Here is a 72,089-nt window from a genome sequence, read left to right on the forward strand (position 1 = left end):
CCGGGCTTAGCCGTCAGGGCTGGGCTTAAGTTTGCTGGTCTCCCAGCGCCCGCTGTCAGTTCATGCCGTAACCTCCTCGCAGGAGTGGTTACTCTTCCCTTCCGGTGCCTTTCTCTCCGAGTTTACCTCAGCCCTTGGTTTATGGTTTTCTTTGCAAAGTTTCCCTGTGGAAGTATCCTGCCGTGTTCCCAGTTTGGATTACCCGTGAGTTTTTTTCCGTGGACTTCCCGTTTTCTTGTCGCTCATTACCCTCCTGTGTTTGACCGTTGTACGAGCAAGTAATACAGTACGCCAGTTTCGGCTAACCCATCTGTCTGGTGTCGTGCGCTTGGGGTCTTCCACAAACCCTAACAGCAAGTGCATGAAATGAAATGACAAATAAAGTGTTCCTGATTCCTGATAAGATGACAGCAGAAAAAGTTGTGTCGTATGCTGAAGCTGCTAAAAGAATAGAGAAACAACGATATTGATGTGAGTGTTGAACGATGCCATCTCTGAGGGCAGGAATACCGGCTCAACTAGACTCATTTCATGGAGAAAAATCACGTGTGCACTTCATCGGCGTTGTTGTAACCGGAGTAGTGGTTTCTTTATTTTGCGCATGCTCTTTTATAGACCACAGGTCAACACAACTGCGCTCTCTAGTGGTGACATTAGTATAAGAGCACATACACATAACCTTGGTTTAGCCAATATTGTAACACCCCCACTTGCTCTATACTATACACATCAGTCACAAAACATAGACTGTAGTCTCAACACAATATGCCTGGTAGTTACATACAGTAGGTTACTTTACACTTGTTTTCTCTTTTTGGCCTTGTAGGTCTCAGAGCTGTCTGCATCGTCTTTGATTGCATAAACCCAACGACCCCCACTGCTTTTTAACCTTCTAGCAGTGTGGTCAGTGTGAAAGTATCATTTTCCATAAGAGAATCCATTTCCTCCTTCATAGCACTAGCCCACATTTCTGACTTTGTTGAGCTCATGGCTTCTTTGAGGGTTTGTGATACATTACAGGCCACTCTGTAGCAGTCAGTATTGGTTAATATCTGGTCATTACACTCAACTTCACATTCATAGTCTTCCAAGTACTTAGGAGTTTTCCTATCTCTACTGGGGTAATGGGCCCCATGACTCTCTCCTCTGTTCTGTCTGAGTGCCCTCATTACTCTCTAGATTTTCAGTTTTAGGCTCCTGGCTCTCTTTTGGACTCTGGTCAGCCATTTTGGCCTTTGGCATGGGGGATACATATTCCTTCCCATGAAAATCATCATCAGTCATTTCTGGATGTGTCTGAGTTTGGCGTTCAATGCCACTTTTGTGACAAATTTGACTAGCCTGTGTTTTAGGACCTTCCCAGTGTCTGGGTAGTAGACTAGGTATGATGAGCTATTCTTATCATATCCTACAAAAATCCCCTTTTCACACCGTGAATCTAACTTTTTCTTGTCTTGCTTGTATGCATAGCACACTGATCCAAACACTCTCGACTTTGACACTTCAGGCTTTTTCCCTGTCAGCATGTAGTATGGAGTCTGCTTCACACGCCTATTGTAGCACCTGTTCCGAATTACTGCAGCAGCCATCACAGCATATGTCCACAACTTCTTAGGTAAGTTGCTCTCGATTAACATGCACCTTGCCATTTCAAACAGTGTTCTCCAATTCCTCTCAGCAGTCCCATTTTGATGGGGTGAGTAAGGTGCTGAAGTCTCATGTCTTATGACATTCTTACTAAGTAAAGACTGAAAATCCTGCCCTGTGAACGCTGTGCCATTATCTGACCTTATACACTTGATATTCAGCTATGAACTTTTCAGTAGCTTTGGCAGTATCACGCTTTGTTTTCAGAAGATACACATAGACTACTCCTGAGTAATCATCAGTAAATGCCAGAGTATATCTGAACCCATCTTTGGCCTCTTGCTCTATGGGGCCGCATAAGTCAGTGTGAACTAAATCAAATGCTGCTTTTGCCCTGGCGTCTGGTTCTCTGTTTCTACTCTGAGCAAATTTCCCTTGTGTGCACACGTCACAGTTTAGTTTAGACTTATTACATTTTCCCTTAATTTGCATTCCCTCTAATACATTTTCCAACTTTGACACATCCTCATAGTTACAGTGACCTAGTATTTCGTGCCAGGTTTGTATATCATAGCATCCATGACACCCATCACCTTGTTCATCATCTACAGTGTTCAGACAGTAAAGTCTGTTGTACACTTGGATACCAAACCTGGTGCCATCCTTGTGGATGAGGTGATTGTGTCCTTCCCGAAAGTTGACTGCAGCTCCGTTGCCCGTCGCTGCTTTAACAGAAAAAATGTCTTGTGGATATGATGGAATATACAGCGCTTTCTTCAGCGTTGTCTTCACCCTCACTGTCCAGCAGGCAGACCTCCGCTTCACCTTTCTTCAGCACGACACCGCTTGTTTTCTTCCCGTCAGCGAACTCCAAAACGTGTGTCTCTGGCTGGAAACTGTCATCAAACCTCCTAAACTTTCCGATGTCGGTGATCATGTGTGACGTTGCGCCCGTATCCACCATCAGACCTCTCTGTGTTACTCCACTGACCTGACAGTCATCCATTTTGAAAGCGAAAGTGTGATCCTGTGCATCCACTGCTTGTTTCACAATATCTCGTCTTTTCCGTCCGCAGGGGGCTTCTCTGTGAGTGGAGCTCTGGCAAACACTGCACCACTGTCCCTGTGCTTGACGCTCGCTTTGTGTCCCTTTTGGCCGCAGTTGTAGCAGGTTATCTCCGAGCTCTTGTCTTTCTCTCTCCCCCTCACTCTCATTGTTGAGCTGCTTGTCTTCATCACGTTGTCACCATTCGGGTTGCCATTAAACCTCTCCGTGCTCTCATAACTTCTCAGCTTGGTTTTGAACTCCGCAAAAGTTATCTTTTCATCACCCTGCGTTATGGGGATGGAAAACGGCTTAAAGGATTCGGGCAAGCCTTTCAGAATCACAGCAATTAACAGTCCGTCGCTAAGAACCTCGTCTGCATGTCTCAGCGCTGTTATAGCCGTTTCTGCACGCATGACGTGTTGTGTGACGGTCTCATCTGCCGCTTTCTATAGCTCTGTAGGCTCATCACACGTGGCTTCCCTTTGCCAGCGTAGTGGTCCCTCAGTATCTCCAACGCTCTTCTTCCATCGTCGGCGGCTTCTCTCATAATCAGGGAGAGACTTTTGTCGTCCAAAAATTGTATCAATTCAGCATAGACATCTTCATTTTTCTTTGCATCTTCGGCGACCACGTCCTCATTTTCGTCGTCATCTGGCTCTTGTAATATGGTCTCCTTAAGACCGAGCAAACGCAGATGGTCTAAAAAAACTTGGTTACCCATAACTCGTAATTTTTCTCATCTCCGTCGAAGCATAGTCTGTACCATCAGCTTCCACCCCCCCCCCTTCTGGGCCCATAACCTGTTGACGGTGTCATGTCTGAGTGCAAGAATACCGGCTCAACTAGACTCATTTCACGGAGAAAAATCACGCGTGCACTTCATCGGTGTCACTGTAACCGGGAGTAGTGGTTTCTTTATTTTGCGCACGCTGTTTTCTAGACCACATGGCAACACAACGGCGCCCTCTAGTGGTGACATCAGTCTAAGAGCACATACACGTAACCTTGGTTTAGCCAATATTGTAACAGTGAGACAAGACCCAAAGGAGGACAAGTCAGTCAGGGAGCGTGCCGGGTTTTGCTTTTGTAAGGACCAGATGACGTTTTTGGCATTTTTTGCAGTGATAATTAAATTAACTGTACTGCTGGAGTAAAGGGAAAATCGTAGAGAATTGACATAATTATAATTATTCATATAATAATTATTATAATTATAATTGCTGCGTCTACGATTATATATTCAGCAAGAACATGTTTGGGTGTTGTAGGAGTTTCTGGAGAAGGTGTTCAGCAGCTGCTTAGTGAGACTTTTAGTTCCTCTCAGAAGACGTGTTTATTCCCAATTAAACCTTGTGATCTGTCAGATTATTATGGGATCCCAATTTAAAAAAAACTGTGACTTACTTAGATATTGTTGTTTGTAAGAATTTGGAACAACGATCTAAATTAAATTTTGATGGTGGTTTATGAGAGATATTTCCATATTTGGTAGGGTTCTGTTATCCAGAACAGAAGGATTCTCTAGATCAGTATATGTATCATTGTCACTCTGTGTCCCAGCAAATGTTTTTAAGGAATTGGATAAGATGCTATATGACTAAATTTTGAGGGAAAAAAAACTCATTATGTTAAAAAAAAGAAGTTATTAGAGGTAGTAAAGAACAAGGTGGTCTTGAAGTCTTGGATTTTAATTTATTGAATAATACTTTAAGATTAATTGGCCTAGAGAATTTTTAAAGAACCCCAGCAGTATCTGGTATGCTTTTCCCACATACTTATGTAATTCTACTGGTGGCACTGATTTTTTGCTAAAATTTAATTTTTCTGTTGACAAAATCCCAATTAAATTAGCTAACTTCCATAGACAAGCTCTTCTAGCATGGGTATTGGTATATAAACACAATTTCAGTCCTCATAGATACTTTATCTGGAATAATAAGGATATTTTATACAACAAATCTCTGTTTTATCGCTCATGGTTTGACAACGGGATTTTACTAGTTGGTCAATTGATAAGTAGAAATGGTGAGTTGCTGTCATATTCAGGATGTATTCAAACAATTTAAGATACAAATCACAGCAGGGAATATGCTATTAATGTTTATGCAATTCCTGTGGGTTCTCTTCAGCTTTTATAGGGTTGTAACCTTACAGGATTTAATTATTGGAAATATTGATATTTGAAATAAAACATGCAGTAACCGACAAATCAGAAAAGCTTTGGACTGTGTTTCACCTCCTGCAGTAAGATTCTTTTGGTCTGGTATCATGAGGGATTTACAGTGGGAAAAGGCTTGTTATATTCTAAACAATTATTGTATTAATAACAAAGTGAAAGAAGTATCCTTCAAGATCTGACAAAGTATTTACTCTGCTAAAGAAGTCCTGGAAAGATTTAAGCCAAATATGGAGCATACCTGTGTTTTTTGTAATTCATTTAGAGAAACTATATTTCATTTGTTTTGTGCCCATTCAAAGTTATTTTGGATTGATGTGCAAGACTTTATAAATGGAAAAATGGGTACTAATGTACACATTAATTTATTTGATGTGATGATGTTATATTTTGTGTTTTATGGGATGGACAGAAATATTGACTATATAACTCAACTTTTGATTATTCTTGGTAAATTCCACATCCACAAATCTAGATGTTCTGACGCCAAACCTGCTTTCATCGATTTGTTGTTGAACTCTAGCAGTATGGCACCTTCACTCAAAAGGTGAAAAAGAAAAAAGCTATAGATTTCTGATATTTTAAAGAAAGTACGTTTTATTTGAATTCTGAGAGGACTTAAAACGAGTGGACTTTTAACTCCCTATGTCTGTCCAAAGGCCCCCCTCTCTGTATGACAGTTGTTTACCTCTGTTGTTAATACAAGTTTCTGGGGAAATTTTTGAGAAGTCGTAAGATTTTATTTTATTTTTGTTTTTTTAGTAGACATTCTGGTCCACTCATCATTCCAGGTGGGGGCGGTAATGCGCGAAATCGTTGTTTGCTAACCGCTAATAAACCAGAAGAAGATGATGATGACGCTCACGGAAGCAAGCTGTCACTGCTGTAGCACAAAATCAAAAACATAGGAGATGATTATTTTCAAGTCATCGTGTAACGCATTTGATTAAAGCATCGGAGGTCCAGACTGGTCCATGTTGCGTTAACGTCACCTTTTATACCTCTAGGCTTACCTGACGATTTGGAAGTAACACCTGATCGATTCCAAATGGAGGTAAACATCAACGTCGTGGAATCGGCTTTAGCCAGGCTGTCACAATAACGAATCTATAGCATTAACTATGTAGTTAAATGACGTGGAAATTATGTTTGCACAAGTATTATAAAGCTACTAAAATCATGCCAAAAGCTGACTTAAATTTGAAACTGCTCGCAATTTCCATGGTTTAACCAGTGCTCATGATATGTGTCATAAGGAAGTTGTACATTTATATGTTATTTGCACATAATATGTTGCCTGTTGGTAAATAATTTATCTTGGTTAAAATTTGTGTAGCTGCAACAGGACTTTGGTGGATGTAGGGCAGAGACCGTGGCTTCACCCTCACCAAGTGCACCAAAGTCTAAGGTACTGCATACAACGCTGATACGTCTAGTTAGATGTATTTGATTGCGCAAAAAACAACAAAAAAAAAATGGCCATCGGTAGTATTTACTTGTCAAGTTTGCATTGCAAAATTGCATGCATGACTTAATCTATAGATGTTATTTTGTCAACATGTATTTATTTACAAACAACATTTCTCTCCCATGCACAATGAACCTTTCAGTTGGACATGCTTTCTAAAGATGACCTCATCAAGTTTGCCAAGAAGCAGATGGCTGCAATGCAAAAAATGAAAACCAAATGTGCAGGTAGCAATATGCATTTTATGTTTGTGTGAATATGTGCATTTGTATTTGTTATCATTTCTGAATGTCTGCCTACATAGGGCTGTCGAGGTGCATGTTCACAAAATAATCTCTTTTTTTTCTAGATTTGGAAAAAGAAGTTGAAAACATGAAGTCAAAATACAGTGGAAGTAATTCAGATGATTCAATAATGATACAGGTCTGTATGGTCAAGCCCCAGGCAACACTTTTTCATGTTACTCGTGGCTTCTAAAAAACCTTTCAGCTAACATCATTTTGATATGGATAATAAGCAAATTGTAAATATTGGTCTGCATGTGACAGGAGCTGACTAAAAAAATGGATGCTTTGCTAGTGGAGAAGGCAGAGGCTCAGCAAATCCTGGTATTGTCTCGTAAAGACCTTGAGAGGGTAAAGCAGCAGGCTAAGGTGAAGTGAAACACCATTTTGGATTGAATTTATTTGTATAAGTGCCATTTTTAAAAGCTGTAAAAACATATAGGATATTTCAAAATACCTCTGATCTATAATATTAAACTTTATCTCAGCCCTGGACAAAATTATTGTACAAAGGTACATATGATAACATTTATCCAAATTGTTAAAATATATGTTTCTCTACGATTATGAGCAGGATGATCTGGCCATGTTGCAGCATGAACTTGACTGTGTAATAGAAGACCAGCAAAGAAAAATCAAGGCCCTAGAGTACAGCATTGAAGAATCAAACAACAAACACCAAGAGAAAATGACACAACTATTTAAACAACTGAAAAATCAAAAAGGGCGCAACAAAGAGAAAGAGTGTGAAGCTGATGCTGAGCAGCAAGCTGAAAATACAAATGTAAAAGAAGGCATGGGGGACATGCAACATTGTTTAGAAGCTGAAATTGAGAAGGTTCAAGTTGAACTGGAAGTGATTCAACTGCAAAAATCTCAAGAGGTAGCTGAACTCCAGGCAAGCCACCAGAGAGAACTGATGGAGGCCCATAAGGAAGTGGAGAACCTGAGGGAGGAGCTAGCTCAGAAGAGCCTTCAACATGAGGAGGAGATGAGAGCTCTGGAAGAGGACTATGAGATAGAAAGAAGGCGACTTCTATTGCTTCATGATGAGCTGACCGAGCAGCTTGCTCTCAAAGGTGCAGCAGAATTCTTCCTAAGGACATGCCTTACTTGATGAACTGCATTGATCACTTTTGTTTAGCAGTATGTTTTGTACAGCTATACTTTATAGAAAAGCTATTGCTTATTTTTGAATGCTCCTACACCACACAATGTGAAAGTTTATAAAGATATATCACAATTAATTATTTTACCTAATGTTAGTGTCGACTTTTATTTTTTTTAGATAGCTACCTGCAAGATGTACAAGAAGAGGAAGAAGAGCCTGGCCGAGACTCAGCAATTGCAAAGATGCTAGCACTGTCTGGCTGTAGCCAGGGTGACTCCAGCCATGGAGATGGCAAAGACACAGAATCCAGCAGACTGAGAGTTACCCTTGAAGGTTTCCAAGCCCAGAACACCATGTTGCAAGATGAGCTTACCTTGTTGAGTAATGTAAAGGCTGAGCTTGAGGCAGAGCTGGAGAGGGCCAGGGAGGAGTTTCAGTTGGAGAAGGAGGAACTCGTCTTTAAAATTGATGAGCTGCAAATGAACCGGGAGAGTTCCACCACTGATACTGTCATGACCACAGTTTCTATGAGCTATTTACCTGTGGTGACCCCTGAGTCTGACAGACAGAAAACACTTAGGCAGCTCGAACAGAGTGAAGCACCCAAAGATGTAGAGGATATTCTGCCATCTGGTTCCAAAGAGAAGCAGATGGCTTCTCTTTGTCCTGCCCAAGGCCAGCAGCTCTTGAGCCCAGAAGAGGGGCAGAAGCCGATGCAGGGCACTCAAGAACTTCGTGATCTGAGGGTGCAGTGTGAAATTCTGACCAGGGAGAAAGATTCTGCCGTGGCTGAGTACCAGCACACTATGCTCATTCTGCAAGGTTTGGAGCTGGAGCTTGGACAGAAGACCCAGGACTTTGTCTGTCAGTACAAGGCTATGAGGGAACAGGAAGCCAACACGCTGCAGGACCTCCAAGAAAAGATTCAAAAACTCAGCCAGGAGAGGGATGGACTAGCAGAAAATGTCAATGGGGGTACAGAGGAGAAAAATAGCCTAATGGTGAAGGTTCAAGAATTAGAGCAGAAACTTGAAGGCTTGTTAATTGAGAACCAGGCCACAAAAGATATGAATGTAAAGCTCCAAGCTCTCATTGAAGAACACACGATATCAGCAAGCAAGTTAAAGCAAACAGTTGAAGAGCTAACCAAGCAGAATGAGGAAATTTGTTTCCAGCTCCAGATGAAGGAAAATGCAGCTCAAGAGCTGAAGGACATGGTCTGCAGCCTGACCAGAGAACAAAACCAAACACATTCCCTACTCCAGCTCAAAGAGGAAGAGGTAAATACACTGAACAGTGAGAGAGTGAAAGAGATCCAGAGACTAAAGGAGGACAAAGAGAAAGACTTAAATACTTTAAAGAAAGACAAAGGAAGAGAATTAGAGAGTCTACAAAATGAAAAGGAGACTGATGAAGAAAATCTGGAAGAAGAGAGACAAAAAATGGTGGAGACACGGAGAAGAGAAGGAACAGTGTCCTCTTCAGAGCTTACTATTAACAACCTATATAAAGACAATGATGATCTCCAACACAAATTGGAGGAGGCTTCCTCTGCACTTTCCCAAGCCCATGAAGAGAGGGACCTTTTGGACTCCAAACTGGTGGCTCTGGGAGTTCACCTGGAGCAGCAGATTTCTGAAAAACACTGTTTAGAAGCCAGGTTGAATTTCCTAACTGAGGAGTTAGAGCAAACCCAAGCCACAATGAGAGCTCTGGAAGAGTGTCAGTCTGAAGCCATTAAGAGCGCCGCTGTAGAGGTGCAGGAGCTCCAAACTCGTGTAGAGGAGCTGGAAAAGGAAAGGGTCCTTTTAAGAAGAAGTCTTGAAGAAGCTCGGGAAGAGAAAAAGTTGGAAGTAGTTGGAGAAGAGCTACTGGCTCGTATTGAGGATTTAGAGAAAGAGAGAGGCATGTTGACGTGCAGCCTGGAGGATGTGGTAAGTGATACTGAAGGACTGCAGAAAGATCTGGAAGACATGAAGTTGGCCAATAAAAAATTAATAGAAGAAAACCAGAAATCTTTGGCCCAAATGTCTCTGGTGAAACAAGAGAGGGAAAAGGAAACAAGGGAGATGGAGCAGGAGAAAGAGAATATGGATAAAGAAAGGAGTGAGCTTGAAGAACGTCTGGCAGAGAAGGATACACTCATAGTCCAGTTGAGAAGAGAGGTTGCTGCCCTGCAGGTTTGTGGAGTTTATTGTATATTTTGACTATGTAATAGAAATGTTTGAATGTCCACAAAAGATGCTACATGAACATATTTATGCCATTTACTTAGATGTTATGCGATTTCACATTTCTGCTTAGTTCTACTGTCTTCTCATCTTTTGCTGCTCTTTCTCTTCTTTTCTCTGTCTCCCTTTCCAAGGAATCTGCCCAGTCTGCTCCTTCTGAGGAAAACGTACCCAAATGTTTCACTGAGAAAATTGGTATGGACTTGGCCTAATAACTTGCCTCTGTTAATAAGGAACTCCAGCATGAGACTAAGTGTAAAACTACAAATAATTTTGCAAAATTTGGAGGTGCAATTGATAGATCATATACTCTGTTACAAGTAACACAGCCTGTTGTTTATACTAGGTAATCGATTATGTCTGTAACGTTCTTCTTTTCCTTTCCAGCCCACCTCGAAAGAGGAAATAGGGAGAAGGATGAGAAGATGAATAAGATCAAGGCAGTAGCTGTCAAAGCCAAAAAGGAGTTGGACACTAGTAAGAAAGAAGTGCGTGACATTTTTTCTAAACTGTAAACTCGACACCCCTTTTTTATCAGGCGTGTTAGAGTGAAATTTTCCTCTGAAGTGAGAGATAAAGATAAGATCCTTCAATGTTACTGCCACTGTGAAACTTTACTATGAAAGGTAACCCTTTTTTTCTTACTTACAATAACTTCTCTTAAGGAGTGCTCATAAGCTCCCACAGTTGAGTTATGTTTACTGAAACATTAGCAGTCTAGATAGACATGGCATAGTTAAATCAGGAAAGAATATACAGTTGATAAACCCATTATTACAAGATATATATTTGTTCAATTTAGAATGGGGGCAGCATGGGGTGCAGTGGTTAGCACGGTTGCCTCACAGCAAGAAGGTCCTGGGTTTGAACCCTGGGGTTGTCCAACCTTGGGGGTCGTCCTAGGTCGTCCTCTGTGTGGAGTTTGCATGTTCTTCCCATGTCTGCATGGGTTTCCTCCGGGTGCTGTGGTTTCCTCCCACAAGTCCAAACACATGTAGGTCAGGTGAATTGGCTATACAAAATTGTCCCTAGGTGTGAATGTGTATGTACTATGCCGGCCCTGTGATGGCCTGACAGCCTGTCCAGGGTGTCTCCGCGCCTGCCCCCCAGTGACTGCTGGTATAGGCTCCAGCATCCCCGCAACCCCGATTGGGATAAGCGGCTTGGATAATGGAATGGAATGGAAAATTTAGAATGGACATGTGTTTTGATACATTGTAACTTTGAAAGATGAACAGTTTGCCTATATAATTGCAGAGGAAGACTGAATCTTTGTAGCTGATAGGCTATTCTGGTCAGATGTTTGTATTAGTTTGTTGAAGTTTGTCTTACATCTTGCTTTAAGTAGGTGTGAGTAGATACATAAATACCACTGTTTCTCCAGTTTAAGGACATAGTTTTATTACTGAATTTGCTTTTCAGAAGATCCTGAATCATTATTCTCAGAACTCTGATGAATCTGGTCCCTGAATTCTATTCCATCTTAATCTGAGAACGAATTTATTGATCTATGACCACCACTAGTCTTTAAGGCTATGATACGATTTTTTCTCTGATTATTTGTGCTTGGTTACTCAGTTAAATTGGTTATCTGTAGGTGACAATGTTAAAGGAGAAAGTTGAGTCCATGAAGGGGGAGCGGGAGCAGCTGAGTATTTCAATGAAGGATATCATCCACAGTGCTGAAGGCTACAAGGTAGGAGACTGTCACAACTTAAATCCTCTTTAGGACAAGCGTGTCAAATATTGTTCTTTGCAGACAAAACATATCGCAAAGTATAGACTTGCATAGACTTAATACTGTTCACTTTCATTGACAGAAAAAAAATTTTTCAGAAGGACTTGAATCATTTGGATGTCCTCTGTAATAAGCTTGCTAGCACAGTGACTCAATGATAAATAGACTATCTTCGGAAAATAATCCTTTTCTTTTGTATGCATATAACGGCAACATCTATTTATCTGTAATTTTAAACTGGTGACACATCTTGGTCTCTGTTTTGCATGTTTAAAAGTACTTGAATCTAATGGCAACAAGGAGAAAATGATAAGGTGCAAGATTTTGGCAAAGCGGGTTTTATGGCTGCCAAAATTATACCCCTACTCTTCATTTTAGGCTACATTGTTCTCAACCTGTTCCTCTGTTGATTGTTTAAAAGGCTACAAATTACTTTTGTGACTGTATTCACAATCCTTCCCCTATCTTAGGCCTTTATTTTATTTTAGTTGAAAATTAATTTAGAATGAATATTTCGATATTCGTTCGGGAAATGTGCCGAATGTCTGAAGCTTGAAAAAAGTTGTTCTTGACAGCTCTACATGTTTTTGATCTACCTAACTGTTGTCAGTAAACATCTTTGGTTAACAATTTGATAGAGGAAAAAGAATAAAAAGATTGCCTTATAATTGACCCGTACGCTTTGAGCTAGTGCTATGCCCATTGGCCTCATGGAATAGCCTTTAGTTTCCAGTATACTTAATAGATTTACCTACAGTAAGGTCACGATCCAAGATCACTCTCCTGGGTCGCATGATTTTTTTTCCCAAAATGAAATAGAAATGCTGCTGAATCTCGGTGAGCCATAGAGTTACTCAGCATTAAGCTGCCCAGCCATTTATTAATGTGCCCAACCACTGATGAATGCCTGTGTATAAAGACGCAGTTGTTTATGTATGTCCCTGTTGGTGCATGCACAGAACCTGCAGATAGATTACGACAGGCAGACAGAGCAACTGGATAAACAGCGGGAAATTGTGGAGGTTGCGGAGAGACAAATTACCGAACTGACCAAACAATTCAGCGCTGTCATCACACAGGTGAGGGTGTGAACAAACACACACACACACACACACTTCCCTATAATACACAACCGGTCTTTCTGACACTTTTCTTATAACTGGGTTACCATCTAAGTCTCTTGCATTTAGGCATTTTCTAGCTGTGCCTGACAGCCACACTTTCCCAAATAGCCCATTGGATGTGCCTGGTTGAATGTGTTTTTATATAGTTTCCCCTCCCCATAATTCTCTCTTTCCAGTGACGGAACAACAGGCGGGTAAATGGAGCAGTGCTTGGGTTCCAGCTGTTGTGTGCTAGTGAAGTACTTTTTCAAAAAGACTTGTACACAAACTGATAAGCCAAAATGTTATGACCACCTGCCTTATATTCAGTTGATCCCCGTGTGCTTCCACAACAGTGCTGACCCACCGAGGCATGGACTCGAGTTGGGTGCTAGTAGCACCCAACTCTTTCCAGAAGTGGAGCTTCATAAAGCTGCCTGTTTGCATGTAGTGTGGTAGTGTCAGAATCAGAATCAGGTTTATTGGCTATGTAGGTTTGCACATACATGGATTTGACTCCAGTTTCGTTCCTCTCTGTGTACTTAACATAGAATAACAACGCAACAACACAACAGTCTTTAGATATATACACAAGGGTTGACTGTACACAGGCGAAATAAGAGGCAATATAGTGCAGAGAACATATCAGATGTGGAAATAAATGTTAGCAGGTTACTTACATACGTACATGCCTGAGGTAGATGGACATGACAGAACATACCAGTGTACGTGCAGTGTAAGTACAGTATAAACAAGTGGTTGGATGTATTTTACAATGTTAAGTGTTCATTTGAATGGCAGCCCGTGGAAAGAAACTGTTTTTCTATCTGGTTGTTTTGGGATACAGTGCTTTTTAGCACCTGTCAAAGGGGAGGAGTTGGAACAGGTTGTGACCAGGGTGTGATGGGTCTGCAGTGAGGTTGCCTGCCTGTTTGCTGAGTGTGGCAATGTACAGGTCCTGAATGGAGGACAGGTTGGCGCCATGATTTTCTCTGCAGACTTAACTGTCCGTTGCAGTCTATCCTTGCCCTGTTTGGTGGCCAGTCCAAACCAGACTGATAGATGTGCAGAGAACAGACTGGATTATTGCAGTGTAGAGCTGAATCAGCAGTTCCTGAGGCAGTTTGAACTTCTTAAGCTGGCAGAGAAAGTACATCCTCTGCTGGGCCTTTTTGATGATTGTCCATGTTGGATGCACACCTTAGGTCCTGGGAGATTGTGAAACCCAGAAATCTGTAGGTTTTCACCACAGACTCCATGCTGTTGAGTGTAGTAACAGGGGTCAGTGTTGGGGGGCTCCTCCTGAAGTCCATTGTCATCTCCATAGTTTTGAGCACGTTCAGCTTCAGGTTGTTAAGGCCGCACCAGAGGGCCAGCTGTTCAATCTCCCATCTATATGCAGACTCATCACCATCCCAAAGAAGGCCACTGATTGTTGTGTCATCTGCCAACTTCAGGAGTTTAACAGACGGGTCTCCTGAGGTATACTCATTTGTATAGAGGGAGAAGAGTAGAGGGGAGAGCACACATCCCTGGGGGGGTGGGGGGCAGTTCTGATTGTCCGGGTGCTGGATGTGATTTTCCCCAGCCTCACCAGCTGCCTCCTGTCTGTCACTTTTTAATCCACTGGCAGATGGGGGCTGGTACAGTGAGCTGGGTGAATTTGGAGTGGGGGATATCTGGGATGATGGTGTTGAATGCTGAGCTGAACTCCACAAACAGGACACTTGCGTGTGTCCCTGGGGAATCGAGGTGTTGGAAGATGTAGTACAATCCATGTTGACTGCATCCTCCACTGATCTGTTTGTTTGGGAGGTAAACTGCAGGGGGTCGAGCAGGAGGCCCGTGATTTCCTTCAGGTGGGCCAACACCAGTCTCTCGAAGGATTTCATGACCACAGACGTTAGGGCAATGGGCCTGTAGTCATTTAAATTATGATACGGGGTTTCTTGAGGACCGGGATGATAGTGGGGCTCTTGAAACAGTAAGGGACCTCACACAGCTCCAGTGAATTGTTGAAGTTCATTGTGAAAATGAGGGCCAGCTGGTCAGCACACACTTTCAGAAAGGAGGGTGACACGCCATCTGGGCCCAGTGCCTTCATGGTCTTCTGTCTCTGGAAGAGCTGGCGCACGTCCTCAACACAGATCCTGAGCGAGGTTGAGGGGTTGGTGGGGAGGGGAGATGGGCTAGCAGGGGTTGCAGTTTGTTTCGTGTGGCCGGAGAGGGTGAGTTGTGTGAAAATTGGCTTATCAAACCTGCAGTAATACACGTTCAGGTTGTCAGCCAGTTGATGGTTTTCTGCAGTGTGGGGGTGGTCTACTGTAATTGGGACTGCAAGAGACTGCAAGCCTCTCCACACAGACGCAGGATCGTAAGATGAAAACCTGTTTTTCAACTTTTCAGAGCAGTGCCTTTTTGCCACTCCTTAGTCAGTATATTTCTGGCTTGGTTGTACCGGATCCTATCTCCACACATTTAGGCTTCCTCTTTGGCCTGACGAAGGTGCCTGAGTTTTGCTGTGAACCAGGGCTTGTTGTTGTTGAAGGTACAGAAAGTTTTGGTGGGCACACACATGTTCTGTGGTGGTTTAAAAGCAGTTGTTAATGATTATTGAGAATAATTCAGTGATGTTACTTTGTCACTTGGTGAAAGAATGCCTTGTGGTTTTAGCCCTACAGACTAATATGCCAGCTTACTTTAATTTCTAGCTGTCAAATTGACTATTTGTAACAAAGAATAAGGATACCTGAATGTACCGATATACCTTGCTCATGAGTATTTTTATGCCGCAACCAACCTCACACATCACCAACCCTAGAATGAGTTGCTGAACAATGAGAAAGAGGACATCCTGGCTGCTATGGAGATCTTGAAGAGCACAGTGAGGCAGCTGGAGGCCCAGAGCCAGGAGCTTCACAGACACACAGCCAGTCTGGAAGCAGACCTACTGGCTGAGAGAACTCTGAAAGAACACAAGATCAAGGTAAGATAGATGGAGGAAGAGACTGACACAGTTTGAGCAAAATCTTTCAGGAAAGTTTTGAGTGAGTGCTTACATTTGCCCTGAACTCTCTACCCTTCAGTTGTATCAGCTATATTCATTTATGTCCCCCTTTGATTGCGTGTCTGTGTGTGTACGCGTGTGTGTGTGTTTGTATGTCACCCCAGGAGCTTTCAACTGCTATGAATAGGGTAGAGGAGCTGACCATTCAGCTTTGCAAGCAGGAGCAACAGTCTCAAAACACTGCCCAGGAACTGGACCAGCTACGCAAGGTGCGTATATGCACATATTACACAAGCTACATATCGCTACCACATGCTTCATACACACACAAACAGATAAGCCAATCAGAATCTCCTTAGGTGGGGTCCATTCAAGCCGTTGCATTTGTCTGTTTGCTCTCCCTTTGCCTCCCTCTCTGCTAAACCACACCACTCAGAAAGGAAAAGAGCTATTCTTGCGGACAGAAACAAAACTTACCCCATCATGGACGAGGCCAATGGAAATCAACATTCAAACCAAAAGAAAGGGGGCCCAAGAAATGATCATTTCCAGTGCAGAAAGAACATTACTCACTGCACCATTAGCAAAAGTAGCCACGGCGAGATTATCTTTATCTAAAAGAGCCCATAATTTTCAATTCAAATTGTTTTCTGTCTTAAATCTGACTTTAAGGGGGCATCCAGGTAGCATAGTGGTCTATTCCGTTGCCTACCAACACGGGGATCACCGGATCGAATCCCCGTGTTACCTCCGGCTTGGTCGGGCGTCTCTACAGAAACAATTGGCCATGTCTGCGGGTAGGAGCGGGATGTGGGTGTGTGTCCTGGTTGCTCCTCTGGTCGGTCGGGACGCCTGTGCGGGGGGGAGGGGGAACTGGGGGGAATAGCGTGATCCTCCTACGCGCTACATCCCCCTGGTGAAACTCCTCACTGTCAGGTGACAAGAAGCGGCTGGCGACTCCACATGTATCGAAGGGATGTGGTAGTCTGCAGCCCTCCCCAGGTCGACGGGGGGGGGCAGCAACCAGGACAGCTCGGAAGAGTAGGGTAATTGGCCGGATACAACTGGGGAGAAAGGGTGGGGGGTCTGACTTTAAGACATTGCTTTATTTATTAATATTTATGTATTAATAAAATACATTTTGTCACCTTATTTTTTTCTTCAATGTCAAACTTGATTTCTCTCACCTATTTTATCTTTTGGTTTTCCATGAAAAAACTGGCTTCATGCTCAGAGATAGATGAAAGGTTAAGTCTTCTGCCCCTGGATCTGCGTGTGCCCAGTCAGGCCCAATACTAGATTCCACCAGACCTTTTCTCATGTGCCCCCCCCCCGCCCCCATTGCCTGTTGGCCTGTCTTTCTTCTGTATGAATAAAGATGTGAAACACTGAGGATAATCGGACTATCCACAACTTTTCATTTTGAGCTAGACTAAAATCCAGTTTAGTCATGTTCAAAAACTCACTTAAGGTACTGCACAAGTATTATCCCCCCCCCCCCCTTTTCTCCCCAGTTGTATCAATTACCCCACTCTTCTGAGCCGTCCGAGTCACTGCTCCACCCCCTCTGCCGATTCGGGGAGGGCTGCAGACTACCACATGCCTCCTCCGATACATGTGGAGTCGCCAGCCGCTTCTTTTCACCTGACAGTGAGGAGTTTCACCAGGGGGATGTAGCGCATGGGAGGATCACGCTATTCCCCCCAGTTCCCCCTGCCCCCTGAACAGGCGCCCCGACTGACCAGAAGAGGCGCTAGTGCAGCGACTAGGACACATCTGGCTTCCCACCTGCAGACATGGGCAATTCTGTCTGTAGGGATGCCCGACCAAGCCGGAGGTAACACAGGGATTCGAACCACCAATCCCCGTGTTGGTAGGCAATGGAATAGACCACCACGCCACCCAGACACCACACTGCACAAGTATTTTGTTGTATATAGTTGCAGTATTTAATTTCCAATCTTAATCCAATCAACAAACACTGAAATCTACACTAAATCTGTCAGGGAGTGAGCAGGGACTTTGTTATACAGCTAGGTCAACCACTGCAAAATGTTCAACCGGCAACTGGAATTTAGTATATGGGTAGGTTAGAGCTCACCCAGACCAGTTTCACCTGAGTTTCTGGAGCATTTGCAGGCAAGCTAGCAAAAAGTATGTCAACAGAATACTTACTGATTTTCTATTACTCAGTTGGTTTCTACAACACAACAGATTTACCACGGGAGTCCACTCGGATTGTCACAGTTTACAGACCAAAAGGATGAGTTTGTTTTTAGGGAAGATTAATTTGAATTCTAATGCTTAGTTCAGTTTAGAGTACCTAACAGTGGAATGACTTGCTTTGTTTAGCTTGGTTCCAGCTATCACACAGTGTGTTGTCTATCCCAGTAGGAAGCCCAACAAAGTTGTCTACTGGGCATGGAGATGGCAGATTACGAACGACTGGTCAAAGAACTCAACATGAAGATAACGAAGAAAGAAGCATGTCTTGATGAGATGAATGCCCAAATAAACAACCACATCCAAAGGGAGGACTTGCTCAACAAGGAAATTGGTAAGAAGGGTAACAATTATTCACAAACACACATTCTACTTGAGGCACTTAAAGTTACACATGTAAGACCTTCACCATAATTTAGCCAAAATTCTGTTAGTAGGTCGGAAGATGTGAGGATTGATGATTAACATAATAAGGGGTGCTAATTTTTTGAGTCGTTCATAATTTATCACTTATTAACAGTGGTAAACAAAGTACACAACCCCGTTATTTCAGGAATCAGGAAATCAGGAATACCTATACTTAAGTCAAAGTATTGGTACTCCTGATCAAATAACACTCAACTACAAGTGAAAGTTGTTGATTCCAACTTCTACCTGAGTTAACCTGAGTTAAAGTATTGGAGTACTTGTTTTCAAACAGCACGTGTTCAGCAGTAACAGTATATCTATCTATATATATATATATATATATAGACACACACACACACACACACATACATAGTACATATACATATATACTATATATATATATACACGTTTTTCCCAAAACAGTCAATGGTGTTGTGAGTGCTCAACTAATGAGGAGCAGACTATCAACACGGATACAAGAAAAAAGATTTTAATAAAATGCAGTACAGGCCTGTTTCGTGCATCTCGCACTCATCATCTCCTAATGTGTTTGTGTTTCAACAAAGAATCATACAGTTTGCGTTGCCCAGCATCAAATATCTCCTTTGTAACTATAAGTAAAACGTCTATGTTATCCCCCCCATTAGATGATACACATGTGACATTTATTGGAGTTTTTTTATTTTTTTTATTGTTTTTTAAAATATATTTTAACTGCCTGTCCTTCCAACTGTGCCCCAACACCACCCCAATATATAATTCACATAAATTACTTTGTTATATTTTTAATGTAGGCCATTTCAACAGTGCCCTGGCCCCTAAATGCTTTTCAAAACAAATCCCAGTCCCATTGGTTGTAATGTTTTCTACCCCTCCATTGGTTGCTGTGCGTCATAAATACCTACCTCATTGGTTGTTATAGTTTAAATGTTTCCCCATCTGATTGGTTGCTGTCCAACCGACATTAGGGGCGTGACGCTGGGCAACGCAAACTGTATGATTCTTTGTTGAAACACATTAGCAGATGATGAGTGCGAGACGCACGAAACAGGCCTGTACTGCTATGCATTAAAATCTTTTTTCCTGTATCCGTATATATATGTGTGTATATAGATACATATATTTATCTGTTTTTGATGTGGTGCTAAGTGGTGCTCACCGAGTCTGTATTTTGTCAGCGTATTTCTCAAATTTGTTTCTTTTATTTTAGTTAATGTATAATTAATTTGTTTCTTTTATTTTAGTTAATGTAATTAACTAAAATAAAGCTAAAATAAAAGAAACAAATTTAAATGTAAAACTAAAATAAGAGAAACAAATTTAAATGTAAAACAAAAATAAAAGAAACAAATTTTTTCTTTTATTTTAGTTAATGTAACCTTTATTTTAGTTAATCTGCTAATGTATAGTCTCTGTCTAGGGCCAAATAGCATTGCATCTTGCTTTGTGGTTTTGTTTTGGATTGCCAATATTCGTAATAATTGTCTTTTACTTGTGAGGAAATTTGTTTAAGCCGAATATGTTGTGCCCTGTGATTGACTGGCGGCCTGTCCAGGGTGTCTCCCCGCCTGCCGCCCAATAACTGCTGGGATAGGCTCCAGCATCCCCGTGATCCTGAGAGCAGGATAAGCGGTTTGGATAATGGATGGATGTTGTGTAGTCTGCACCTGGTTTTGTGCCTTTAAAGTGTTAGCATGTGTTAGTGGAACAGGATGGGTGAAGACCAGGTTGGTAGGAGAATTCTTATCTTTGCTCAACTCTTGGTATTGCAAGGCTTTATAATGGAAAGAGTGTGGGTCACTGAATTTTAGGTGTTTCTAGAATTTAATTGCCCTTTTTTTAATTTTGATCAGAAGAGGATATTGGCCTAATTCTGTCTCAGATCCATTGTTTGTAGTGTGCCGATGGATTTTTAAGGATGTTTTTGCAAAACTCAACATGCAGGGTCTCAGTTGGATGTTTTTCCCATTTATCTAGTTCCTGACTTGCAAGTGGGCGCCAACTTCGCTGCCATGAAGGGCGATTGGTTCTATCACTGATGTAAATATTTTTAGCCAAATTCGGATTGGAATTTCAAAAGGAATTTGACTTTTATGGCAAGTAAAGCCCTTCCTCTTAGTTCATTCACTGCCATGTTGAATTTTCCTTTACAATTGATTCTAAGGCCTAGGTAGGTGTAATCTAGTGTATTTTCAATTTCATTTGGTCCGAATATAAATATGTGCTGTCTTCCCTAATGTCTGGATCTTTTTTGAAACTACTAATACTACTTTCAGCTGCTCCCGTTAGGGGTCGCCACAGCGGATCATCCGTTTCCATCTCTTCCTGTCCTCTGCATCTTCCTCTGTCCCACCGGCCACCTGCATGTCCTCCCTCACCACATCCATACACCTCCTTTTGGCCTTCCTCTTTTCCTCTTCCCTGCCAGCTCCATATTCAGCCTCCGTCTCCCAATATACCCAGCATCTCTCCCCCACACATGTCCAAGCCATCTCAATCTTGCCTCTCTTGCTTTGTCTCCAAACCGTCCAACCTGAGCTGTCCCTCTAATATAATCCTTCCTAATCCTGTCCTTCTTCGTCTTCTTCGTCTGGATCTATTTTGAAAGATTAATATTTTAGTTTTGTTCTTGTTAACTGCCAGGGCCCAGGTCTGGCAAAACTTTTGAAGAGGCTCTAATTGAATCTGGAATCCTCCCTCCGTTGGTGAAAGGACTGCATAGAGTAGGAATCACTGTTGAGCAGAGTGAATCCAGGTGCCGATGACTTTTCCAGTATGGTTGCCAACTCATTAATGTATATGTTAAATAGTTTGGCTTAAAGAGCTACCCTGTCTCATTTTGCACTCCTGAGGGATATATTCAGTTCTTTTGGATTCAATTTTAATGCCACACTATGTCTGTGAATGTTCTCATTCATCCAGGTCATGGTTATCCAAAGGAGTTGAATCAAGTGCTGGACTTGGTATATATCTGTGAAGACGTTTCGCCTCTCATCCAAGAGGCTTCCTCAGTTCGTGCCCTTCTGACTAGACCAAGCTAGTCTGACTGGCTGGTGATGAGACTCAGTATTTATCCTCTAGGAGTCGTTGTCAGAGCTATCGATATGCGTGGCTCTTTGTGTTCCGATGTTTACCAACACCCGTCGCTAACAGAGCCATAGATATGAGTGGCTCTTTTGTGACCAATGTTTGGCCGCGCCCGTCGTTATCGGAGCTATTGATATGCGTGGCTCTCCTGTGCTCCGATGTCCAGCCGCGCCCGTCACCATCGGAGCTGTTGATTTGCATTTCTTTAGCATAGACAGTCGTTGGGGGTGTTACTTTCGACTTCATTATTCAGTGGTCATGAGTCATTGGAGCCATTAGTGACAGACTGTTGTTCTTGGAGGCTAGGCTTCTTGAGTCTCCTGGGTAGAGATGAAAGGACGGCATTGTAAGTGGAAGATAGGTGGTGTTGCAGACCTCCTCCTCTGTTGAGCGATGGTTTTTCCAGTTTCACATAGATGTCTTCCTTCACCCCTCTTTCAAACCATCTATCTTCTCTGTCCAAAATGTGTATGTTGCTGTCCTTGAAGGAGTGTGTCTTCTCCTTTAGGTGTAGATAGACTGCTGAGTCTTGTCCCGAGGAGATTGGCCTTCTGTGTTGGGCCATCCGTTTGTGTAGTGGTTGTTTGGTTTCTCCTATGTATAGGTTAGTGCAATCTTCATTGCATTGTACAGCATACACCAGATTGCTTTTTCGGGTGTGTGGTACACTGTCTTTGGGATAAACCAGTCTTTGCCTGAGTGTGTTGCTGGGTTTGAAGTATACCGGGATGCGGTGTTTGTTGAAAATTCTCCTGAGATTCTCTGAGACTCCAGAAAAATATGGGATGGTTGTGCTATTCCTTCTGTTCCTTTTCTCCTCGTCGCTCACCTGGTTGGTCTTTTTGGAACGTGTTGCAGTTTTCACAAAGGTCCAACTGGGGTAGCCGCAGGTTTTTAAAGCTCCCCTCAGGTGTTTGTGTTCTTCTTGTTGGGCCTGAGTGTTGCTGGGCACATTGTCAGCTCTGTGTTGCAGAGTTCTGATGACGCCCAGTTTGTGTTCCAGAGGGTGGTGTGAGTCGAAAAGTAGATATTGGTGTGTGTGTGTAGGTTTCCTGTAAACCCCAGTGTGGAGGCTCCTGTCTTCCCCAATGTGGACGTCACAGTCCAAGAAGGGCAAACTGTTGTTCTTTACGTCTTCCCTTGTGAACTTAATGTTCTTGTCCACTGAGTTGATGTGTTTGGTGAACGCTTGCGCCTCTTGTGTTTGGATTTTGACCCATGTGTCGTCCACATATCTGAACCAGTGGCTCGGAGGTGTTCCTCTGAAGGAGTTCAGGGCCCTGTGTTCTACCTCTTCGATATATAAGTTGGCCACAATTGGCGATACTGGTGAGCCCATTGCACAGCTGTGTTTCTGTCTGTAAAACTGGCCCCTTAATTGGAAATATGTAGTGTTCAGGCAAAGGTCCAGTGGTTGGCAAATCTGGTCTGGGCTGAGTTGGTCCTATTGTGGAAGGTGTGGTCCCATAGCAAACGTTGCCTCACAGTTTCCAAAGCCTCCATGGTTGGGATGCAGGTGAATAACGAGGTCACGTTGTAGGATACCATGGTTTCATCCGGTTCCAGTTAATGCCACACTAGTTCCCGAGTACATTGATTTTATAATGTCATATGTTTTACCCCCTACACCACGTTCAATTAATTTGTAAAACAATCCATAATGCCAAATGGAATCAAATGCTTTTTTGAAGTCAACAAAACAAGTGAATAATTTATTTTTATTTTGAGTATGTTTTTCAATTAGGTGTGTAGGGTGTAAATATGATCAGTAGTGCGGTAATTTGGTAAGAATCCAATCTGGCTTTTACTCAAGTAATCGTGTTTCATAAGGAACTTTATGAGCCGGGAGTTAATAATACTGAGAAAGAATTGGAAACAGATGATCCACTGTGGCAACCCCTAACAGGAGCAGCCAAAAGTAGTAGTAGTAGTAATAGTAGTTAATAATACTGTAGAATACCTTCCCCAGGTTACTGTTCACACAGATGCCTCTGTAGTTGTTGAGGTCAAATGTATCCCCACTTTTGTAAACTGGTGTAACTACTCTGTGATTCTAGATATCAGGGAAATATCCCACACTCAGAACTAGATTAAATAATTTAAGTGTAACAGATTGGAAGTTTTCATTCATAGATTTTAGCATTTCGTTTAAAATGTCATCAGACCCATACGCTGTTTGGATTGCAACTTGTCAATTTGGACTAAAAGCTCCTGCTCTGTGATGGGGGAGTCAAGTGGATTTTGATAGTCCTTGATGGAAAGTTCTAATTTTTCTAGTTTGCTTCTGATGTTTTCTTGGTCCCTGTTTTGATCTGATTGCACCCTCTTAAAAAGAGTTTGGAAATAGTTTGTCCAGATATCTCCATCTTGTATCACTAATTCTTGATTTGTTTTTTTGTTTTTTTTTAAGTGATTCCTATTGTCCCAAAACTTGAGTTTATTTTGTAGTAGTTACACCTGGATAAAACAGTCGTTTTCCCGGAAATCAGTTCTTCTGCGCCGCTCCAAAACAGTAGCCTACACAGCAAATTAGGCTGTGTTGCCACTGGCAGCTACTGTTTTAGAGCAGCGAAGAAGAATTTGTTCCGTATAATTTAGTATAACAGCTAGCAAAATGTCAGCAATTTGGGAATATTTTACACTGCAATATCCCACCAGTAAAATGGCAATGTGTACAGTATGCAAGGCTATAGTTTCGAGGGGTGGCACTAGTGTTGCCAGTTTCAACACCAACAATCTTATAAAGCATTTGAAGACACATCATCTAAAGAGCACGATGAGTTCAATAAGGCAAAGGGGGGGGGCACAAACTGCAGCAGTAAACTTTTGAAACCGCATTCCAACAACACAGTAAATTCCACAAAGACAGCGCAAAAGTGACAAAGATAACTGACAAACTTGTCGAATTCATTGTTCTGGGCGACAGACCCCTGTCAGTCATCGAAAAAGTTCAGGTATCGGAATCGGGACGGAAAAAATTGGTATTGGAACATCTATAGTTTCTACCCTGGTTAAATAAAGGTTTAAAAAGGAGATCATAACCCTCTTTTGCTGGCTAAATATTCAAATAAAAATTAGATCAAAACAATATGAGGCTATAATTAGCAAGCTGAAAAAAATGTAAATAGTTGACATCCACTTTACATTAAAAGGCTCATCTGACATAGTTTGTACCTGAATAAAAACTGGAATGTTCTTTGTTCGAAATTCATGTTGCAGTTGAATTAGTTTAGGCCACTTCAAAAGCACTTTATTGATGCTGAACTATGAGGAGATGTCACTGAAATTATGTGTATGTGTATGTGTGTGTATGTCTCCAGAGGCTCTGAAGTCCCAGCTAGAACAGGGGAAGGAAAAGACCTCCAAGATGAAACAGCTGCTGGTCAAGTCCAAAAAGGACTTAGCCAATGTGAAAGAACAGGTCTGTTTGTATAGCTGCATTCAAACATTGTGTAACGTTACTGCAATCACTTTTCCAGCTCTGATGTTGGTTTTCCTCCTCTGTTCACACCCATAAGATTTACATAGTGTTCGTTCACACGTAATATGACCCTTCCTCCTGTCTCTCACTTGTATAGGATAACTTTTATTTTATTGTAGATGATGTAAATGCTAACTACCATGCAACTGCCTATTGAGTTCATCCTCTGCAGTAGATTGACCCCTCTTAGGTCAGTTCATTTGCCAGATATTTTTAAATATTCTGTTACTCTTGATGGTTTACAAATACAGTGCCGTGAAAAGGTATTTGACCCCTTCCTGATATCCTCTATTTTACATATAACACTTAATGGTTTCAGATCCTCAAACAAAATGTATTTTTAAGACAAGGAGAACCTGAATTAACAGAAAATACCGAATCAGAATCAAGTTTTTTGGCCATGTAGGTTTGCACATACATGGAATTTGACTCCAGTTTTGTGGCTTTCTCAGTGTACTTAACATATAATAACAACACAACAATCTCCAGATATATATTTTATTTTATTTAACCTTTATTTAACCAGGAGGATCCCGTTGAAATTACAAACCTCTTTTTCAAGGGAGACCGCCAAGATAGGCAGCACAGTTATAAAATCACACAGTTGCAAAATTACACATTTGAAAACACAAACTAAAGACAAAAAAATTAGCAAAAAAGTAAATTACAAGCAGATTATAAAAAATAAGTACATGTTGTGAAATCAGCTTCAAGTACTCTCAATTTGGATTTAAAACGGCTCAGTGAGATTAACTCTGTAAGTTTCCAGTCATTCTGCAACATATTCCAGGTTAAAGGTGCAGAATGAACAAAAGCCTTTTTACCCAATTCAGTGTAGGCATATGAAACAGAAAGCAACACATAGCCAAGACAACGAAAGGAGTAAGGGCCAACACTTCTCAGTGCAATTAAGTCACAGATGTAGGAAGGCAGTAGACCGAGGATTGCCTTATATATAAAAGTAAACCAATGACTGAGCCTTCGGGTGGCCAGAGCAGGCCATCCCACCTGAGCATACAACTCACAGTGATGTGTCAATGATTTGCAATTAGTAATAAATCTCAAAGAAGAATGGTAGGCAGTGTCTAACGTGTGGAGACATTGAGCAGAAACATTCATATACAAAAGATCTCCATAATCCAACACAGGTAAAAAGGTGGCAGCAACAAGTCGCTTTTTTACATTTAAATCTAAACACAACTTATTTCAAAAATAAAAACCTAATTTCAGCCTCAGCCTTTTCACAAGATTCTCCACATGTGGCTCGAAAGTGAGGGAGTCATAAATCAGGACACCCAGGTATTTGTACACATTGACCACCTCTGTTTCATTTCCCTCTAAAGTGGTTACTGAAGGGATAATTTGTGATATCTTCTTAGAATTGGAAAACAGCATAAGCTTAGTCTTATCAGCTTTTAGAACAAGTTTCAACTGAAATAATGAGTGGTGGACAGCTACAAAGGCTTTCTGCAGGGATTCAATGGCCTGAACAAGAGTAGATCCACAGCAATAAATAACTGTATCATCAGCATAAAAATGCAAATTAGCATCTGACACATGTAGACCCAAATCATTGATGTAAATAATGAATAAAAGGGGACCTAATACAGAGCCCTGCGACACCCCCTTGTGGACAGTAACAACATCAGAACACACACCCTTATATTTAGTGCACTGAGTTCTGTTTCTAAGGTAATTTGAGAACCAAGCGACTGCTTGCTCTGAAAATCCTGAAAGACGGAGTCTACATTTTAAAATACTGTGGTCAACAGTGTCAACGCTTTTGACAAATCAATAAAAAGTGACGCACAATGTTGTTTCTTATCAAGAGCAACAGAAATGTCATTAACCAACTTCATTGCAGCTGTGATGGTACTATTTTTTTCTAAAGCCTGATTGATATTTCGATAGGATGGCATTGGAGTGTAAAAACTCCTTTACTTGCTCCCCCACAAGAGCTTCAAGAATTTTGGCCAGCACAGATAGATTCGATATTGGTCTATAATTAGTTAAAATCGCTGGCTCACCCCCTTTTAATAGAGGGAGAACAAAAGCTGATTTCCATACCAGGGGAATTTCATTATTTTCCACTGTAAGATTAAAAAGGTATGCAAGAGGCTCTGCCACAAAATCAGCAGCCAGTTTCAAGAAGTAAGGTTCAATTTGATCAGGTCCAAAGGATTTTCTAGGATCTAAAGCCTTAAGGGCATTATACACTTCCTGAACAGAGAAAGGTACAAAGTTGAAAGGCTGACCACCATACATTGAGAGGTCTGCGCAAGGTTTCACAGAGACAGATACCGAGTCAAAGAAAGAGCCAGAAGATATAAAATTCTCATTAAAACAAGTGAGTACCTCCATTTTATCATAGACAGGAACAGAGTCCTTTAAAACATAGGTAGGTATAGCTTCAGAGCTTTTGCTCACAGAAAGTGAATGATAACTTTCCAAAATTTTTGAGGATTATTTGGTGACAGACAAATAGTATTCTGATTTGGCTTTCTTAATAAAAGAGCATTTGTTTCTTAGTTGTCTGAAAACGAGCCAATCAGCTGAGGAACCTGATTTTCTTGCCTTTGACCAAGCCAGATTACGCACATGAGTAGTATCTGCAAGCTCTGGGGAGAACCAGGAGTTATCTCGACCCTTTACCCTATATCCTCTTAATGGGGCATGGGGCATATACACAAGGATTGACTGTATACATGTGAAATAAGAGGCAATAAAGTGCAGGAGTGCAGAGACTATATCAAAGATGCTGAAATAAATGTACTGACGACCTGTCCAGGTCTCGCCCCGCCTGCCACCCAATGACTGCTGGGATAGGCTCCAGTATCCCCGCGACCCTGAGAGCAGGATATAGGGTTTGGATAATGGATGAAATGGATGAAATACATGTTAGCAGGTTGCTTGCATACATGCCTAAGGTAGATGGACATGATAGAACATACCAGTATACATACAATGTATGGTACAGTATATACAGAATGGTTGGATTTATTAACAGTGGTAAGTGTTCATTTGAATGACAGCCCGTGGAAAGAAACTATTTTTTCATATCTGTAGCGCCTGCCAGAGGGGAGGAGTTGGAACAGGTTGTGACCAGGGTGTGATGGGTCTGCAGTGATGTTGCCCGCCCGTTTCCTGACTCTGGAGGTGTATAAGTCTTGAATGGAGGGCAGGTTGGCACCAATAATTTTCTCTGCAGACTTAACTGTCCGTTGCAGTCTGTCCCTGTCCTGTTTGGTGGCAGATCCGAACCAGACAGTGATGGATGTGCAGAGGACAGGCTGGATTATTGCAGTGTAGAAGTAAATCAGCCGTTCCTGATGCAGGTTGAACTTCCTGAGCTGGCAGAGAAAATACATCCTCTGCTGGGCCTTTTTGATGATTGTGTCTATGCTCGATGCCCGCCTTAGGTCCGGGGAGATTGTGGAACCCAGAAATCTGTAGGTTTTCACTGCAGACACCATGCTCTTGAGTATCGTGGGGGGGCAGTGTTGTGGGGCTCCTCCTGAAGTCCACTGTCATCACCACAATTTTGAGCATGCTCCAGGTTCTTAACAGCTGCACCAGAGGGCCAACTGATCATCCTCCCATCTATATGCAGACTCGTCACCATCCCGGTTAAGGCCAATGATGGTTGTGTTGTCCACAAACTTTAGAAGTTTCAACAGGCGGGTCTCTTGAGGTGCAGTCATTTGTGTTGAAGGGAGGGCACCGTTTTGAAATGATGATTTCATTTATTGAAGGAAAAAAATTATCCAACATCCATATCACCTATGTGAAAAAGTAATTGCCCCCCAGAACTTAATAACTGGTTGTGCCAACTTCAGCATCAACAACTGCAACCAAGCGCTTCCTATAACTGGAAAAGGTCTTTCCCATCGCTGTGGAGGAATTTTGGTCCACTCGTCTTTGCAGAATTGCTGTAATTCAGCGACATCAGAAGGTTTTCAAGCATGAACTGCTTTTTTAAGGTCCTGCCATAGTATCTTGATGGGGTTCAAATCAGGACTTTAGCTAGACCACTTTATAGCCAATCTGAAGTGGACTTACTCTTGTGTATTGGATCATTGTCCTGCTGCAGAGCGCAATTGCGCGTCAGCTTCAGACCACGGACTAACATTCTCCTTCAGAATTTTCTGCTAAGGAGCAGAATTCATGGTCCCTTCAATGATGGCTAGTCTTCAGGCCCTGAGGCAGCAAAGCATCCTCACACCATCACACTACCACCACCCTGTTTCATGTTGTGAAATGCTGTGTTTGCTTTATGCCAGACATATCGGGACCTGTGTCATCCAAAAAGTTCCACTTTTGACTCATCTGTCCACAGAACATTATCGAAAAAGGCTTGGGGGGCATCAGTGTGCTTTTTTGCAACTGTGAAACGACTACTCATGTTTCGCTTAGTTAGCAGTGCTTTGCAGCTTGCAACTCTCCCATGAATTTCATTTTTGTCCAGTCTATTTCTTATTGTCAAATCATGAACAATGACCTTAGCTGAGGCTAGAGAGGCCTGTAGTTCTTTAGATGTTGTCCTGGGTTTATTTGTGACTTCCTGGATCAGTCATTGCTACAACCCTTGGAGGAATTTTGGTAGGCCAGCCACTCCTGGGAAGATTCATCAGTGTTACAAGTTTTCTCCATTTAGAAAGAATGCCTTTCACTGTGGTTCGCTAGAATCCCAGAGCCTTAGAAATGTCTTTGTAACCCTTTCCAGGTTGCTATATCTCAACAACTTTTTTTTCTCATCTCTTCCGGAATTCCGTTTGATTGTGGCATAGTGTGCTGCTTGTTGAGAACATGTAGCCTCATCCATATTGATGGTAAGGTTCTATATGTCATTGTTTAGATTCAACAGGGCTGGGAGTAATCAAGTCTGAGTGTGTCTGCTCTAATGGAATCCAGTGATCAATTACATGTGGTTAATGGGTTGATTCAGTAACTAAGAGGGCATTTACTTTTTCACACAGGGTCAGTTGGTGTTGGATAACTTCTTTCCTTCAATAAAAGTATCATTTAAAAACTGAATTTTGTGTTTACCCGGGTTCGCGTCTTAAATTAAATTTTGTATGAGAGCTGAAACAATTACGTGTGTCAATTATGCTAAAATAGAGGAAATCAGTAAGGGGGCACATTTTTTTTACGTACTGTAAATCTCCCGCTTTAGAAAAAAGCCTGCCATGAGCAAGTCGCAGATGCAATAGTTCAGTCATTCCTCTTAAAGCATCCTATGTAAGACCGATACAGCAATCATATGGCTTTTTTTTCAAACTATCATCATTCAAGAACTTAAGTAAATGTGAGTGAATCTTTTGTTCACAAAACTTTTACAGATTGACTGTGACTCACGTTCGTACATGAGCCCGACATGTAACATTGCCATACAAATTACAGATCAGGCTACATGTGTGAGTTGCCTTGTAAATGTAAATAGTTTCATGTATCCATGTGTGGGATTGTTGACTAGGAAGTCATTGAATACGTTTTTGGAGTCAGAAACGCTTTATTTGTCATTTCATTTTATGCACTTGCGCACATGAAATGAAACGAAACATTGTTTCCCCAGCCCACAGCAGTGCAACACAAAAACAAAAACACACCCAAAAGCTACAAGAACTACAAGAACACATATATCCAAACTAACACATATATCTAAACTAAAATAAATAAATAAATCACTGTCCAGGAGAACGAACGCCAGCCAGGATGACTGTCAGAACTGCCGGTCTGCATGGGCTAGCAGTTAGCTTAGCCTGCCCCGCTTCCGCGTCCTGTCAGACCGCCCTCGGTGATTTCTCTGCGGGCGAAGCTTCAGTTGCGCAGCTTCAGTCAGGGCCATGGTCCTTGGGCCCACAGGATGCAGCAGACCAAGCTCCCTCAACCGAGCCAATGCCAGCTCTCCCAGCCAGACACCTTCGACACACCTACCTGCTCTCCATACGACGACACTAAAAATACAGTCAAGGCCAGGCGAGGCCACCACCAGACCACCCTCAGTGTTATCGGAACTGCCAGTCTGCATGGCCTAGCAATTAGCATAGCCTGTCCCGCTTCCGCGTCCTTTCAGACCACCCTTGGCGTTACCTCATCGGGCATAGCTCTGCAGGCTATTGTCTGTAGTCCCCGTTCACATTTGTTAAAACTCATGTGCTTTCATTTTTCTTACCGCTGTGTTCGTTTGAGTGTATGTGTGTCCACATGTGTTTCCAGGAGGCCTCTCTCATCGAGCTGCAGGCTTCCTTAAAGGGGCAGCTAGAGGCTAACCAGCAGCAGCTAGAGAGCTCCAAGGTAAAGCCGCCCAGCACCTTTCTTCTTACCCACTTTCATACCCACCTTTGTTCTGACATAACAAGGAGAACCAGGGATGTGAACTCATTTTATTCAGTCTCGTTTTTTTTTTCTTTTAATTTCAAATGAGATCCCTCTGTTTCCTCTTTCACCATTATTTATTTTGTTTTGTCGCCACCATCACATTTAAACAGGGAGGAATAGCAGAAGGGGAAACCTGCACCAGCCTTACCTTATGTTCAGATGTCTTTAGTTGTTACACTTACAGTTACTCTTAAACAGTCACTGCATTTACGTGCACAGTTAAGCGGTGCTACGGTTATAGCTCGATTAGGCCATGTAATTGGACTACTGTCGTTGTCCCAGTATACAAGAACCAGGGGAGAATCAATTTATTGATGGAAGTATATCTGACCCCGGTATGGCAGGTGGCGATATGCCCCCTTTCAGCTGGTTGCTATTGGACCTTTTTCCAGTTGACCTATTGCGTCACATACCAAACAAGCGACAAACAAGTTAGCAGTCGGCAAGCGGGTTCCATGTCGAGTGGTGAAAACACGGACAACTTTACAGCACTGTACATTTCATACGTACTCTTCGCTTTACTTTTGGTACAAATGAGATACACGCTATCCCTGGTGCTCATGGTGTCAAGAAATGCATGGTTCTCGCTCTAGCACTCGCCATGTTGATACTGTTGATGCTACGCTGTTCGACTTCCGGGTGGAAGACCGCCGCGGGAACTATGTATCATGCGCATAACGCCTAGGCCAGTTCAGGGCTGATTGAAGCGTATACATGCCAGAGTAAATCGATCCCCAACCACATTGTCTAGGTGTGTTAGTCCGACTTCGAGAAATTCGATTTAGTACGATTTCAGTCGGACTAACACATTTACATGTATTTTAAAAGTCCAGTTTTACTCAGACCAACACAATAAATCGACTTTTTCTAACACCATGTGAACATAGTGTAAAGTACATGGATAAGCAGACACATTAGCCCTTGGCTAACGGGTCACGCCCTTTAATCGAGCGGTGTAGCGATGTCTCCCGCGATGCGGGAGATACGAGTTCGTGTCCCGGCTGCAGCAGTTCCTGTGGTTGCCCCCCCTGAATTCGCTACAGTACTGACTGTGTTTTGTTGTGTGTTGAGATTGAGGTCTTTCAGCTGATGGCGGAGCGCCACCGTCTACAGGAGCAGCTGAAGTATGGGATGGAGCAGCAGCAGAGAACGACCAGCTCCCTGCAGCAACACATCAGCAGCCTGCAGGAGGAATGCAACACAGCCAAGGTACACACACACACACACACACACACTAATATCCTACACAGAGGCCCACAAGCAAATATTATCAAACACACACTTAATGTTCAAACCCCAGAAGACAATCCGTCAGCCTTACCATTAACGGAATGCACTTTACCTGCCCGTTGCCCTACCTCTGTTCTTTCTCTGCCCTTGTTGTTCTTTTTTTTAATCTCTAGTCTTTCATCACCAGTCAGTAATATGCTGTTTCTGTTAACTACTTTTTTCTTCTTGCTTTGTTCATTTATCCATTTGTTCCAATAGACTGATCATTACCCTGCGTGATATTATGATAGATACTAGTAAGTGACCCGCAACCAAGTTGCGGTGATCATGACGTTTATTAGCTATCCACCCGTGTAAATCTCCCTCGTCTTCATCCTGCCAGCTAACCGCCTTCCCCCTGCCCCTAAACCCCCCCCACTCCAACTCCCTCCCCCCAAATGCTCAGAATCACTTGAAATGCCGAGAAAAGTGGTTTTTAGCCATTTTTAGAAAATGCATATTTTGCATAATTATGCACAATTATTATAACTATATTTTAATTTTATGCTATTTTTCTGGTACTCTCTGGAACAATACCTACCACCTCCAAAAGAAATTAGGATCATAAATGCTTTAGTTTTCGGTCCCACTATCTACACTAACACACACACACACTAACACCACACACACACAGATTCCGAAAATATATGAGTAGAAGGTGCGAAAGTACCCACACCTGTACGACACGTCACAGAGAGGATACATACCACCGTCTCTTCAGTTTATGTTCTTGTAGAGCCAGCAGGCAAGAGCATCTCTTCCTCGTCGTCAGTGTCGGACGCCATGACAGAAGAGTGTAACAACACGCAAGCATTGTGGGTAATGTAGTGTTTCACGGACGGTTTTACAGGAAACTGCAACGCGAAAGTGCGCTCGACTATGGAAGCCCAAATGACTGCGGACATTCCTCGTGGAGTCCGCTCCGCGTGGGTTCCGCCCGAGTATGTTTGGGCCTTTAAATCTGATTCATCAGATAAGACACTCGGACACTTCCACGCGCGCAACAGCGGACAACTTTATTGTTCGTCAGACCCGCCAAAACCCGAACCGCCCGCACGCGCTGATTTACATTGAAAAACAGAATATTGAGTTCACTTCACGTGACAGCTGCCATATACGCCCGTGCTCGACCCATGCAAATGCGACTCTGACGTTGTGGCTTATTTCACGGACGCTTGCTATTTGCAACGCTGCTCGCTGTCTCCGACCGCCATCCAGCAACCCGTTAAGAGCGCGAGGTTTGTGCGAACGGCGGAAAGAGCCGAGGCGTGACGTAGCCAGAGCCCGCCATCTTGTTGAACTGCTCAGGATTATGAAGGGATTCCACATATTTTATGCATATTCTGCATATTATGCATAATTTTAATGTTCTGCTATTTGTTATAGGTGCCCCTGATCATCCCCAATAACCTCCAAAAAGAATCTAGGCCCCAAGTGCTTTAGTTTGGCCGTTTATAGACTCCCACACAGACACACACCAGACACACATTGTGAAAATACGGGAGTAGATCCCATCATAACAAGAGTATGACGAGTGCAGCCTCGCTGAATGGCTGAAACCATTCTTGCCGTCTGGTCCAGCAGCCTTCCGTGTGTTCACTCTGCGCAGTGATTCTCTGACCTCTGCGACTGATAGAGTGAGCACCTGGTTTTCTGGGTCACTGGGGATTTTTGTGGCTGGGTCAGTATTGTCCTTGTCGAAGCGGGCATAGAAATGATTTAGCTTGTCTGGCAGGGAGGCATCATGGACATCATCTGGCATCATCTGAACTTATTACTAAGTCTAACACCTCCACATGTCACCTGGATCCAAATCCCACAACCCTAGTTAAAACATGCCTGCCCTCTATCATCTCCCTGATAACCTCCATCATCAACTCCTCTGTCCACTGGTACAGTTCCCCCTTCACTGCAGGTTTCCATAATCAGACCAACTCTGAAAAAAATTAATTTAGATTCCACTGACCAAAACAACTACCGGCCTATTTCCAGTTAACCATTCATCTCCAAAATCTTTGAAAGGGTAGTTGCATTTCTCTGTCTTGATAACAATAATCTCTTTGAACAATTTCAATCTAGCTTTCGCCCTGAACATAACACAGAAACAGCCCTGGTTAAGATCACTAATAACCTCCTTCGTGCAGCTGACACGGGTCTACCCTATCCTCATCCTCCTTGACCTCACTGCAGCCTTTGATACTATATCCCACCAGCTCCTCATGGATCATCTGGCTAGCATTGGAGTCAGGGGCACTGTCTGTCAGTGGTTTGCTTCCTACCTTAAAGACAGGACACATTTTGTACAAATTCAGTATTACCGGCCAGAAAGTTTGATAGTTCCTCATAGATTTCCACAGGGTTCCGTGTTGGGGCCACTCCTATTTATATTGTACCGCCTCCCTCTTTGCAACATCTTCCAGCACTATGGTATCCATTTCCACTACTATGCTGATGATACACAGCTTTGTGTGTCCACTAAGCCCACTTCCACGCTCCCCTCCAGTACCCTCACTGCTTTTCTCCACGATGTACAGATATGGCTGACTAACAATTGTCTGAAATTCAACAGTAGTACAACTGAGCTACTCCTCATTGGCACTAAAGCTGTATTCTCAAAAACTAATATTTGCTCACTTCCCATTGACCATAGCTGTCTCCACTCAGGATAAGAGCCTTGGTGTTATCCTAGATAGTACCCTTTCCTTTTCCAGTCATATAAACAATGTCTCTGAGATTGTTTTTTTCCATCTGTGAAACATCTCCAGACTATGCCCCGGAAGTCTTAGACAATGTCCTCTGTAGCTCTGTAGGGTGTCTGGGCTCAGTGTAAGAGATAGCGTGAAGCGTTCAGACATCCGGAGAGAGCTCAGAGTAGAGCCACTGCTGCTTCGCATCGAAAGGAGCCAGTTGAGGTGGTTCGGGCATCTGATTAGGATGCCTCCTGGGCTCCTTCCTTTGGAGGTTTTCTGGGCATGGCCAACTGGAAGGAGACCCCGGGGTAGACCCAGAACTCGCTGGAGGGACTACATGTCCAATCTGGCCTGGGAACACCTTGGGATCCCCCAAGAGGAGCTGGAGGGCATTGCTGGGGAGAAGGACATCTACAATCTGGCTTCACTTTGCCACCTCACTATCTGCATTTACATACAGGTGTGCACATTCTCCCATCAAGTTTTTTTATTTATTTATTTTTTTGTTTCCCCCCTTTTTCTCCCCAATTGTATCCGGCCAATTACCCCACTCTTCTGAGCCATCCCAGTTGCTGCTCCACCCCCTCTGCTAATCCAGGGAGGGCTGCAGACTACCACATGCCTCCTCCAATACATGTGGGGTCACCAGCTGCTTCTTTTCACCTGACAGTGAGGATTTTCACCAGGGGGACATAGCACGTGGGAGGATCATGCTATTCCCCCCAGTTCCCCCTCCCCCCTGAACAGGCGCACCGACCGACCAGAGGAGGCGCTAGTGCAACGACCAGGACACATACCCACATCCGGCTTCCCACCCGCAGACACGGCCAATTGTGTCTGTAGGGACACCCGACCAAGCCGGGGGTAACACAGGGATTCAAAATGGTGATCCCCATGTTGGTAGGCTATGGAATAGACCGCCACGCCACCCAGATGCCCCGCCACCAAGACGCCCATGTTTGTTTTTATAGATCACAAATTATGCGTGGGAAGTGGCTTATGCGTTTTTCAGGCTTCGTCTTGTGCGTACACAATGGTTATAAGTGAGACCCCTGAACGACAATTGTGAGCTTTTATTGTGAGTTGCATAGTAAGGACCAGGAATTCAAATATTGCTGTTTAACAGCTGTGTAAATTGTGTATATACTATCTGCAGGCTGAGCTGATGTCAACAGCAGCAGAGTTTGAGAGCTACAAGGTGCGTGTCCACAATGTGCTCAAACAGCAGAAGCACAAAAGCACTTTACAGAGCGAAGGAGACCCCGGCAAGCTGGAAAGGTAAGGCTTAACTATGCATGCAAAAAAGAAGAGAGAATTCAGAAAACCACAAGTGTATGTGTGATGGGTGTAGTCGTCATTGTGTCTCTGACATTGACCCAAAAGTAATGCCCACGCAGACTAGGAAGATGGTATAGCCATTGAAAATCTATCATCTTTGCTCAATTTTCATCCAAAACAAATAATTACTGTACAGCTATTCCATGGAGTAAATTTTCTTGTATTTTCAAACTTACACAGACACACACACACACACACATTGGGGGGTGGGTGCAGTATGAATTGTGTGTGAATAATCGAGTGGCGTTTCTAATGTGTGTACCAGGGAGCAGCTCTCTGCACAAGTGGAGCAGCTGCAGGCCAAGGTGGTGGAGAGCCAGCAAAGCCTCCAGAGCAGCATGGCAGAACTCCAGCAGCTTCAAACTGAACATGACACTCTGCTGGACCGCCACAACAAAATCCTCCATGAGACTGTCAGCGAGGAGGCGGAGCTCAGAGAGAAGTGAGTGGGGTCGGGTGAAGTGTGTTTGCATACCTGTTTACCAGCAACACCTTGGCTTCTGAATTGTTTCATTATTTCCCATGTCTGGTTACCATCTGTTTAATTGCACCTAGTGATCGTCCTGACACCTCATCCTATTCCTTTATTTAAATACCCTTCAAACTCTCTTAATCCCACACCAAAGTGTCCTGACTTATACACTCACTGGCCACTTTATTAGGTACACCTTGCTAGTACCGGGTTGGACCCCCTTTTGCCTTCAGAACTGCCTTAATCCTTCGTGGCATAGATTCAACAACGTACTGGAAACATTCCTCAGTGAGTTTGGTCCATATTGACATGATAGCATCAGGCAGCTGCTGCAGATTTGTCGGCTGCACATCCATGATGCGAATCTCCCGGTCCACCACATCCCAAAGGTGGCCTATTGGATTGAGATCTGGTGACTGTGGAGGCCATTTGAGTACAGTGAACTCATTGTCATGTTCAAGAAACCAGTCTGAGATGATTCGAGCTTTATGACATGGCGCGTTATCCTGCTGGACGTGGCCATCAGAAGATGGGAACACTGTGGTCATAAAGGGATGGACATGGTCAGCAACAATACTCAGGTAGGCTGTGGCGTTGACACGATGCTCAGTTGGTACTAAGGGGCCCAAAGTGTGCCAAGAAAATATCCCCCACACCATTACACCACCACCAGCAGCCTGAACCGTTGATACAAGGCAGGACGGATCCATGCTTTCATGTTGTTGACGCCAAATTCTGACCCTACCATCCAAATGTTGCAGCAGAAATCGAGACTCATCAGACCAGGCAACGTTTTTCCAATCTTCTATTGTCCAATTTTGGTGAGCCTGTGCGAATTGTAGCCTCAGTTTCCTGTTCTTAGCTGACAGGAGTGGCACCCGGTGTGGTCTTCTGCTGCTGTAGCCCATCTGCCTCAAGGTTCGACGTGTTGTGCATTCAGAGATGCTCTTCTGCATACCTCGGTTGTAATGAGTGGTTATTTGAGTTACTGTTGCCTTTCTATCAGCTCGAACCAGTCTGACCATTCTCCTCTGACCTCTGGCATCAACAAGGCATTTTCGCCCACAGAACTGCCGCTCACTGGATATTTTCTCTTTTTCGGACCATTCTCTGTAAACCCTAGAGATGGTTGTGCGTGAAAATCCCAGTAGATCAGCAGTTTCTGAAATACTCAGACCAGCCCATCTGGCACCAACAACCATGCCACGTTCAAAGTCACTTAAATCACCTTTCTTCCCCATTCTGATGCTTGGTTTGAACTGCAGCAGATCGTCTTGACCATGTCTACATGCCTAAATGCATTGAGTTGCTGCCATGTGATTGGCTGATTAGAAATTTGCGTTAATGAGCAGTTGGACAGGTGTGCCTAATAAAGTGGCCGGTGAGTGTATATCGCCCTCACATAGGACTCTCGTTCTTGATTCTTCAGTTCAGCCTAAACTAATAAACCTTTGCCCTGTTTTCATATGCTGACTCTTATATATGCACATACAGTAAAACTTCTGTCTTGATGAACAACTCTGGGAATAGAGACTGAGGCAGTACTTATTCCTCGACACCAACTCAAACCATAACAATACATTAACTTGTCATAAAGTTATTTATTCTATGTCAGACATTCAAACTGTTACGGACTCCTTAATCTATTTTACAGAATGTGAAAATATGTCTGTGGTGCTCATCTTACCTTGTATTTCTTCTTAACCCTTCTCCCTCTCCCTCACCTCCAGGCTCCTCTCGGTGCAGTCGGAGAACGTGCTCCTTCGGACAGAGCAGGCACAGACTCAGACTGAGCTGCAGTCCCAGGCCGAGGCCCAGCGCCAGGGCTTCAGGGAGCAGGTGAAGCGGCTACAGGAGGAACACCGGGCCACTGTAGAGACCTTGCGAAGTCAGCTGGCCCGCTTAGAAGATCAGGTCTTCACCCTGCAGAGCAGTAAGGACTATAGGAGCGTGAAGTATGATGTGATGTGTATGTGAGCAGGAATTAAAGGATAGTTTAATTTTTTTGCAACCTGGGTCTTATTTTTGTAGTTTTTGCCATCGTGCATATCAGCTATGATGTCATTTTACTCACCAGCTCTGTTTGGAGACGTTGGACATGGGACCACTGCTGGACACAGTTTTACAGCGGTGTCTTAACGGGGCGCCAGAACACAAGCATCAGACATGTTTCAACCCCAATTAACCTCATTCCCCAGTCATCTAAACCAAGTATTTGAAAGTGAAAAAGAGAGTGCAAGTAAAAGTTATCACCACAAACCATCCAATAACAACATCCATCACATTGCTTAACCACTTCCTGCCAGTTGAACCACACTTTTTTTTTCACTGTTCTTGAAAGAATAGGTTTATGGCTAGTGTTCCACTGCCCTGTAAGACACAGTTGTAAATGGTGGTCCTATGACCACAATCTCCAAAATGAAGCCGTGAGCAAAATTATTTCGTAACTCATATACACAATGGCAAAAACTTTGAAAATAAGACCCAGGTTATAAACAAAGGAATCAACCTTTAAAATGTTTTTTTATATATAAATGCTCAAGCTCAAGGCCAAGGATATCTTTACCTTGCTTAGAAGTGATCTACTTTTTATTTCAGGAATTTTTCCCCTGCAAACATGAATTGGAATTTCACTGACCGGAAGTCCTCCCACACACCTTTATTAATCCCCTTGGGGAAATTCAGTGACTGCAAATTAACCCATCCTAGCTGTGATCTGTGTAGCTAGGCGCAGTGAGCTGCTGCGCCTGGGGACCAACTCCAGTTTGTCTTGCCATGCCTCGGTAAGGGCACAGACAGGAGTATTAACCCTAACATGCAAGTTTCTTTTGATGGTGGGGGAAACCGGAGCACCCGGAGAAAACCCACCACAGACACGAGGAGAACATGCAAACTCCACACAAGAAAGAACCTGGGATGACCCCCAAGGCTGGATAACCCCGGGGTTCGAACCCAGGACCCTCTTGCTGTGAGGCGACAGCACTAACCACTGTGTCACACATAAACTTCTTATCAAGGTTATCAAGATGTCAAGGATATTTTTACCTTGCTTGAAAGTGGTCTACTTTTTATTTCAGGAATTTTTCCCCTGCAACCATGAATTGGAATTCCACTGACTGGAAGTCCTCCCACACACATGCACTCCCACATAAACATCTACTACTACTTTTGGCTGCTCCCGTTAGGGGTCGCCACAGCGGCTCATCCGTTTCCATTTCTTCCTGTCCTCTGCGTCTTCCTCTGTCACACCAGCCACCTGCATGTCCTCCCTCACCACATCCATAAACCTCCTCTTTGGTCTTCCTCTTTTCCTCTTCCCCGGCAGCTCCATATTCAGCATCCTTCTCCCAATATACCCAGCATTTCTCCTCCACACATGTCCAAGCCATCTCAATCTTTTCTGTCTTGCTTTGTCTCCAAACCGTCCAACCTGAGCGGTCCCTCTAATATACTCATTCCTAATCCTGTCCTTCATCACTCTCAATGAAAATCTTAGCATCTTCAACTCTGCCACCTCCAGCTCAACCTCCTGTCTTTTTGTCAGTCCCACCATCTCCAAACCATATAACATAGCTGGTCTCACCACCATCTTGTAAACCTTCCCTTTAACTATCCAAAGGAGTTGAATCAAGTGCAACTGGACTTGGTATATATCTGTGAAGACATTTCGCCTATCATCCAAGAAGCTTCCTCAGTTTGTGCCTTTCTGACTAGACCAAGCTAGTCTGACTGGCTGGTGATGAGACTCAGAATTTATCCTCTTTGGAGTCGTTGTCAGAGCTATAGATGTCCATGGCTCTTTGTGATCAGATGTTTACCAACGCCCGTCGCTAACAGAGCCATAGATATGCGTGGCTCATTGTGTACCGATGTTTGGCCGCGCCCGTCGCCATCGGAGCTATTGATATGCATTTGTTTAGCAGCGACGGTCGTTGGGGGTGTCATTAGCATGACATTGTGGGATAAACAGAAATTGCTTGATATAGAATAATGATACCCTTGGTAATTTTTATTATCAATGGCTTTCCTTTTGAAACAGCATGTGGTTGAGAGGGTTTTATTCTAAATTCACAAGCGTTGTACGCAACCCTTTTTAAGAGACAATGGATCAAATGAGGTTTGGCTCTCTTTCCCTTTTTGGCTCTATCTCAAATGAATGAAATTATTTAGCCTAGGATATATTGTGTAAGATTATTATCAAGCCGGATCAATGCTGTTTTAGAAATGTGATTATTAATTAATATTTCCATCCATTTGTAGACTATTGTTTGGTGGTGTCAGTGGCTATGGAAGAGGTAACAGAATCCATGGTTTTCTGTTACCCATGCTACCTGTTGCTACACTGTTGTAAATGTCTGTATACACTGCTACCTTAAAACAGGAATACAAGTTCTACCATGCCCAAACTGCAGTCTGTCAGAATTCCCCTCCGTTGCCCTGCAGCTCTGCCCTACCCCTGGTCTCCTACATGGGACTGGAGATACTTTACATCATTGTCAGAAACCTTGGTTAATATGGGGAAGTTGCTACCTTTCTAGATAAAGCTGTAGAGAGGACACATATATGACATAATAAGTCACGGTCAAATTACTGTCCTTTTATGTATATTGCATCATGTTGTGTATATTCCACAATGTGAATAACTTGAGTTTTTCTGAACGTCATTGTAACTGGTGATTAACTTAAGTCATCTACCTTCTACTGCAAACTCGCAACCCTGCTCTCTGCATAAACCATGTTGCACGTAAGAGGGAGTAAAAGCCTCTATCCTGATTGGCTGATCTAACAGACACATGAAATCGATGTCAAATGGTAAATCGAGTGTTACACGTAAAATATTTGTTTGAAGCAATCTACATCTGTGTTCAAGTACAAAGCTTTTACACATTTTCAGATGATATACAAAACTACAATATTTACACAATTGTAGATATTTATATACAAGTAAAAGTAACAAAATGTATCTACAGCTCAGCATTCAAGTACAAGTTATATTAGCGATTTCACGCAATATTCCTGCTCTTCACTGTCTTTGAGCTTACTGCCCAATGGAGTTCAGCAGTATGACTGGTGTCTCCAGGGCCTTCTCCTGTCTTATCAATGGAAACGTATTTTTATAATGTAAATTCACTTTTTCCCCCCTCCGTTTTTTCCCGAAATGACCGATTTACTCATTTATTTCCCAAACATTTCTCTACCCTGCTTTCCTTTTCAGGCTCTGTGTCGGTCCAGTCCGGCCGTAAACCATATGAACCCCAGCGCAGAAATCAAGACCACAACCAAGCTGGATTTGGCTTTGTTGCTCTCAGCGATCTGCAGTCCATGGCGAGGGGGGAGGGGGAGGGCATGGAGACCACAGAGACTGAGAGCTCCTCTCCAGCGCACACACCACTACCCTCTCTAGAACAACTTCTCACCTCTCCAGACCCCAAACAACGTGCGTGTGTGTGGTGGAATGCATTTGAATGTTTTCCAAATGGTCCTATTTCCTTCCATTATATATCGGCTCAAAATGGTTTGATTTTTAACTTGAAGTGCGTTTTGTTTTGGTCCCCAGAACCTTTTGAGTGGACAGTGGAGCCTACTAAACAAGAACTGAGTCAGAAGCTGACCACAGCAACACGCAATATGGAGCACATGAACAGCCTGCTGCATGAAACTGAGGCAACCAATGCAGTTCTAATGGAGCAAATTGCAGTATGCATGCACACACACACACAAACATCAGATCCAGACTTTAATCAGTGCACTCATGGCAATGCATTCAAAATCCATTTCCTCCGTCAGGTGCATTCAAAATGCACATTATTATTAGCCATTTGATACACACACACAAAAAATCCCCTTTCTGAATTGATTTTCCCCATTCCCACAAAATATATATAGCCGAAAGTGTTTTTGCCAATTAAATTGTTCTGTATGCGCCGACAGTAATATCAAACAGTTTAGCATTGTTTATTGTCCCATCTTTGTCCAAAAGAAAGTAGAATCTATAGCCCCTCACCCTGAGGGGAATGAAGGAGGGTGTCTCCTCTCTGTGAGCATAGCAAGCTATTTGAGATAGTGGTACGGTTATTTTTCGCCCGTTGCGCAGTCCCAGCGGAGACTGTGTGGTAACTGTCACCATCCTACCGCCTTTATGCAACATGACCTGGCTGACAGAACGCAGGCAGAACAGCGAACCCAGTCCAACGATCCCGCCCCCTATCGCAAGGCATCCAAGGGTGAAGCCGTATTTCCAGGCACTTGAGCCCATGTTCATCTCAAAACTCCCAAATCCCGCCAAGCCAGTGGTTATTTGTTTGTGTTGTTCTTTGGTACTGCCAGTGTTGCGCAGACCAGTGTAAGCGAAGTGAGCAAGATACGTCCAGAACAGAAACTGACAGCCGCAGAAGATCGCCAAGAGACGAAAGAACTTGCTTCTGTCGTGTTCGAATAGAACAACGTCTTTCCAAACCTGCGCTGATGTGCTGAACCATCGGCGAGCGGGCGTCCTTTGGCACAAAGGAGTGACGAACGAACTATAGTGAAATCCTCCGCTACGCAGACCCATGAGCACTGGGTTGGGGGCCGATCCCGTAGTGAGACACGTAGGGCCATTGTGGATATTATGCCCAACAGTCCTGGACGACACATGGCCTGGCGACGTTTGCTGGATGATCCCTCTCCGTGTCCAATCGACATTTTGGGAGATATTGAACAAGCGAAACCGTATCATGCTGGAGCAGCACACCGTCACTTTGCTCAAAAAACTGTGGAATCCCATCCTTTTTGTAGATAATATCGTTAATGTAAATATCTTGAATGATGTACGAAGAATCAGCTAATATTTGGTTGAGCTTTCCATAACTTGCTCTCCTACAAAACGTAATACTTCAAGCGCAGGGCGCCGCCATATTTGTGGCGAAGACGTCACTTAGGTAAGATACGACACTCGAAAAAAAGAAGTTACGCCCCTAGCGGTCAAACGTGCATGAGCATGCCTTGTGAGAGAGCAGAGAGAATAAGGCCCGAAGGGATTTACCTTCAACTGCCTCGTGCTTGAAACATTTACGCTAAACCAAAATATAAATACTAAATTAAAATAAACTTATATATTTGTTGCTAAATATTTTAGATAGCCTGGTGAGTTTGAGTTTCTAAAAAGACATTCCAGAAAAGTTGAATCAGTTCATCTATATTCTGTGAAGCACTTTGTAAACTTGTTTAGAAAAGTGCTATATAAATAAAGTTTATTATTATTATTATCTGTACACAAGTCTCAGAAAGAAACAATTCATCTGTACACAACGTTTAGTGGTACAGATGTACTCTTAGCCCCCCACCCTTGGTTCAGGGATGGTTGTTTCCTCATCACATAGATGGTCTTTTTGACTCCCCGTTCAAACCAGCGTTCCTCCCTATCAAGGATGTACACTTCCCTGTCACTATTTTACAATGCTGTGATTGCAACTAATCCCTAATCCTCTGGGACTAGTACACATGGCCATTGTAACTCTAGTTAATAATCATGGCAATTTGCATATGAAACTGATCGTTGGTTGTGGTTGTTATGCAACTATTGTTTATAAGGGTGGGGATACCTGCAGTCAGTTGAGGCTGAAGAGGTCACTTAGATGAGCGATGAAGCGTTTCTCCCACGAAACGTTGTGTTCAGATGAACTGATTCAACTTCCTTGGATTTTCTTACCTGGATTATTGAGCATGCATCAAGATGTACACAAGGTTTAGTGGGAGAAACGTTTCATTACACATTGACTGCAGGTATCTCCAACCAGTGCAATTGCATAATGATAAGAGACCAGCGATCTAACACCGATTTCATACAGATGTACTCTTAGCCCCCGCCGCCCCCCCCCTTGGTTAAGGGGTGGTCATTACCTCTTCACATAGATGGTCTTTTTGACTCTGCGTTCAAACCAGTACTCCTCCTTATCAAGGATGTTCACATCTTTGTCCTTGAAAGCATGGCCACTGGCGTGCAGGTGTGTGTAGATTACATTGGTGTAGATAGCGTATATCTGCCGCCATTTTATAACGCTGTGATTGCAGATTGCAGCCTCTCCTTGTGTACCTGCCTTGTTGTGGCGGAGAGGCTTCCATGTCCTTACGATCCCAGGAGTTATGCCAGCGGGGGACTAGTGCCCCTGGCAGGTGCAACCAAGCTGGACAGGTCACCGGGGGAGGGGGCAGACTAAAGGGTACACACACCAAGTCCTGATAAGCAGGGGACAGATGATGTCAGAAAGCGGCCAAAGCAGTTTTGGTAACGGCTTTTGTCATCACAGCTGTGGGCAGAAGATTCCAATGGAACAATGGCCAGGACCTCCGCACTGTACGTGCACTGCCACTCCAGAAAGCAATGGCAAACTATTGGTTTTATTCTTTGCCCAAAACTCGCGCATGTCAAATGAGGACGTGGCCACCCCAGGATGAAGTATATGGACAACTTAAAGGAATAGATAGGACACTATGGCTGAAATTTTCAATGCCATAAGAGACAGGGACAGATGGGGCAACATCATCAGGCAGGCAGCGCGAGCAGCTAACACCCACAAGGACGACGCTGGATGAGTGAATGAGTAAGTGATTGCAGCTATCCCCCAATCCTCAAGAAGGGTCTGTCTGCGGACTGCAAGACGGATGGAACATATAGGGGTATAATTTGTATTATCACTTGTCTTAACATTAACCTCCCAACCTTACCCTTAGTGCAGGGGGGTGACTTGTACAGGGGGGTGTTTCTTGAACTGGTGAGTAGGTGTTTCTTATACTGATGTGGACATGTCTTGTACTTTGGAGCATGTCTTGCACATTACGCCCCTGGCTTGCAGTCCACAGACAGATGTTCTTGCAATTCTCTATGAATAGTACACGTGGCCATTGTAATTAATCGTCTCGACAATATGCATATGAAACCAGTGTTAGATCGCCAGTTTTGGTCATTATGCAACTGTGCTATTTATAAGGCTGGGGATGCCTGCAGTCAGTTGAGACTGATGTGATGAAACATTTTCCCACTAAACCTTGTGTCCAGATGAACTGATTGAACTATTCCGGAATTCTACACCTGAATTATTAAGCATGCATCGAGACAAAAAGAAATCGTTACACTAATCCGGCACAAACCTAGAGATTTCATGGGGGGGGGGGGGGTCACAGATATGCATCTGCTCATGACTATCGCTTTAAAAAGGGGGGAAGATTTTATAACAATATGTTTTCCATAAAGACGGTCATGCTGTAACATAGGGAGGGAAATTAATAGATTCACCCTCTGGTGGTTGTTTTCATTGAGAGAGAAATGGCTTGAATTCTCCAGAGGGAATAATTTTTAAAAAAATGTCTAGGGCTACATTGTAATGTCAAGGCAGCGACAACACTTAGATTTGATTTGAACCTACCTTTATTTGATTATAATCATCTTTGTGCAGTTACATACAGAATTAACCTTTTTACAACCTTCTTCTTTCGGCTGCTCCCGTTAGGGGGCGCCACAGCGGATCATCCATTTCCATATCTTCTTTCCTCTGCATCTTCTGCTATCACACCAGCCACATGCATGTCCTCCCTCACCACATCCATAAACCTCCTCTTTGGCATTCCTCTTTTCCTCTTCCCTCGCAGCTCCATATTCAGCATCCTTCTCCCAATATACCCAGCATCTCTCCTCCACACATGTCCAAACCATCTCAATCTTGCCTCTCTTGCTTTGTCTCCAAACTGTCCAAATTGAGCTGTCCCTCTAATATACTCTTTCCTAATCATGTCCTCCTTCGTCACTCCCAATGAAAATTTTTACATCTTCAACTCTGCCACCTCCAGCTCCACCTCCTGTCTTTTCGTCAGTGCTGCTGTCTCCAAACCATATAACATAGCTGGTCTCACAACCATTTTGTAAACCTTCCCTTTAACTCTTGCTGGTACCCTTCTGTCACAAATCACTCCTGACACTCTTCTCCACCCACTCCACCCTGCCTGCACTCTCTTCTTCACCTCCCTTTCGCACTCCTTGTTACTTTGGACAGTTAGCCCCAAGTATTTAAACTCATACTATGCCTTCGTCACCTCTACTCCTTGCTTCCTCACCATTCTGCTGTCCTCCCTCTCATTCACGCATAGGTATTCTGTCTTGCTCCTACTGACTTTCATTCCTCTTCTCTCCAGTGCATACCTCCACCTCTCCAGGCTTTCCTCAACCCGCACCCTACTTTCACTACAGATCACAATGTCATCCACAAACATCATCCATGGAGATTCCTGCCAGATCTCGTCTGTCAACCTGTCCATCACCATTGCAAACAAGAAAGGGCTCAGAGCTGACCCTTGATGTAATCCCACCTCCACCTTGAACCCATCTGACATTCCAACCGTACACCTCACCACTGTCACACTTCCCTTATACATATCCTACACCACTCCTACATACTTCTCTGCAACTCCTGACTTCCTCATACAATACCACACCTCCTCTCTCAGCACCCTGTCATATGCTTTCTCTAGTAAATCCACAAAGACACAATGTAACTCCTTCTGGCCTTCTCTATACTTCTCCATCAACATTCTCAAAGCAAACATCACATCTGTCGTGCTCTTTCGTGGCATGAAACCATACTGCTGCTCCTAATCATCACCCCTCCTCTTAACCTAGCTTCTGTTACTCTTTCCCATATCTTCATGCTGTGGCTGATCAGCTTTATACAGGAGCTTGCTACAGTTCTGCACATCGCCCTTATTTTTGGAAATGGGTACAGTATGCTTCTTCTCCACTCCTCAGGCATCGTCTCACTTTCCAAGATTGTGTTAAACAATCTAGTTAAAAACTCCACTGCCATCTCTCCTAAACATCTCCATGCCTCCACAGGTATGTCATCTGGACCAGTCGCCTTTGCACTCTTCATAGCGGCCCTCACTTCCTCCTTGCTAATCCACCACACTTTCACTATCCCCACGTTATCCAGCATTGTTGCTGACTTTCGGCTTTCGGGAAGCTGTAAATTGTACATCTCTCTTTCTCTGACCAGTGTGGGCAGTACGGTACAAAACACAGCATACTGCCCAGTGATGTTAAAGAGCGGGTGTATCTGTTGTCCATTTGAAAAATTAAATATTAAGTTTATAATTTTTACAAAAACTGTAAAATATTGATCAGTTGTTTTTTTTTATTATTATTATTTCATAGTTCATTGTTTAATATGTCCACAAAAATTTGTTGTTTCAATATATTTTCAGCTTTGGATTTGTAACCATTTTTTTAAAGGATGGTCAATGGAGAATCTCACACTGAAGATTCTCCTCCAGTAGAAACACAATCACTAGATGGCATACGTTTTCACTTTCCCCAGTAGAAACGCAACCACTGGAGGGCGTAAATTTCCCCCCGCCCCCTCCCCCTCTTGAGTTTAGAAACGTTCTCTTCTCCAGTGGCTGTGCGAATCACTGAATAATGGCAGGGACTCAAATAAGCTGTTGAAGATGCTGATTTAAAGTATCCCAAATGTGCTCACTGATTAACTTGGTTGGTGCCTTGTACACTTCACAATAATTATGTTATAAACTTTGTCCAAATAGCATTTATCAAACCAAAGTTAAAAAGTGCTTCACGGGTAAAAAATAGAATAGCAGTAAAATCTGAAAGAAATAAACATACACCCAAGAAATACTGACACAATTTTAAAGCTGAAATCCCTACATGCTGTCATTTACATGTTGGGAACAACTCCAGCAGGGAAGAAAATGCAATGTGATGCCAGTGTGGCCATGCTTCTGTTGGACAGACAATATAACTGTAGACAATGTGGTGATGTGGTCTGCTTGCTTTACCACTGGTCCAAGGATCTCGTTTTTACAAAGGTGCAGACTATTTACTGGGTGATCTTACAGCAAACGAGCCACATCAGCTGCTCCACCTTGTTTGTCATCCGAGAAAATCGGTGTCAACAGGTCTGTTTCTCACTCCCACACCGAGCTATGTGGGAACACTGTTCAACTGTAATATTGATTGATTGTCCAATAGGATCGCCACATAGTTGTCTCAATTTTTTTTTATTTGTTTAATTAATTAATAAATTAATTTTTAATCCACACTAAGGATCTCAGGCTATGCTTAGGTTTATACATAGAAGCAAAGAAGACTTTTCAGCCTCCAGGGATAGTTCACAGATATTTGTGACATGACAACATGGTTTATAACTTCATACTGCCAAATTGAAAGTCAGATGAATGGAATGAAAGTCGTCCTTAGAAGCTCATCACAGCATCTATGGTATTAAATGCTGTCAAATTTCCAGTTGTGACCAACTTGATTAGATATCTGGGGTCTGGTTTCAGGTCATCCTAGAGGTGATGGAGCAGGATTTAGCAGTTCTGGGCTTTGGTGGTTGTATGATCTGTGGTTGTGAGGTCAGTTGGACTTATTCCCAAGGTAGAGAAATCAACAGTGATTTCTCTTGCAAAAGCTCTGGTGGATGGATATTCCTGCAGCTAGCATGCCAATCAAAGTCCCTTGAGAATTATGACCTCTGTGGCAATGTGCTGTAGGACAAAAAATAGCATGTATATGTCATTGTTACGCTTCCGGTGTGGGAAGATGGCTGTGCGAATTCATGTTTGCAGCGGCCTCACCTAGTGCCAGGGTCGGAAGATGGCAACACAAATTCACATTAGCGGCGACCTCAACCTGTACCGTCCATGCAGTGTCTTTGTCCACGTCTGCGTCTAAGTTTTGTCTTCGTTTGATGGCTGGGAGAGCTAATGCTGGATTGGCTGGGTGGTCTGGTGGCAGCCTCACCTGGCTTTCACTGTGCTGTTTTTGATGTCGTCATGAGGAGTGCGGGGAGATGTGTCGAGGGTTTCTGGCTGGGAGAGCTGGTGCTGGATCGGCTGGCAGAGCTTGGTCTGCTTCGTCCAGTGGGCCCGGGGACCACGGCACCTGCCTGGAGCTGCGCCTGAGGAGGAAACGCCGAGGCCAGTGTGACAGGATGCGAAAGCGGGGCAGGCTAAACTAACTGCTTGCCCATGCAGACCAGCGGTTTTGCCAGTCATCCTGGCTGGCGTTGTTCCCTTGGACAGTGATTTTTTTTTTTGTTTAGTTTGGATATATGTGTTAGTTTGGATATGTGTGTTCTTGTAGTTTTTGGATGTATTTTTGTCTTTGTGTTGCACTGCTGTCGGCTGGGGGAAGCGGCATTTCGTTTCATTTCATGTACGCAAGTGCATGAAGTGAAATGACAGTGTTCCTGATTGTTGTGAATGAGCTTTGGTGTTGGAATACATGGGTGGCACCAGAAGTAATTAACTCGGTGGAATTGTGGTGTGGGTGACACCGTGGCGTAGTGGTCAGCACCATCACCTCACAGCAAGTGGGTCCTCTGTAAATCGCCAGTGAGTGTGAATGGCTGTGCTAATGGCTGTTTGTGTGTGAGCCCTGTGATGGACTGGTGACCTGCTCCGGGTGTCTCCCTGCCTTCTGCTCAGTGGCTGTGGTCATCTGCATCCTGAACTGAATGAAGCGGGTGTAGATAATGAATGGACGGATGGAAGTGTAGCACACCTTCTTGCATTACATACAGCAAAATGATTGAACTGGCAGGCGATATTGGGAACATTGTCAGCAATATTTCACTTTTTCAACCAACGTTAGAACACATTCCAAAAATTCAGGGTTAAACATATTGCTAGAAAAACAAATATTTTCACAACAGGGAGGCTTTGAATGCCTGCCTCCTCCATCTGTTAGGTCAGCATTGGCTGACAAAATCCTAATCCTTTACGTTATCAATGCCTTACATAAGTACACTACCGTTCAAAAGTTTGGGATCACCCAAACAATTTCGTGTTTTCCATGAAAAGTCACACTTATTCACCACCATATGTTGTGAAATGAATAGAAAATAGAGTCAAGACATTGACAAGGTTAGAAATAATGATTTGTATTTGAAATAAGATTTTTTTTACATCAAACTTTGCTTTCGTCAAAGAATCCTCCATTTGCAGCAATTACAGCATTGCAGACCTTTGGCATTCTAGCTGTTAATTTGTTGAGGTAATCTGGAGAAATTGCACCCCACGCTTCCAGAAGCAGCTCCCACAAGTTGGATTGGTTGGATGGGCACTTCTTTGAGCAGATTGAGTTTCTGGAGCATCACATTTGTGGGGTCAATTAAACGCTCAAAATGGCCAGAAAAAGAGAACTTTCATCTGAAACTCGACAGTCTATTCTTGTTCTTAGAAATGAAGGCTATTCCATGCGAGAAATTGCTAAGAAATTGAAGATTTCCTACACCGGTGTGTACTACTCCCTTCAGAGGACAGCACAAACAGGCTCTAACAGGTACTATTTAATGAAGATGCCAGTTGGGGACCTGTGAGGCGTCTGTTTCTCAAACTAGAGACTCTAATGTACTTATCTTCTTGCTCAGTTGTGCAACGCGGCCTCCCACTTCTTTTTCTACTCTGGTTAGAGCCTGTTTGTGCTGTCCTCTGAAGGGAGTAGTACACACCGGTGTAGGAAATCTTCAATTTCTTAGCAATTTCTCGCATGGAATAGCCTTCATTTCTAAGAACAAGAATAGACTGTCGAGTTTCAGATGAAAGTTCTCTTTTTCTGGCCATTTTGAGCGTTTAATTGACCCCACAAATGTGATGCTCCAGAAACTCAATCTGCTCAAAGAAGTGCCCATCCAACCAATCCAACTTGTGGGAGCTGCTTCTGGAAGCGTGGGGTGCAATTTCTCCAGATTACCTCAACAAATTAACAGCTAGAATGCCAAAGGCCTGCAATGCTGTAATTGCTGCAAATGGAGGATTCTTTGACGAAAGCAAAGTTTGATGTAAAAAAAATCTTATTTCAAATACAAATCATTATTTCTAACCTTGTCAATGTCTTGACTCTATTTTCTATTCATTTCACAACATATGGTGGTGAATAAGTGTGACTTTTCATGGAAAACACAAAATTGTTTGGGTGATCCCAAACTTTTGAACGGTAGTGTATGTTTCTGAGAATGATACAATGCTGGTGTGTATGTTTATGAACAGTAACATCTTGTTACATCGATTGTGTGCGTGTCCTTTTTGTGCTTGTGCCTTTGAATCGATGCCCAGCTGTTGAAGAGTGAAGTGCGCCGTCTAGAGCGCAACCAAGAGAGGGAGAAGAGTGTTGCCAACTTGGAGTACCTGAAAAACGTCTTGCTGCAGTTCATCTTCCTGCAGTCTGGCAGTGAGAGACAGGCCCTGCTGCCGGTCATCCATACCATGCTGCAGCTCAGCCCCGACGAGAAGAGCAAGCTGGCTGCAATCGCACAGGGTTTGTACACATTTTAGTCAGTTTCTCTTAATATCACAGTGCATGTTTCATTTTTTACCATATGTTATCCTCCTCTCTCTCTCTCTCTCTCTCTCTCTCTCTCTCTCTCTCTCTCTCTGTCTCTCATAAGCCTGAGGTGCTATTTATTTTTCTTTTTGCAGGTGAGGAGGAGGTGTCGGGATCTCGCAGTTCTGGCTGGACCTCGTATCTCCACAGCTGGTCTGGGATCAGATAGACATGACGACCACCAGACAAAACACAAACTGGAAACAGTACAATTCTAAAATCCAACAGGGCATGCACTTTGAGACTCAGTACTGAACACTCCCGGTCCACATTCAGAAAAGTCACTTCTGGCTTGAAATGTATATATATAGGTTAGGGAAACAACAGAAAAGGGGAGTGATATGCTGGCATCAGTTATAGAAATCACATAAATTGAGATTTCTCTTAATCTGACACCCTTTGCATTATGTGCAGTAAATAAATTGGTTTACCGAATAAGTTGATTGTTGGTCTATGCATGTAAAAATAAATTTAACAGACACTCATAATTAGGTCAGATGTGATTATTAGCATATTTCTAATTGGTTTCACCAAACCAATATAACTTTAAAAAAAATTAAGAGTCATATTAATTTGTATATGTATGCATACTTAAAGGAAAAATCAATAACTAATCACAACAAAGTGGGACAGTAGCTGTTATAATATGTGCTTCAACTGTTGTGTTACTGAATCATTTGCAGCTTTTCACAAATGCCTCACATTCTGAAATTGGGATCCATTAGGTTTTCATGTAATTTGTTTCATCGTCTCTAGTTTTTTTTTCTGTGCATTTAAACCAAAATATTGTAGTATCAACCATATTTGTATATATTTGTCTACTTTTTGGACAATTTTGGGACTTTTTGTTTTTTCAGTTGTACTACTTGTTCATAGCTGTTTGCAGAATGGGATTTTAAATTGCAATAACTTATATTCAGCTACCAATAAAAATGAATTTAGTGAATCTCAAGAGATATTAAAATGTTGGAGGCAGCCTAGTGGGCATCTTGAGTTGGGAGGTCACTGTGCAACTCTAGAGGCATCTTCTGTAGCTGACACCGCTTTCCCCGGGGGAGTTGAGCATAAAAATCTGGAGATCTGTGGCGTAATAAAAGAATAAAAGCTTACAGAATTGGTCTGCCAGCCCGCCACCATCTACCCCATGATATTTGAAATGCAAAAATTCAAAAAACACTAACAAAACGCAATAAGTCATGCATCACTTTTTCTTTCCTGTAGGCAGCTTTTTCCTTGCAAGTGGATGTTTTGATGGAATTGTTTCATATGAATGGTAGTTATGGAGGAAGCTGAAAGAGATTGTAAACTATAAAATTTACTGATCAATGATGTTCACATATTTAGATTCCTATTTTTGTCATGTTGGGTTACTGTTAATGTTGCAGTCTCACAGTGTAAATCTTGATGAAACACTCCAGCATTTGTACTGGACAGTTGTTTGTTTTAAAGGTTTTGAGGAATTAGTCCAGCAGTGGTATAGAATAAATGTGAATGCTCTAACCCAAGATTATTTACTTGGAACTTTTCTTATGAACCCTTGCTGCAAAAGTTTGTGTGGTCCATTCGCACGTCACATAAACGGTGTTGCTTCCTCCTGCGTTAACACATTGCACATCAAGTCCACCATCAGATGTTTCCACTGACTCCTGGTGCTCCGCTCACCGATAATATGGTGCAGGAAATGTGTTTAAGGAGTCTTGATCCATAAAACAATAGAAGAGAAGTGGGACTTTGATATTATAACGTCAAAGACAGTTTTTTTAACTATTTTCACCGGATATTGCCGTATCAAGTTAAAAACAAAATTTTCCTGGCATTTAACGGGCAAACGCAACCTCCCTGCCATCTTCAGCGTTCTGTCCGACGTGTCACGTACTTTATATGACCCTTGTTTCCTGTTTATTGACCAGTAATAAAATATTCGTAGGCTGCATACTGGGGTATATCACGATTAATGTTCATTAGGTACACTTGCAAGTCGCGGTGTCAACATATCTAGTTTTAAATACACTTAATTGTCCATTTGTGGATGTAATTACATTTTAGACTAAACTCATGCGGCGGAACTTCATTTATCTTGACCAGAAACTTTGTCTTTTCGGCAGTTGAAGCATTATTCAAGCAGAGGTATATAAGGCTCGCCATGACGAGACGCTCTTTGTAGTCAACTCAACAATATCCCAAACATAAATAATCCCAGATATGAATAATCCCAGATGTAAATAATCCCAGACATAAATAATCCCAGACATAAATAATCCCAAACATAAATAATCCCAGATTTATGTAATCCCAAACATAATTAATCCCAAACGCAAATAATCTCAGACATAAATAATCCCAGATTTAAATAACCCTAGACATAATATCTGGATTGTTGCAGCTGTTGACGGAAATCCTTAAAATTATTCGAGAGAAGGATGCTAGGAATAACAGAAATGACCAACGGGTAATTTGTAGTTGAAAACTCGACATTGAATGAAATATTAGTTTAACGAGTGCGAAGACATTTTTTTTTCTACCAAATCCCAGTTTGAAGAAGTTTTTTTTTAATAGTGTTTTTAAAAAACTCGCTTGGAGCCTAGAACGCAGCAATGCATGATTTGATTGTAACGGTGTATTGACAGTCTACAGAGATTACCCGAGTGTGCCCCCCCCCCCCCCCCGGAACGGACGTTGCAGTCCAACTGGGATGTACAAAGTAACGCAGCTAAATAGAGAATGAATCAAGTAGTTTATCGGATTCCACCCATAGTGTAGGCCTCTTTAAAACAGTAGGGGAGAACCGGGACGAAAGTAACACGGTGATTTCCTCCAAATCTGATAGTTTAACTGCCTCAGTATGAGCAGCACGCAACGTTTAAAGAACCACGAGAAAACACGTGTCATGTATAGTGTTGTAATACTGGAGTCGCCAATAGTTGGTGCTGTAACATTACATATGCTGTTCTGTATAAATTGCTGTCACGGAAGTAAACGTTGTTCAGCCTGCTTGTGTAACGGGGGCAGTCCTATGCTGTTCTATGCTGGTCAGCCTGCTGCATGCCCGTCACTCTCATCATTAGCTCTGCGTTGTGTTCTATTTTCGGTGGGGCCCCAGGTGTTGTGGGGGGCCCTCAGTCTCTCATCATCATCATCATCATCATGATCAAGGAAGGAGGGGGGACACACAGGACTCTATTTGGCCCACCTTGCCATTTATTTTGGTTTCAAACCCTTCGACAAACGTCCAGTCCTCCAGCGGGAGCGGTGTTTCTTACGGACGTGGGGGTCGAAGTTCAACCACTGCCCGGACTTCACTCGTGTGCGTCAGAAGGAGAAACCGTCCACGGGACTCCGATGTAAGAAAGGATAAACAAGTATTTTATCCCACAGCTTGCAGTATCTTCTTACAGGGATACTCAAGGTTACGTTCTCCTCAACCAGCAAAACTGTCCTCCGGTAAGAAACACGCGTCGCTCGGCTCGATCGCTGCTTGAGACTCCTCCCACAAAACAAAAATGGCCTCTCCCGCGTTCCGTCTTCCGTGTACCCATAAGACCTCTCTCTTAAAGCGACAGTACACGTATATGACGGTCGTTGTAAAACATAAAAGTAAATAATGACATAAAATAAAATGTAGTAAACACAAATAACAGCACACAGACAGGATTTGGTGATATTTCATACTCAAACAAAATAAAATAAAAACATTAATTTTAACCTGGTTACATTCACCCCTCCTGAAATTCACCAACATCCTGACAGCAGGATAAAAAGAGAAAGAGGAAAGGAAAAGCCCATCACTGACTACTGGCACAAGTGAAAAGAAGGACCTAGTCCTCCAGTCAACTTAGGAGCTACCTCGGTTACGAGGTCCAGAAAATAATGAGGTTGATCAAGTCTCAGAATTCCCTTAGATCAATGTGCCGCCTGATACGCCACACCATGCACTTGGCCCAAAACAACCCTGTCTGATAGACACCTAATAACTCACATTAAACTAGGTTGAATGACTCCAACCTCCATCAAAGTTCAAACCCTCACACTCCGTAGAAATGGCATCTGAGCCATAGATTCTATTAACCTGTTCACTGACCTCACCACCCTCCCTGTGCGTGTCCTAACCCGACCATCGCTCTCTACGTGTGTGCGTGAGACAGTGCGAGCTGAAACATCTGTATCGAGTGAGGGTGGTGCCCCTGTGTGCGAATCAGTGTGAGATATAACACCTACATCGAGTGAGTGTGATGCCTCTATGTGTGGTGCATGTGTGTTGTGTGGTGCGTGTGTGTTGGGTGGAGACTGAGCAGTGGCCCCCACAGGACTGACTACCAGACTAGACGGAATGAACTCTTCCGCTTCTGCCCACTCAGATCTAGGTGAGTCTCCAAGTGATGAGACTGCTAGCCCCACTGCATCCCCTGAGACCGTCAGGCCATCTGCACTGTCCTCCTCATCGGACCCTGCGCAGTCAAGCAACTGACTGGTTGTACTGGACTCCTCACCCTGATCTAACTCAGGAAGGGGCAAGAAGTTGACCTCCAACAAACGGTTCCTGTGCACCACCCTGGTGTGCCCCTCTGCATCCTGAATCTTGTAGACGTGGATATTGGGGTTGACACCGACAACCGTGTACACTCCGTTCTCCCATTTGTCAGCCAACTTTCTCTCCCCTCGCTCACTCTGGTTCGCAACCAAAACACGATCCCCGACAGACAGGACAGTGCCCTTGGCATGTCTGTTGTACTGTCGCGCCTGATGCTGCTGCTCAGCCGTGGAGTGCTTCTGAGCGATCTCCATTGCACTCCTTAGACAGGAAAGCAGAGACTGAGCATAAGAGTCATAATCAACAACGTGAGGGTCATGCAAAACCTGCCTGAACATAACATCCACTGGCAGTCTTGGGACACGCCCATACATCAGGAAGAAAGGCGCGTAACCCGTGGTCTCGTGAACAGTGGCATTGTACGCGAGCGTGAGAGAATGGATCTGCTGAGGCCACTGTTGCTTCTGCTGAAGCGGAAGGGACGGAGCATATTCCCCATCGTGCGATTTAACCGCTCTGTCCCGCCATTACCCATAGGATGGTAGGCCGTCGTGTGGGACTTCGCTACACCCGCCAACCTGAGAAGCTCTGCAATCAGGTTGCTCTCAAAGTTTGTGCCCTGGTCAGAATGTATTCTCTCCGGAAACCCGTAAACACAGAATACATGATCCCAGAGTTTCTTGGCGACCTGCTTCGCTGTCTGATTGGCGCAGGGGAACGCGTGAGCAAGCTTAGTGAAGTGGTCAGTAACCACTAGGACATCGACCGACCGCTGCTTACTGTCCTCAGCGGACCAGAAATCCATACACACAAGCTGCATCGGTGCGGAGGTTTTAATGCTCTCCAGGGGCGCGCAAGCAGCTGGCTCTGGGGTCTTCCCAAACACACATCTCCGACAGCATCCGACATATGCTCTGATATCCCTCTCCATGTCAGGCCAATAAAAACGCTGCATTGCAAGAGAGAGAGTACGGTCCTGGCCCTGATGACCAGCGTGATCGTGGATGCCAGACAGTGCCTTGTCTTTCAGACTCAGAGGTAAAACATACTGAGACCGCCTCTGCTTGGACACTGGGTCCTTTGTCACCCTGTACAAGACACCATCATTGACTTCCAACTTCTCCCACTGTTTCAGCAGCCTGAGGACCTTCTGGTCAGCACCATGCCTCTCACGTCTCGATGGCCGCTTCCCAACAGCGACAAAGGGCAACACCTTGGAGATGCAGGGGTCCTGCTCCTGACTCAACCTGAGCTCCTCGGTGGATAACATAGGCAGTCTATCCTGACCACCCGACAGATGCTGAACGTGCTGGACCAAACTGAGTGCTGTGAATACTGATGCATCAGGCCAGTCACCTTTGGCTTGACAAAAAGCCCTGACCTCAGCTGCATCACCAGCAAACCCAGATCGCGCACTACTCACTGTTTGGGACTGGCAACTGAGTCTGAAAACATCCTGCACAGAGTCCCCCTCAACCCCGTCGGCTTCCTGAACAAGGGCCGGGTAGGGCTCCCTAAGTAGCCTCTGACTGACGGGCTTGGAAAAAGGGTCGCGACTCAAGGCATCCGCCACCACGTTTTTCTTCCCTGGCAGGTGTTTGAGATCGAAAGTATAAGACGCCAACTTAGACACCCAGCGGATCTCACACGCGTCAAGCTTCGGCTTCGTTAGGAGATAAGTCAGCGGATTATTATCTGTCCAAACGGTGAAGCTTTGACCCTTCAGCCAGTGGCTGAACTTTTCACAAACACTCCACTCCAGCGCCATGAACTCCAGTCTATGAGCTGGATACTTCCGCTGTGAGGCACTGAGGGACTTGCTTGCAAAACCAACAGGTCTGGCCTTGGACTCTCCTCGGGGCACTTGAGACAGCACCGCGCCGAGTCCGTCCAAAGACGCATCGACCGACAAAATGAAAGGCACCTCAAAGTCTGGATGGGCAAGCATCACACACTCCAGTAACATCGTCTTCAACAGATCAAATGCTTCCCCACATTCCACCGTCCAGTCTGCGGAGGTAAGCTTACGGAAGCTGCCATGGGGCTTCTTATCCTTAGCCGACCTCCCCCTCCTCTTTTGTCCAGCTGTAAGGGCGAACAGGGGCTTAGCCACGGAGGAGCAGTTCGGGAGGAAATGCTGGTAGTAAAATACCATACCAAGGAAAGATTTGATCCTACGAACAGAAGGCGTGCACCCATCACCTTCCATGAGATCCTGCACTGTCATGTTGGAGATGACCTCTACTTTGGAGGGATCGACAGACACACCTCCGCCATCAACCACGTGGCCCAAAAACCGCACCCGCTTCTGCAGCAGATGACACTTTTTCGGAGCCAGTTTCAAGTTGTTCTCCCTCAACCTCTGAAACACAGTGCGGAGCCTCGACAGAGCCTCAACCTCTGACGGCGCGAAGACAAGAAGATCATCAAGATAGCACAAAAGCTTCGTGAAGTTCAGATCCCCAAAGATCCCAATCATCATTCTCATGAAGGCTGCAGGGCTATTACAAAGGCCCTGTGGCATGCGATTGTATTCATGCAACCCAAGGGGAGTCGTGAAAGCAGTGTATTTCTTGTCATCTTCATGCATTGGGATGTTGAAGAAGCCAGAGGTGAGGTCCATCGTACTAAAGAGGCAGTTACCACCCAGCACGGCAAGACAGTCCGACTGGTGTGGCAAGGGATGAGCGTCTTTCAAGGTCCGAGCATTCAGCCATCTGAAATCAGTGCAGATCCGAAGCCCGCCATCCTTCTTCCACACCATAACCAGCGGTGAAGCGTATGCGCTCGAGGACTTCCGGATAATCCCTTTCTCCTCCATATCAGTGAGAACCTGTCTCAACTTCTGATAGTGGGCTGGGGGAACCCTCCTGTAGGGCAAGCGAAAGGGGCGCTCATCCACCAGATGGATGCGATGTGTGTATCCTGTGACCTCGCCACAGTCCAGAGAGTCCCTGGAGAAGATGTCATGGTACTCGGTGAGCAGCTGAGTGAGCTGGGACTTGCATGCCTCACTAACCTGACAGGAGCTGAGGTCAATGTCACTGAGTCCGAGCTCTGACAAACTCCTAGCCGGCTGGACAGGCGGACAGGCACTATCTGTGGCGTTGGACTCATGCCTCCCTGCAACTGATTGCAGTCCCTGGAAAACATTAAAGTCCTCAATCGCCAAGCATGGAAACACATCAGCCAACTTGCAGTTCCTTTTCAGCGTGATGGCTTTGTCAGATGGATTGACAACAGTCATGGGTACCCACCTATCACCCCAGAGCGGTGTGACAAGTCGACCTACGAGTACACTGCGTGGCATGGCCTTGGAGTCTGTCGGCTCCACAACAACAGTGCTTCCAGCTGACATAGGCACCTTAGCAGGAAGTCTGCCCCAGACTAAGTGCTCGTGCCTCGGTAAGAGTGTCACGGCCTGGGTGAGCTTAACAGTACCTATCTTCTCAGGAACTGCACCACCCCTCCAGTGCTCTACATTCGTGAACATGGACAAGAACTGTTCAACGTCAGGACTAGACGGATGTTCCTGTCTGGACGCGATGTCCCAGTACTCAGTACCACTCTTGAGTACATGGGCCACATGTTTAATGACGTTTGTGCCGACTATCAGATCATCATGCTGACCGGGCACGACCAGAGTGGGTATGACAAAGGAAACACCATAAAGCTGCATGTTGAGGTCATAAAAACCATCAGGCCTAGTCTCCAGACCACCGCAGCCAACCAAGACAATGTTCTCTTCAGGCTGCTGCTTCTCCGGTAAAACACCCCCAGAGCGGAGCTTCTCTACTGCATTTTCACTGATACTGCATGACATAGAGCCAGTATCCAACATGCCATTAAGCTGCACACTCTGGTTGACAAGAACAGGAGCATAGAACAAGTCACTGAAAGCCTGAATCCTCTGTGTCGCCTGAATGACCATACGCGAACCCTGAGGTGCTTTGGCACACTTGTCTTCATACAAGTGAGCCAGGTCGGAAACATCAGTGAGGGATACATCTACATTACCCACACCATCCCTCTCTAGGTGTGGGTTGAGTAGTTTAACGGATGAGACTGACGACCAGCTCTTCCACCAGGCTGAGAACGGAGCTGGTTGGGCGGCTGAGGGTGAGGACAGTCCCTCTTCCAATGACCAGGAGACAAACAGTTTATACATCGGTTCTCCCGGCTGCAGTGGGAAAATGTGGAGTGATCCGGAGACTTACAAACCCTGCACAACCTCTGTGGTGCGTCTGGCACCCGCCCTGCGGCGTTAGCCGGCGGTTGAGTCAGCGTCGGTGTCCGGACTGCAGCGCTAACTGGAACCTGAGTCTGCATTGTGACCAAACGGTCTAGCAAGCTCACCAAACTCCTCATATAGTCATCACCGCCAGAGACAGGTGCGGGAGACGGTGCGGGAGACGGTGTAGGAGACCTTGCACAAAATGGTATAGGAGATGACGCATGAGCCGGGACGGGAGATGGCACCACCGGCACGGTCGTGTTCAAGTCGGGAGCCATGTCGACTACAGGGACATGAACCTGTGAATGGAACCTACGCTCTACCGCGCCTGCTTCACGTTGTCCACCTGCAGCAACACGGGACTTCCTCTCCAGCATGTGCTCATCAAGCCTCTCCTGGATCTCGCTAGCAGACCATTTCCCTGCGGACTTGAACTTAAAAACATTGGCAAGAGACTGATCTGGACAGTGTTTGATAAACATCATGCTTACCTCGTGGCTTGGCTCTTCAATACTACGGCCCTGCCACTTCAAGCATTCGTCAGCCACCTCCACTGTTTTATTAAGCCTAATCCAATACTCCATAGCGTCCTCACCTGGCTTGGGCAGCGTACTGTAAAAGTCCGCCAGGGGCATGCTCGAGTATGTGAGGTCACTAAAGTGTTGCTTCAGTACATCAAAAATAATGTGGGGGTTCGCTATGTGGTCGACAGATGTGTTGCGCAGCTTTATCCTCACCACGTCCCCTGCTTTCCCCATAAGCTTAGCTAGAATCTCATGTGACTGCTCACTAACTGGAATGGCTCGCTTCCTCAAATACAAAGTCATAAGGCTCTCCCACTCATGAACTGTAAACTTATCAGAGCTATCGCCCCTGAAAATAGGAGGCTCCCTAGCGTCTGTCTGCATTACTACTCTAACACTAGGAGCTGTCTCCAAACGCTGTTCAGCAGACCTAGCACTGTCACACACAGTGTGTTTCTAAGCATTTGTGTTTCCTGCAGCTTAGCAATGATTGACTCTCCTATCTTCTCTGCTAACCGAGTAATGAGCATGGCTAACTCACCCACTGGCTGCTCACTGTTACCTAGCACAGCCCCTTCGCTGATACCTGGCCTGGCCCGTTCTACGTAGCGTGTGGAGGTGAACTGAGGAGTGCCAAATGTGGTCGGGTCTCTAGGTCCTGGTGCTCTGGTGTCTGGTTCCCCGCCCTCTAAGAGCTGCCCGAAACTCCTACCTACACCTAGCCGTAAACCCCCACCCACATCTAACTGGTACCCCCTCTCCATAGCACACTGGCGATCCAAAAGATCCTGATCAGCAATGTTACCCCCACCTACGTACGAACCACCCTCTGCCATGTTCCTACCTCTAACACTCAGATAAAATAAAAAATAAAATAAAAAAGTGAAAAGCTCAATTCATTTAAATAATTGAATCTAGAAATCACTAAGAGATTGAAACAATCACACACAATCAACAAATTCACCAATAGATTAATCACATATGCACATATCCAGTAGTTTAGATCAATAGATTATTCACACGAGTCCTTCAATCACATCAACATTAACCTTTCTTCCTTTTTTTTTCGTGTGTTTTTCTTCCTTCAATATATACAAATGTCCTGTTCACAAGCCCAGTCCATGGTAACCACAGCTATGACTGTCCAGTGTCCACACAGCTCAACTCCAGTTCACTGTAACATGAGCGTACAGTCTATAGAAATACCTGAGGACGTCTGGGGCTTGATGACGACAGCAGCCTCCCGTGGCGAGCAACTGATGTCACTCTCAGGATCCAGGAGGGTCACGGCACCAATGTAACGGGGGCAGTCCTATGCTGTTCTATGCTGGTCAGCCTGCTGCATGCCCGTCACTCTCATCATTAGCTCTGCGTTGTGTTCTATTTTCGGTGGGGTCCCAGATGTTGTGGGGGGCCCTCAGTCTCTCATCATCATCATCATCATCATGATCAAGGAAGGAGGGGGGACACACAGGACTCTATTTGGCTCACCTTGCCATTTATTTTGGTTTCAAACCCTTCGACAAACGTCCAGTCCTCCAGCGGGAGCGGTGTTTCTTACGGACGTGGGGGTCGAAGTTCAACCACTGCCCGGACTTCACTCGTGTGCGTCAGAAGGAGAAACCGTCCACGGGACTCCGATGTAAGAAAGGATAAACAAGTATTTTATCCCACAGCTTGCAGTATCTTCTTACAGGGATACTCAAGGTTACGTTCTCCTCAACCAGCAAAACTGTCCTCCGGTAAGAAACACGCGTCGCTCGGCTCGATCGCTGCTTGAGACTCCTCCCACAAAACAAAAATGGCCTCTCCCGCGTTCCGTCTTCCGTGTACCCATAAGACCTCTCTCTTAAAAAGACAGTACACGTATATGACGGTCGTTGTAAAACTCATAAAAGTAAATAATGACATAAAATAAAATGTAGTAAACACAAATAACAGCACACAGACAGGATTTGGTGATATTTCATACTCAAACAAAATAAAATAAAAACATTAATTTTAACCTGGTTACACTTGCTACAAGCGGTCTCCGTGTCATAAATTAGTGAAAGAAAGAAACCCATAAAAGAGCAATACGGAGCAGCAAAAACCGCCAGGAAAGTTGAGTCTAGACGGGAATCTGGCCGAAAACTGGAGACTACGGATTCAAAAGTTTGAAATATATCTCATCGCGAGTCGAAGTGCAGGGAAGTCGGAGAAGGTAAAATGTGCCACTTTTCTCCATGTCGCAGGAGACGACGCAGTCAAGGTATTTAGAACTTTTCCGTTTGACGATGGTGTTGACGATCTAGATGTATTAAAGGATCTGTTTAAAAACTACTCTGAACCTCGGGAAAAACTTGTCGTACCAAAGGCATTTGGTTTTCACGCGGGTGCAAGGGATTACAGAGTCCATTGATGCATATTGTAGCGAATTCGGGGGTGGGGGCAACCACAGGAACTGCCGCAGCCGGGACGCGAACCCGTATCTCCCGCACCGCGGGAGACATTGCTAGCCGCTCGATTAAAGCGGTTAGCTGTGTCTCCCGCGGCGGTTCCTGCGGTTGCCCCCCCCCCCGAATTCGCTACATTGGTGTCAGAAGTGAGATGCCCGCGGACGCACTTCCCGAAGGAGGGGGGTAGTGTAACGTGCATGGATAAGTAGACACGTTAGCCCGTGGCTGACGGGTCGGACCCTTTAGTCGAGCGGTTAGCGATGTGTCCCGCGGTGCGGGAGGTACGGGTTCGCGTCCCGGCTGCGACGGTTCCTGCGGTTGCCCACCGAACTCGCTACAATATGTAACCGAGCTAAAGACTGCGTGTTTGGAGACTTAAACGAGTCCTTGATAAGAGACAAAGTTGTATATGGGATATCAGATGATCACATTAGAAGCAGACTGCTAAGCGAGCCGGAGCGAACGCTGCAAAGAGCAGTAGAAATTTGCCGTGCTAGTGAAGTGAGACAAAGCCAGCTTAAAAAGTTAAATAAGGAAAGTGAAGTGCCACTTGAAAATAATACACATGCAAAAATAAATGGAAAGAAAGAGAAGCCACAAGCAGGATGTGGAAGATGTGGTACAAACATGAGCCAAGAAAGTGTCCTGCATATGGCCAAACTTGTAACCCATGTCACCGAAAAAAACATCCATCCATCCATTGTCCAAACCGCGTATCCTGCTCTCAGGGTCGCGGGGATGCTGGAGCCTATCCCGGCAGTCATTGGGCGGCAGGCGGGGAGACACCCTGCACTGGCCACCAGGCCATCACAGGCACCAGTGATCCATCCACCCAGAAAGGTACATGTGGCCCTGAAAAAAGAAATTGAGAAGGAACTAAAAAGGATAGAAAGACTTGGTGTCATAGAAAAACAGACAGAGCACACACAACGGGTCAGCAACATGGTGACTATAGTAAAACCTAAAAAGATCAGGATATGCCTTGAGCCAGAGGACTTAAACAAAGCAATAAAAAGAGAGCACTACCCTCTGAAAACAGTGGAGGAAGTTGTTGCAGAAATGCCAAAAGCAAAATTGTTCTCAGTTGTGGATGCAAATCAAGGCTAATGGCAAATCTAGTTAGATGAAGAGAGCTCTAGACTGTGTACGTTTAACTCACCGTTAGGCAGGTACAAGTTTAAGAGACTTCCTTTTAGGATTTCATTAGCACCTGGAGTGTTTCAGAGGTGCCTGTCCCAGCATCTGGAAGGAGTGGTTAATGTGATGGATAACATTCTTGTGTGGGGTGAAGACAGAGTTACATGACGACAGGTTGAGGAAGCTGTTAAATCGACTGAGAAGCATAAACTTGAAGCTAAACGGAGACAAATGCAACATCGGACTCAGTGAAATCAGCTACACAGGGGTTGTGTTGTGCAAGGACGGCTTGAAACCTGACTTGGACAAAGTGCGAGCCATACAAGAAATGCCAGAGCCAACGGACAAATCAGCACTACAGAGATTCATGGGGATGGTGCAGTAGAAAAATTCACCCCAAATCTCTCAGAAGTGTCTGTACCACTCAGAAAGCTACTGGAAGGAGAGACCATCTGGCACTGAGAATGTGAACAACAAAGGAACTTCACTCAACTGAAAGAACTTGTGTGTAACACACCAGTGTTGAAATATTATGACGTTGAACAGCCGGTCACACTGTCAGTGGAGGCCAGCACAGGTGGTTTAGGAGTTGTGATCCTGCAGGAGGGACATCCTGTGGCATACAGCTCAAGGTCACTAACAGACTGTGAACAAAGATATGCACAAATCGAAAAAGAGCTGCTAGCGATCGTACATTACTGTGAAAAAATGCATCAATACCTGTATGGGAGACATGTTCAGGTTGAGTCAGATCACAAGCCGTTGGAGCTGATTTTCAAGAAATCACTCCATAAGGCTCCAGCTAGGCTGCAGAAGATTTTAATGAGATTACAAAAGTACAGTCTGCAGGTGTGATACAAGCCTGATAAGGAAATTTGCATTGCAGATGCATTAAGCAGAGCTAGCCTCAAGGTTCTCTCAGATGGCAGACAGGAGGAGTTGGATGTGAACTACATAGTTCAACAGTTACCTGTTTCAGAAGAGAAGTGTCAACAATTCAAAAATGCAACAGAATAAGAATAATGGCAGAGACTGTTCGAAAAAGTGTGGAAACTGAGTTGTTTAGTTTCTGTTATGGTGAACCTGAATTGTTAGTTTCTATTGTGTTAGTAGAGAATAACTAGGAAAAAAATTAAAGAAAGGGAGATGTCATGGATAGTGTTGTAATACTGGAGTTTCCAATAGGTGGTGCTGTAACATTAGCATATATTGTAGTCACGGAAGTAAACGTTCAGTCTGCTACAAGCGGTCTCCTCATTTGGTCTGATATAGCACAACGTGGATACGTCTTACTCTTGCGGAATTATTTACTTACCCATGGTAAGTAAATTTGCTATGTCAAGAGTTTTTCAGTTATAGAAGCAAGTCAGGCTTACCTGTCAGGAGTTGTTTCCTTCACCTCGGCGATAATGTAGTCACACTAGCGTTGCTACAAGCCATCCGGTCCTTGTATAACTAAAGTGAGAGCTGTGTCCGCATTCTCGGCACAAAGACAAACACATTTTCGATGGGTGTCAGACTCCGCCAAGGTTGTCCCTTGTCTCCGATTCTGTTTGTGATAATGATGGACAGGATCTCAAGGCGCAGCCAAGGTGAGGAGTGTGTCCGCTTTGGCAACCTCAGAATTGCATCTCTGCTCTTCGCAGATGATGTGGTTTTGTTTGCTTCATCAGAGCGTGACCTCCAGCACGTACTGGGGTGGTTTTTGCAACTGAGTGTGAAATGGCCGGGATGAGAGTCAGGAGTTCAAGTATCTACGGGTCTTGTTCACAAGTGAGGGTATGATGGAGCGGGAGGTTGACAGGTGGAATGGTGCAGCATCAGCAGTAATGCAGACATTGTACCGGACTGTTGTGGTGAAGAGGGAGCTGAGCCAGAAGGCAAAGCGATCAATTTACCAGTCAATCTTTGTTCCAGCCCTCACCTATGTTCATGAACTTTGGGTAGTGACTGAAAAGATGAGATCATGGATACAAGCGGCTGAAATGAGTTTCCTCCATAGGGTGTCCGGGCTCAGCCTTAGAGATAGGGTGAGGAGCTTGGACATCCGGAAGGAGCTCAGAGTAGAGTCGCTGCTCCTTCATGTTGAAAGGAGCCAGTTGAGGTGGTTTGCACATGTGATTAGGATACCTCCTGGGCCGGGCACCTTCCTTTGGAGGTTTTCCGGGCATGGCCAACTACCCCAGGATACCCGGTGTAGACCCAGAACTCGCTGGAGGTACTATATGTCCAATCTGTCCTATGAAGCCTTGGGATCCCCCAAGAGGAGCTGAAGGGCATTGTTGGGAAGAGGGATATCTAGAGTGCCCTACTTATCTTGCTGCTACCGTGACCTGACCCCAGAGAAGCTGCTGAAGATTCATTCATCTTCAGCCGCTATTGCAGGTAGCTGTTGGCCTCTATTGCAGATGCAGAAGGCATGAGCTGTGGTCATAAGGTCATCGGTGCCTGTCGAGGCAGCAATCTAAGAACCCGCTGGTGGACACTGGCGATAAGGGAAGCCGTCAGGCTGAAGAAGGAGCCCTTTCAGGCTTGGTTGCCCAAGGGGTCTCCTGAAGCAGCAGACAGGTACCAGGAGGCCAGAAGGGTTGCGGCCGACGCGACAGAAGGTGAATGAATAAATGAATGTCACAGCTGTGACAAAGAATAAAAAAGAGAATTGGTTAGTAATACAGCAACCGTTACTGTTAACGCATCATTGATTATTAGACCCTATGTTCTAAAAATGAAATTTAATATTTTTTACTAAGAAAAAGGACATATGTTTGCAATTACATATTCATCATCGGCGGTAACTAGAGGTCGAGTATGACTGTCCTCCCTCTGGGCCTTCAGGTGGGTGTAGAGGCAACCCTGGAGTTGCATAATGAGAGGATGCCTGCGCGTAACAGCTTTTTACGTGGAGTGGCTGATGCGCCTGCAGCTACCTCACGGTCCTTGGCAGGGGGTGGCCAGAGTCCAATGGCAGAGCCCCAAGACGATTGGGGACCACCTTCTGTTCAGCCTTCATCCGTTTTCACTGCCATTTTGACTTGGAGACATCTTTCGCCAGTTCCTTTGTTGGATTGCGCTTTGTATGGATCCTCCCCCTTGACCTATCCACCTTGGGTGACCCTACCAGGAGCCAAGCTCCGGACGGCATAGCTCTTTGGGTCATTGGTACACACAAGCTTCACCATGGCAAGGTGGCGATCAAAGAGAAAAATGACATATTCAGAAGGGCGTTGCCAGACATCGACTCCTGTATTTTCACAATGTGTGTCTGGTCTGTGTCTGTGTGGGAGTCTATAAACGGCCAAACTAAAGCACTTGGGGCCTTGATTCTTTTTTTGGAGGTTATCGGGGATGATCAGGGGCACCTATAAAAAATAGCAGAACATTAAAAATATGCATAAAATATGTGGAATCCCTTCACAATCCTGAGCAGTTCAACAAGATGGCGGGCTCTGGCTATGTCACGCCTCGGCTCTTTCCGCCGTTCGCACAAACCTCGCGTTCTTAACGGCTTGCTGGATGGCGGGCGGAGACAGCGAGCAGCGTTGCAAATAGCAAGCGTCCGTGAAATAAGCCACAACGTCACAGTCGCATTTGCATGGGTCGAGCACGGGCGTATATACACCCATTTCACGCTGCGGCCATCTTGGATTTAAAAAAACCAAGCGGTGGGAAATTAGCCACGCCCCCTTCTTACTTCATTGAAAACACTGTACCATCCTGCAACTCCTATCAAAGAAGGGAAAGAGATAAGTCTATATATGTGTATATGTGTGTATGTATACATATATATATATACATACACACATCTATATATATATATATATATATATATATATATATTCACTAATCTTTCAATAGTGGATAGCTCTGTTCTGACACATCATCTTGATAACAGGAACATGTGTGGATTTATATTGCTTCCCACATGTAAGACATATCCTCATGTGTCCAGTGAGGTTTGGGCGACTCTACCTGATCATGACTACGACGTGAAGCCCCTTTCTGTGGAAGACCAGCTTGACGCAGTAAAGAAACGCATCACTTTCCTGGAGGACGAAAATAAAAAGCTGAAAAGTGAGCGTTTTGGTCTAGAACGCTTCCAGTGTGCGCCCGATCTGATCAGGTTTTACACTGGTTTTAAGGATTACCACACCCTCAAAGCACTCTTCCTAGCTTTACAGCCTACTGCAGAGTCCATGGTGCGATGGACTCAAATGCAAAGGAACAGCCATAACCTAGAACACATTTCTGTGTCTGGCTTCCATGCAGAGCATTTATCGCTGATTGATCAGTTTTTCCTATTCTTGTGCTGTGTGAGGCAGGGCTTTTTTGCTCTGGATTTATCTACGATTCAATGTGTCGCCGGCCACAGTCAGCAGGAACTGTACGACGTGGGCCACTATTTGCTCTTTATGTTCGGGACCCTCCCAATATGGCCTAGTAGAGCAGCAGTAGACGAGCTAATGCCACCAGTATTCGGGGAATTCTACCCAAACACAAGAGTGATACTAGACTGCACAGAGATCCGCATCGAGACAGCTAGTTTGAAGGTTTTGAACACCATGACATACTCCCATTATAAAAGTAACACTACACTGAAATCCCTAATTGGGATCGCTCCCTCAGGGTCAGTTAGCCAGGAAAGTAATCTATACACAGGATGTATTTCTGATAAGGAGATAACTAAGAGGTCAGGTATTCTGGACCTCTTAGAGTCAGGTGATGAGGTCATGGCCGATAAGGGCCTCCTTATCAAAGACCTGCTCGATGAAATAGATGTAAAACTTGTCATCCCTGCATTTTTAGGCCCAAGTGGGCAGTTTAGCTGTGATGAGCTCACAGACGCACAGAGTATTGCTGGCTTGAGAATACACATCGAACGGTCAATAAGACGCTTAAAGGAGTACCACATTTTTGATGGAGTCATACCCCTTTCACTAAGTGGAACAGTCAACCAACTGGGGACTGTGTGTGCTCTCCTAACAAATTTTCAGGGACCACTGTTTTAAACCTTCGTCAAATTCAGCTGACAAGAAAATAGTGCACACAAACCTGAGATAGATTGAAACATATTTAACTTCATTTCAGTACAGTCCCATTTTTTAGCCCACGCCTTGAGATGAGCAATCACTATCTTAGTTTAGTAAACAATTGATGATTTGAGTTGGTAGCGAGTTCCAGTTTATTGCTACAACAGAATGACAGTTGACCCAACATATTTTAGTTTAAAATGAACCAACAGTTTTGTTAAAGTTAAAGGACAAAGAATGAAAATATGGTAGATGGGACAATCTAATGTATAAATATTGAATGTACAGTATAAAAATGAAATGTATCTTATTTTTTATTTTATTGTGGTTAAACAGCTTCTTTGAATACAGCCCTGTGTGTGTGTCTCTCCTCACTGGCACAGGAGAGGCAGAAAGTACTGGAAGAAGAAAAGATCCAGCTTAGTTTTCATATTGTGGTAAATGACGGTAGGTGCTCGAGGTTGGTTGTCCAAACCATGTTTGCTGCTGCTGGCCCCGGCTGCATTGATTTCCGATTGAGTAAGAAGGGGGCGTGGCTAAGTTCCCACCACTTGGCAGCGTATGGCAGCTGTCACGTGAAGTGAACTCAATGAAGTTTTCTGTTTTTCAATGTAAATCAGCGCGTGCGGGCGGTTCGGGTTTTGGCGGGTCTGACGAACAATAAAGTTGTCCGCTGTTGCGCGCGTGGAAGTGTCCGAGTATCTTATCTGATTAATCAGATTTAAAGGCCCAAACATACTCGGGCGGAACGCACGCGGAGCGGACTCCACGAGGAATTGCCGCGGTCATTTGGGCTTCCATAGTCGAGCGCACTTCCGCGTTGTAGTTTCCTGTAAAACCGTCCGTGAAACACTACATTACCCACAATGCTTGCGTGTTGTTTACACTCTTCTGTCATGGCGTCCGACACTGACGACGAGGAAGAGATGCTCTTGCCTGCTGGCTCTACAAGAACATAAACTGAAGAGACGGTGGTATGTATCCTCTCTGTGACGTGTCGTACAGGTGTGGGTACTTTCGCACCTTCTACTCATATATTTTCGGAATGTGTGTGTGTGTGGTGTTAGTGTGTCTGTGTGTGTGTGTGTTAGTGTAGATAGCGGGACCGAAAACTAAAGCATTTATGATCTTAATTTCTTTTGGAGGTGGTAGGTATTGTTCCAGAGAGGACCAGAAAAATAGCATAAAAGTAAAATATAATTATGCAAATTATGCATAATTATGCAAAATATGCATTTTCTAAAAATGGCTAAAAAGCCACTTTTCTCGGCATTTCAAGTGATTCTGAGCATTTGGGGGGAGGGAGTTGGAGTGGGGGGGGGTTAGGGGCAGGGGGAAGGCGGTTAGCTGGCAGGATGAAGAGGAGGGAGATTTACACGGGTGGATAGCTAATAAACGTCATGATCACCGCAACTTGGTTGCGGGTCACTTACTAGTTTTTTAATAAAAGCAAGGATAATATAAACAATATAATATGAACAATTCAAGTTTATACTGTTGACAGCGGTATAAACTTGAATTGTTTTTAATTGAATTGTACAATAACCCCAAGAGCAACCAAATTATGAGCATTATTCAAAGCCACTAAGGATGCACAAGCCAGTGCCTTGGTAGTGCCAGTCCCCAAGCCCGGATAAATGGGGAGGGTTGCGTCAGATGTAAAATCTTTGCTAAATCAAATATGCAGATCATAAATCCGATTTCCATATCGGATCGGTCAAGGCCGGGG

General features: G+C 44.2%; 2 protein-coding genes across 2 annotated transcripts; one reads left to right on the top strand and one right to left on the bottom strand.

Annotated features, from left to right (window-relative positions):
• Positions 1 to 5,730: 5,730 nt before the first annotated feature.
• LOC130120620 (GRIP and coiled-coil domain-containing protein 2) lies at positions 5,731 to 53,971 on the top strand. Its single transcript, XM_056289267.1, has 24 exons — positions 5,731 to 5,865; positions 6,148 to 6,219; positions 6,422 to 6,506; positions 6,629 to 6,702; positions 6,828 to 6,932; positions 7,138 to 7,642; positions 7,852 to 9,854; positions 10,040 to 10,100; positions 10,293 to 10,393; positions 11,503 to 11,601; positions 12,603 to 12,722; positions 15,568 to 15,732; positions 15,918 to 16,022; positions 18,148 to 18,310; positions 24,792 to 24,892; positions 31,169 to 31,246; positions 32,402 to 32,539; positions 36,446 to 36,567; positions 36,893 to 37,069; positions 38,830 to 39,032; positions 42,315 to 42,536; positions 42,657 to 42,796; positions 52,205 to 52,406; positions 52,568 to 53,971. Exons 1-24 carry the CDS (start codon positions 5,860 to 5,862, stop codon positions 52,639 to 52,641), a joined length of 5,121 nt encoding a protein of 1,706 aa, XP_056145242.1. The 5' UTR covers positions 5,731 to 5,859; the 3' UTR covers positions 52,642 to 53,971.
• tmem223 (transmembrane protein 223) lies at positions 42,810 to 43,972 on the bottom strand. Its single transcript, XM_056289265.1, has one exon. The coding sequence runs from the start codon at positions 43,863 to 43,865 to the stop codon at positions 43,005 to 43,007; it is 861 nt and encodes a 286-aa protein (XP_056145240.1). The 5' UTR covers positions 43,866 to 43,972; the 3' UTR covers positions 42,810 to 43,004.
• Positions 53,972 to 72,089: the final 18,118 nt, after the last annotated feature.

This window comes from Lampris incognitus, chromosome 11 (assembly GCF_029633865.1).
Source record: "Lampris incognitus isolate fLamInc1 chromosome 11, fLamInc1.hap2, whole genome shotgun sequence".
NCBI classification, from domain to species: Eukaryota; Metazoa; Chordata; class Actinopteri; order Lampriformes; family Lampridae; genus Lampris; species Lampris incognitus.

Bases quoted from the DNA above. Each gene is read 5' to 3' on its own strand.
- tmem223 (XM_056289265.1), bottom strand. From the start codon at position 43,865: ATGGGATTCCACAGTTTTTTGAGCAAAGTGACGGTGTGCTGCTCCAGC.
- LOC130120620 (XM_056289267.1), top strand. The intron at 10,394-11,502 runs GTGCGTGACATT...GGTTATCTGTAG, and splicing joins TGGACACTAGTAAGAAAGAA to GTGACAATGTTAAAGGAGAA. The intron at 12,723-15,567 runs GTGAGGGTGTGA...CACCAACCCTAG, and splicing joins TCAGCGCTGTCATCACACAG to AATGAGTTGCTGAACAATGA.